At 32.6% G+C, this 60,948-nt stretch overlaps 3 protein-coding genes across 13 annotated transcripts; 2 read left to right on the top strand and 1 right to left on the bottom strand.

The window, feature by feature from the left end:
• Window positions 1-3,621: 3,621 nt before the first annotated feature.
• Window positions 3,622-49,556, top strand: LOC114397487. Of its 10 annotated transcripts, none has more exons than XM_028359539.1 (17): window positions 3,624-3,936; window positions 4,711-4,818; window positions 22,892-26,024; window positions 26,204-26,437; window positions 26,552-27,262; window positions 27,422-28,237; window positions 29,826-30,575; window positions 30,694-31,527; window positions 35,819-36,568; window positions 36,687-37,520; window positions 41,697-42,422; window positions 42,537-43,370; window positions 44,727-45,485; window positions 45,967-46,038; window positions 46,172-46,963; window positions 48,352-48,429; window positions 49,173-49,556. In XM_028359539.1, exons 3-15 carry the CDS (start codon window positions 22,956-22,958, stop codon window positions 46,940-46,942), a joined length of 11,160 nt encoding a protein of 3,719 aa, XP_028215340.1. In that variant the 5' UTR covers window positions 3,624-3,936; window positions 4,711-4,818; window positions 22,892-22,955; the 3' UTR covers window positions 46,943-46,963; window positions 48,352-48,429; window positions 49,173-49,556. The 10 variants fall into 10 exon arrangements, with proteins under 10 accessions (XP_028215341.1, XP_028215340.1, XP_028215334.1 ...); XM_028359533.1 differs by having other exon boundaries at window positions 26,549-27,262; XM_028359534.1 differs by having other exon boundaries at window positions 4,685-4,818; window positions 26,549-27,262.
• LOC114397402 lies at window positions 7,500-11,005 on the bottom strand. Its single transcript, XM_028359446.1, has 3 exons — window positions 10,400-11,005; window positions 8,623-9,116; window positions 7,500-8,523 (listed from the first exon to the last, which is right to left on the bottom strand). Exons 1-3 carry the CDS (start codon window positions 11,003-11,005, stop codon window positions 7,500-7,502), a joined length of 2,124 nt encoding a protein of 707 aa, XP_028215247.1.
• Window positions 49,557-52,004: 2,448 nt separating the features above from the next.
• LOC114397545 (F-box protein At4g00755-like) lies at window positions 52,005-56,444 on the top strand. Of its 2 annotated transcripts, none has more exons than XM_028359629.1 (6): window positions 52,005-52,135; window positions 53,042-53,240; window positions 53,371-53,547; window positions 53,882-54,021; window positions 55,078-55,196; window positions 55,876-56,444. In XM_028359629.1, exons 2-6 carry the CDS (start codon window positions 53,111-53,113, stop codon window positions 56,159-56,161), a joined length of 852 nt encoding a protein of 283 aa, XP_028215430.1. In that variant the 5' UTR covers window positions 52,005-52,135; window positions 53,042-53,110; the 3' UTR covers window positions 56,162-56,444. The 2 variants fall into 2 exon arrangements, with proteins under 2 accessions (XP_028215430.1, XP_028215428.1); XM_028359627.1 differs by having other exon boundaries at window positions 53,371-53,790.
• The last annotated feature ends 4,504 nt before the right edge of the window (window positions 56,445-60,948 follow it).

Here is a 60,948-nt window from a genome sequence, read left to right as displayed (position 1 = left end):
CGCCCTCTAACGGTTCCTAGATCTCCACAACAAAATGGGGTAGCGGAGAGAAAAAATAGAACTATTCTTAATATGACTAGATGTATGTTGAAGGCTAAAAATATGCCAAAGGAATTTTGGGCCGAAGCTGTTGCATGTGCCGTTTATTTGTCCAATCGCTCCCCAACAAAGAATGTCAAAGATCAAACACCACAAGAAGCATGGAGTGGAGTGAAGCCAAGAGTTGATCACTTGAGAGTATTTGGGAGCATTGCATATGCTCATGTACCCGACCAAGGAAGATTCAAGCTTGATGATCGGAGTGAGAAACATGTGTTCATTGGCTATGATGCAAGCTCAAAAGGCTACAAATTGTACAATCCAAACAATGGAAAGACAATTGTGAGCCGAGATGTCGAGTTCTATGAAGAAGGCACATGGAATTGGGAGGAGAAAGAAGACACTTATGATTTTTTCCCGTACTTTGAAGAAATAGATGAAGAAGCCTTGACTCCAAATGATTCAACTCCAGCACTTTCACCAACTCCTTCAACCAATGAAGCCTCATCATCTTCCGAAGGGAGTTCAAGTGAAAGGCCAAGAAGAATGAGAAATATTCAAGAATTATATGATGAAACTGAAGTTATAAATGATTTGTTTTGTCTTTTTGTTGACAGTAAACCCTTAAACTTTGATGAAGCAATGAAAGACAAAAGGTGGAGACAAGCCATGGAAGAAGAAATCAAAGCCATTGAGAAGAACAACACTTGGGAGTTATCAAGCCTTCCCAAAGGTCATGAAGCAATTGGAGTCAAATGGGTGTTCAAAATCAAGAAGAATGCAAAAGGAGAGGTTGAGAGACACAAAGCAAGACTTGTAGCTAAAGGTTATAAGCAACAATATGAAGTTGATTATGATGAAGTGTTTGCACCGGTTGCCCGCATGGAAACCATTCGTCTTCTTATTTCCTTGGCAGCTCAAATGAAGTGGAGAATTTTTCAGTTTGATGTAAAATCGGCATTTCTAAATGGCTATCTTGAAGAAGATGTCTATGTTGAACAACCAATGGGTTTTGTCATCGAAGGTCAAGAAGGAAAAGTCTTGAAATTGAACAAGGCGTTGTATGGTCTAAAGCAAGCACCGAGGGCATGGAATACCCGCATTGACAAGTACTTCCAAGACAATGGGTTTGTTCATTGTCAAAATGAGTATGCTCTTTATGTTAAAACTTTTAATAATGGTGATGTCTTATTTATTTGTCTTTATGTGGATGACCTTATCTTTACCGGCAATAACCCAAATTTGTTTGAAGACTTCAAGGAGTCCATGTCTCGTGAATTTGATATGACAGATATGGGACTCATGTCATATTACTTGGGAATGGAAGTGAAGCAAACGCAGAATGGTATCTTTGTCTCACAAGAAAGGTACACAAAAGAAGTGTTGAAGAAATTTAATATGCTTGATTGCAATCCTGTGAACACACCTATGGAAGGTGGCTTGAAGTTATCAAAGTTTGATGAAGGAGAGAAGGTAGACTCCACGATCTTCAAGAGTCTTGTGGGGAGTTTAAGGTATCTAACCAATACAAGGCCCGATATTCTATATGCGGTGGGAGTTGTGTGTCGCTTTATGGAGGCTCCTACCTCTCCTCATCTAAAAGCCGCAAAAAGAATTCTTTGTTACTTGAAAGGTACAATTGATTTTGGATTGTTTTATTCTCCCTCCAATAACTATAAGCTTGTGGGATTTTGTGATAGTGATTTTGCCGGAGATGTTGATGATAGAAAAAGTACTACCGGATTTGTATTTTTTATGGGTGATTGTGTTTTTACATGGAGTTCTAAGAAGCAAGGCATTGTGACACTTTCTACTTGTGAAGCCGAGTATGTAGCTGCAACTTCTTGCACATGTCATGCCATTTGGCTAAGAAGATTGTTGGAGGAACTTCAGTTGTTGCAAAAGGAAAGCACAAAGATCTATGTTGATAATAGATCTGCACAAGAGCTTGCCAAGAATCCGGTGTTCCATGAACGAAGTAAGCATATAGATACAAGGTATCATTTCATTAGAGAGTGCATTACCAAGAAAGAAGTAGAATTGACTCATGTGAAAACTCAAGATCAAGTTGCGGATATTTTCACCAAGCCTCTCAAATTTGAAGATTTTCGAAGATTGCGAGCAAGACTTGGTGTGCAGAAGAATTTTCCAATTAAGGGAGGATGTTAGATATTAATTAGAAAAATAATAATAACAAGTTTTATGAGGCTTAAATTGTGGAAGATGAAAGTTGTAAGGTTGTGAGTTACAAAGTCTTGAATAAACAATTATGTGAGCATTTAGTATTCTTGAATAAGCAAATTATGTGAGTGGTCACTCTATTTTAGTATAAATAGGGGGTCATACTCTTGTATTTGGTGTGCCAAATGAAATAAAATCTTCTTCTTCTTCCAACAAGGCATGGTTTGATTTTTTTAAAGATTTAAACCAAAACAACTTAATACTCGATTGATTATCTAAAAATAATATTTTTTGGAAGATCAGTTTGAAATTTTTACAAGTTACTTCTAAATTGATTTTGAATTACAGAACAATTTAGGGTGCGTTCGTGATGATTTTTAGTTCTTTTAACTCACTTTGAAAGTCTCTTATTCTAATAAATTAGGTTAAGAGTGTATTTATATCTTAGTGACAACAATTGTAGTGAAGCTTAATGATGTAGATTATTTATGAAAGTAAAAAGATATCCTTTCAGCACTTCTACATATTTAATCTTACTTTGGAATTATTGAAGAAATTTGAGAGTTTAATTTATGTTAAATTCATTGTGTATATTTGTAAGAGCACTTGGGTTGATAAAAAGTAATAATAATTTTATATTTACTTTGGTAGATTTGAAGAAGTTAGCTTATCAGATCGAGTCTTTCATTATGGAAGAACAAGCTAAATATATGTTTTATGTTCAAGATTTTTGTGATGAAAAATGATAAGTGATTTTGCCCAAAATTGATGTTGTAAGTACTATTCAATATCCATTTTGGCATAAACTAATATTGTTTATGCTTTTCTTTTTTGCTACTTGCTACTACTATATCACATTCATTTTTGGGAGAATTGATGTTATATAATGAATTTCAACAATGATTTTTACAATTGATGTTAAAAATGATCTACTTTTAACATTGATAGTTTCAACATCAATTTTGAATTGATGTTGAACATTCAAAATCACCTTTGTTAACAACATTTCTTTTCTAGTAGTGCTTACTAATTATTTTAGGAGCTTAAAAGTTTAATTTTTTAATTTTAATTTATGCGAGTCAATGTTTTTTTAATTTTGGTTTGTGTATATTTTTTTTGTTTATTTCTAATACTTAAAAATTTATATTTTTAATTTTAATCTCTTTAAGATTATAATTTTTTTATACTTATAATCCTAAAAAATTTAAGATTAAAAAATTAAAATTGAAAAAACATAAATTAATATAAATTAAAAATAAACAAAATATTTACCGGAACTAAAATTAAATACAAACTTACATTACATACTGTCAACTTTTTATTGGTGATTGGGATAAGAAGTGTGTGGTGATTTAAATCCGACCCATAGATCGATCCATCGTCCTTAATTATCCTTAACATAAGAATACTCACATATATACCATCACGTACTATCCTCCCTCTCACTCACTTTTGCTCTCTGATTTCACCTCAATGCACCACACTGCACGTAAGTACTCACTACCTTTGGCTCTTCTTAATTATGGATGAAGCTGCAGGCAGCCAACCCTAGCTTGCATATCCCCTCACTCTCCATTTCACCCGCAAGCCACGCACCATTCTTCATCTCTTATAGTTTTACTTCATCTCCGTTCATAGCATATATATTATTATGCGTAAGTGAACCAACCACTCACCTCCTCATCTCCGACCACCACCAGCAGCCTAACCAGTCAGGTAAATTATGTTATTTATTTATTTATTTATTTATTATTAGTATTATTATTAGTGCAAAAAAGACACTCCGACATTAAAAAAAATGTTTGTAGCGGCCGGTTATAATAATTGACGGTAAAAATGTCAAAAAAATGACCAGTTAAAAGCACTTGAACGTGTGTGGTAATCGCTGTTGTACATTTACTTGTTTCTGATCTTTTGTTTAAGCCTGTGTTTGGAAACAGGTGGATCTGGATGTTGAAAAAACTGTGCTAGTCGGTTTCAAGCTTTAGGGAAAAAATAATTATTTAATTTGTATGTGTTTCTTTTAATATTATTTAAGTTGTATATGGGATTTTTGTACATTTTTTTTTATTAATTTGAGTCAAATTTTATTATTTTTCTTAGTTTAAATTATAATTGATATTAAAATAATTTTTTTTAACATCTTTCTAATTTAAAAATAAATATGTCAAAGAATATATAGGATGATCTTTTAATTTGATTATATCCCAAATGTTGCTTTGCATCACAAATGAACAAAATTTATTAGGATATAACAAACAAATAAACATTTAGGATATAGAATTTTTTTTTATTAATTTATGATTAAAAATAAATTAATTTTACTATTTTTAATATTATATAAAATAAACTAAGTACTACACTAATTAATATAAAATTATAGTATTTCTGGAGATGCTTCTGGGACAACCTGTAGTCTGCTGGCTGCTGCTAAACGTTTTTGTTGTGTGGCTGACACTTTAAGCTGCCATACATAACATATATGAACAGGACTTGCCCGCCATGAACCACCATACATGCGTGAACCAACTGCAGTGACTTCCTCTTTAACCAACCCTTGTGAACTATAGGAACCACGTGCAGTAGCGAATCAGCGAGGTAAAATGTGCTATGCTCACTTTATTATTATTTTTTTGTTATTATTATCAACTTTTGTGCCAAAATCTCATTCATTTGTTCTTACCGTTTTATTTGTTATAATAATACTGACAGTATGCAAGGTTGGAATCTAAATTTTGTATATACTAGTCAAACTTCTTGTCTATTTAGGTCGATCCTGATCGATAATCTTTCTCGATCTATTTTTTTTAGATGGACCAAGGGACAGATCCAAAGGGGGTGATAGCGTTTGGTATTCGAGGCCCAAACAATCCTCCAGAGAAAGGGAGAGAGAGAGAGAGAAAACTTGAGAACGAGAGAGAGAGGAGATCTTTTTCTTAATTACATTCCTCAAAACTTGTTCGTACATTTATAGCCACTAGTGGTGGTTACAATAGAAAACTAACTTCCTAACAGAAATCCTAACCTACTGATTTATTCTTCTTTATTCCTTCTAGAATATTCAAGCGCGCTCCTACGCACATTCATGCCTTCATGGTTTGTTTATTACGTAGTCTTTCAGATGCATGAGCGTGCTACTGTGCCATTTGGGCCTTGCTGCTTGCACCCCTACTCTATTATTCGTATCATTCCCGCTTGCTTCGAATAACACCTTGTCCTCGAGGTGATGTATTGCTTGGAGGGTCGTCCACTCTTCCCACGACGTTTTGTTAGGGTGCAGGCCTCTTCATTGAACCAGCACAAGGTGCTTCGGCCCTATATCCGAAGGAATGGTTTTGTGAGCTAGAATAGCTAATGGGGTCAGAACTGGTTGATTATCCACGGCTAATGGGGGAAGCTCCTCCATTTTTGCTGATGCGGGAGTCCCTACAAAGGGTTTTAAGTTTGAACAATGGAACATTGGGTGGATTCGTGAGGTTTCAGGTAAGGCTAGCTTATAAGCAACTGGTCCCATCCTTTCGGTGATCCGGAATGGCCCATAAAAACGCCTTGCGAGCATAGAATGAACTGCACCTGAGGCTGTGGACTGACGATATGGCCGTAGTTTAACTAAAACCCATTCACCAACTTGAAACTCGTGATCCCTTCGATGCCCATCTGCAATAGCTTTCATATGCGTTTGGGCCTTAAGTAACTTCTGACGGAGTAAGGTGAATACGGCCTCTCATTGACTGAGCAAGTCATCAACTACTTCCACCTTGGCCGTGCCTGTTAGATATTGAGGGAAGGAGGGAGGTTTGCGTCCAAACGTTACTTCGAAGGGTGTCATTCCCGTAGAGGAATGGACGGAAGTGTTATAAGACCACTTAGCCCATAACAAGAAGCGACCCCAGGAGTTTGGTTTATGGTGAATGAAAGCTCTTAAGTATTGTTCAATGATCCTATTTGCCACCTCCGTTTGGCCATCTGTTTGGGGATGGTAGGCAGAACTCATTGAGTTTAGTGCCACTCAAATGAAACAAAGCTTGTCAAAATTTGCTGACGAACAACGGGTCACGATCAGAGACAATACTTCTGGGCATGCCATGGAGTTTGCCTACTAATTCAATGAAGAGCTGAGCAACGCTTTGTGCCGTATGATGGGAAGGAAGCATACTGAGGTGTAGCCCTTTCGAAAAGCGATCAACAATCACAAAGACATAAGTGTTGTTGCGATAAGCTGGAAGTCCCATGATGAAGTCCATGGAGAGGTCCTCCCATGGCTGCGAAGGAACTGGTAACGGGCATAATAAACCCCGAGATTTTGCAGGTTCATACTTCACGAGTTGACAATCCACACACTGGGCCACAAATTTACGAGTGTCACTACTCATTGTCTGCCACATGAAATTTTCTGCTACACGATTCAAGGTTTTTCGATAACCCATATGGCCTCCTGTTGGTGTTTGATGAAATTTCGTGAGCAAAGCTTTGATGAAAGTACAGTCTGAGGGTAACCAAATACGCCCTCGATACAAAACAAAGTTGGGTGTTAACACATGGTCAGGGTAGGTGGCTGGGTCTGCGTGAACCTTCTCCCTTAAGGTTATAAATTCATTATGCGACTGCAATTCCTTAGACAGATCTTCAAGAAACACAAAGTGAGGCATTGAGAGGATGAAAAGCGAGGCACTTGGTACCTCTGAACATCGTAATAGCGCGTCTGCAACCACGTTAGTTTTGCCCGTTCTATATTGTATAGAGTAATCAAAACCCAACAAACGTGCCAAATATCGGTGTTGCTCCGGCATTTGAACAACCTGGTTCATTAATTCTTTTAAGCTTCTATGATCCGTCAAAATTACAAAGTGGTGCCCCAAAAGGTATTGCCTCCACTTCTTAACAGCAGTGGTAATGGCAGCTAGTTCACGAACATAGGTGGAGGAGCTAAGCAACTTAGGGTAAAACTATTTTCTAAAGAAGGCTATTGGGTGTCTTCCTTGTGACAACACTACGCCCATTCCCGAGCCGGAGGCGTCTGTTTCCACCACAAAGGGTTTTGTGAAATCAGGAAGTGCTAATACTGGGAAATTAGTCACGACATTCTTCAAGTTTTGGAAGGCAGCTGTAGCTTCAGGAGTCCATGCAAACCCTTCCTTAGTTAAAAGTCACGAGAATGGTGCTGCTAAAGTAGCGTGTTGCATTCCTTGGTCGGAGACCACATGACCCAGATACTCGATCTGTTGTTGAGCGAAGGAACATTTGGAAAATTTTAGTGTAAACTTACCTTCCATTAAGACCTAAAATGCAACCTCCAAGTGATCCCTGAAGGAATGACTATAAATCAAGATATCATCGAAGAAGACGATGATATACTTGCGTAGATGCGGCTGGAACAAGCGGTTCATTGTTGCCTGAAACAAAGAAGGTGCATTACAAAGTCCAAAGGGCATTACATGAAACTCATAGTGTCCATGGTGAGTGCGGAAGGCTGTCTTGCTTGTATCGGATTCTTTCATCAAAATCTGATGATATCCTTGCATTAGATCGAGCTTAGAAAACCACGTTGCTCCCCCTAGTTCATCTAATAATTCATCCACCGTAGGTATAGGAAAGCGATCACGCACTGTGATAGCATTCAATGCCCTATAATCCATGCAAAATCGCCATGTTCCGTCGCGTTTCTTGACTAATAAAACTGGTGACGAGAAGGGACTTGAGCTATGTTGTATGTGACCATTGCGAAGCATCAAAGCCACTTGTCTTTCAATCTCTTGTTTTTGAAAGTATGGATAGCGGTAGGGTCTTACGTTTATGGGTGTTGAGTTAGGAAGGAGGTTGATCGAGTGGTCTGTGGCTCGTGATGGGGGAAGGTTCGTTAATGGTTGGAAGAGGGAGGAATATTTAGTGAGTAAGGTTTGAATTGCCGGTATCGAGTGAGTCAATGGTAAGGGTTCGGGATGATGAGAGTCAAGTTGAATGTGAAAATAGGTACTAGTGTTACCTGTGTTCATAAGGCGTCGTAGCTGTGATGGTGATATCTGATCAATATTTGCATCACGATCACCCTTGAGCTCAATCAATTTATCATTATAAATGAATTTCATGGTGAGAGTTGCGTAGTCTGTTAGGACAGGTCCCAGTGACTTTAGCCATTGTACTCCTAGCACTACGTCAGCTCCGCAAATTGGAAGAATATGGAAATCAACCAAGAAAGTGTGTGCCTGAATATGTACCGCAACTTTCGGGCAAACTTGGTTGCACTGCAGCTCCTCGCCATTACCTACTGTTACTCGAAGAGTAGAAGTTGTTTGTGGTTGCAAGCTTAATGTTGTAACCAACTCTTGTTATAGGAAGTTGTGTGTGCTTCCTCCATCAATGAGAATCTGAACACGGTGGTTTCCAATGAGGCCCGTGACTCACAAGGTTTCCGGGGCTCCGTGACCGGAAAGCGCATGAAGACTTATCTGAGCTGGTGATGTCTCCTGTGAAGCTACAAGAGCTGTTGGAGACGATGGGTTGGAATCAGAATCCTGCAGGCACTCCTCATCCTCTGTAACAAATAGGAACAAGGACGGGGTGCACTTATGGCCCCGTGAGTACTTTTCGTCATAATTAAAACATAATCCCTTCTCCCTTCGAATAGCTAATTCTTCTGGGGAAAGGCATTTAAAGGGAATAGTGGTTATGGCAGGTTTAGTTGGTGAAGGAGTTAAGAGCGACTCAACTGGTTTAGTGACAACCGGCGGTGATAATCGTGAAGGAAAACTATACGACAGACTAGGGGAGGTTCGAACAGAAGATCGTCGCCCATCTAGCTGTTGAGACTTTGGCAAGTGTACCAAATCGCTCTTAAGTAGTAAACCTCGGAAGTCCGAGTATCGTGTCCGCAGGGATTTTATTGCACTTGTTAAATACTTCTCAATTTGTAAGTAAGAATAAAAAAAACAGGAATAAGTGTAGGAATAGAGTGCGATTACTAAATCAAATAGTTTAAAAAAGGAAAGACAATTAATAAAGATGCCAAGACCAGACAAACCCAATTGGCCTACGATACATGTAAATATGATATTCATTACCAATGCACTGGTATTAGTTATACCCACATCTGTTAACTACTTGCCCCTGATGCCTCACGTTGGCAAGCCTATTTTAACTACCTATCTCCCAAATGCCTTTGCGAAGATTCAATAATTAAAATGCATTAAGATTAAGTTCTAGATGTTGCTTAAATGCATGGGCAGTGGGTTATCACTCTATGCCTAGCAATGGTAACCCAAGAATTCTTTTCTTAAGATGTTCTGTTAGGCGTTACCCTTTTCCAAGTGTATAACCCCTAAAACTAATGCATGCATTGAATCTTAAATATTTATTGGGAAATACCCTCTCCCGAGCGAATAAAACCCAAAAGAAGTTTAAGAACAAATGCAAGATAACAAGAAAAGAATTAGAACAGAAAAACCTGGAATCAATTCCTTTTGCATTGATAACTCTTGAAGCTCATCGTACATCGTTGGCTTTTTAGGCCTGCCAGGCCCTAGCTAGGGGATTAGCCACTCATGGTCATTGAGGTCTTACAATTGGGGGTGAAGGAAAGAATGGGGATAATAAAAACAAAGAATAATAAGAGAAAGGAAAACTCAAGCTTGAAGTACTGAGAACTGTGCTCTGAGACGAGGTGAGTTTTCCTTGGGACTGGCTCTCTATTTATAGTTGCTGAAGTGGGCTTGTGGGCTACGTAGTCGCGCTCAGTGCCACACCTCGCGCTTAGCGCGTACAGATCGCGCGCTGGGCGCGCCATGCAGGCTTAGCCTGTGCTTCTGTTGGATCGCGCGCTGGGCGCCTAGCTGGGCTTAGCGCGCGTAACGGTTGCTCCTTCGTGCTTAACGCCACGCTTAGCGCCTGCAGTTAATTGCTCACTTAGCGCGTGATGCGCGCTTAGCGCCACTGTTGGGCTGGGCCTGCTTCAGAATTTCTTCTTTTTCTTCCTTTCTGTTGCCATTTTTGCTTAATGTACCCTCATTTTTCGTATCTGCAACCAGAAATTCAATTTAATTAATTTTTTCAACTTTTAATCATAAATAACTACTAAATAATTAATTTTAAGTCAAAATTTGACTATTTAACTACGATTAATTCACAATTATTTAGCAGTTATCACTAGCATCCTTTCCTCATGCAGCCTAGCAAAGGAGATTGCCTGAACCAACGAGTGAGGCTGCATAACTTGCACCTCCCGTTGAATCACTGGATTTAGTCCTGACACAAAGCAACTTAGCACAAACGGTGCCAGCAAACCAATTATACGGTTAGCAAGAGCTTCAAACTCCGAGAGGTAAGCGGAGACAATTGATCGCTGTGTCAACTTACAGAGCAAACCTGTTGGATCTTCATAGGTTGAAGATAAGAATCGTGCGTGGATGGCGTGTAAAAAAGTGGACCACGAAGACAATTGACCATTCCTATGCATCCATTGAAACCAGGCTAATGCTAAGCCTTCCATGTAAAAAGATGCTATGGTGAGTCTTTCGTGATCTGGAGTTGCATGATATTCGAAGAACTGCGTGATCTTGAATATCCAGCCTTCTGGATCAGAGCCATTGAAGCGCGAAACTTCGAGCTTCATACGGTAAGTCGGATTCGTGGTCGTTGCACCTGGAGATGGCGATGGCACTCGCGGAGATGCGTGCTCTGTCTCTAACTGAGTCATACGATGCAGAAGCTCGTCGAACTTGGAAGACGAAAGTCTCGCAAATGCCTCTTCCCAGTGATCAGCACTTGCTTTTGATCGAGTAGCTTCAGCCATGGTGTGAGCAATGAAAGCACCAATGATAGCGTTTGGTATTCGAGGCCCAAACAATCCTCCAGAGAAAGGGAGAGAGAGAGAGAGAGAGAGAAAACTTGAGAACAAGAGAGAAAGGAGATCTTTTTCTTACATTCCTCAAAGCTGGTTCATACATATATAGCCACTAGTGGTGGTTACAACAGAAAATTAACTTCCTAATAGAAATCCTAACCTACTGATTTATTCTTCTTTATTCCATCTAGAATATTCGAGCGCCCTCCTACGCACGTTCATGCCTTCATGGTCTATTTATTATGTAGTCTTTCAGATGCATAGGCGTGCTATTGTGCCTTTTGGGTCTTGCTGCTAGCACCCCTACTCTATTCGTATCACGGATCCAAAGGGGGCCTCTTATGACCCTTTGTGTATATATATATAAGAAAAAAAAAGAAAAATTAAAATATAAAAATACTAATAACATCAATTTTTCCATGTGATCGCTGCAACTGCTCTTTAAGTACCAATTTCCTCTTGTCTCATCACTAGAATCTCGGGTAGCATAGTAAAGATGTCACTGTCATGCTCTTTAATGAAATTTGCTTGATGCTTGTTTTTATTATCAATTCTTCTCCACATGTCCAAAATTTTCACAATAGTGACATTGTGGTTTTCCAAGATGCCAACAATCCTTCTATATTTTTCTTGATTGGTCTTAGAGAAATTTCTAGAATTTTGTGTATTTCTAGAAACTTCTCCATCTTTCTTTCCACCATTTTTTTTAATTGAGACCGTAATTTAAACTTTGATTGGAAGGCATTCTCGACAAAGTCTTCATTATGCCGTTTCAATCTTTGCACATACACAATCCATAAGTTATATCCCTGATAAAGTAGACAAATCTTTGTTTTGTCCTCCTTAAATTCAAGAAGAAATTTCCGTAAGAACCCAAGTGTCACACTTTGTTTCTTTCTCTTTCCTTCGTACCAAGTGTTTCCCTCTCTTAAGTTTCTCACAACAATCTTAGTACTTCTCACACTTCTGATTATAGTTAGTTGCACATACATAAAGATCCCATGACCTCTATTTATAGGCCCCAAGCCACTAAAACACAACAACATAAGCCTAATAAAAAACACTCAATAGTCTTATGCGTATCAGATTAATATATGAATTAAACAAATTGTCCCATCTAACTGAGCATCAGACTATCCTCAATCTCATCACAATAGACGATCCTCATAAGATCGAACGTCCATCAGAATGAACAATATATTTTGAGTTACAGACCACAATTCTCCACCTTGACTCTAAATTTGAGCCAGACGATTCCTTCCACCATAGTGTTACTCTCCCACTTTTGAAACTATATTTCAAGAGAAATTAATCAAGTCTAAGGTTGAACTTTGACCTTGGTAGAGATTTTGTGAACATAGATGCAATTTTCACAATCCTAACTCCTTCAAATTCAACCACATCTCTTATGAAGTGAAGCCTAACATCAATATTCTTTCTCCTCTCATGGTAAACTTGACCGATTTGTAAGGTGGATAGCACTTTGGCTATCATAGTGAATTATCACATAGTTTTGTACAATTTCTAGTTCACCAATCATCCCTTTTAACCATACTCATTTTGCAATAGCAATATACTCTTGATTCAGTTGTAGATAGATCTACCATGGGCTGTAAGTTTCCTTTCCAACAAATAGTAGCCCCAAACAATGTAAATGCATATCTAAATAAGGACTTCATAGTATCCACATGCTCTACATACTTTGCATCAACATACCCCATAATAGCATCTCCACCTTGAGCTACCTTCTTATACTTTAGACCAGATTCCAAAGATCCATTCACATATCTCAATACCTACTTCAAAGCCTCCCAATGAGCTTGACCTGAATCGGCCCTAAACCTTTTTACAATGTGAATAGCATGGGCCAAGTTTGGCCTACTACAAACCATACCATACATGATGCTTCCTACTCTACTAGCATATGGAACAATATCCATCTTCTTCCTTTCCTCTTCAATATTAGGAGCTTGAGTAATTGAGAGCTTAGTGTGATGTCTCAAAGGTGTGCTTACAAATTTAGATTGATGCATCCTAAACCTTTCTACTACCTTCTTCAAATAGCCCGCTAAGATAAGAACAATTCTCTCTTCATCTGATCTATAACAATATCAATCCTAAGTATCCTCCTTGCAATACCAAAATCCTTCATGATCATCTCAAATTCTGAACTTAATCTCTCCTTGAGCATACTAATCTCATCCTAGCTTGTTTGAGGTAGCTATAAGAATATCATCTACATACAAAAGCAAGAAAATGTGACATTGTTATTCTCTTTTCAAGATTTAGACATAACTACTCCTTAGAAAACCTTCATTTGATCTTCTGCAAACCCCTTAGGTTGTTGCATATAAATGGTCTCCTCAAGGTCTCCATGTAAAAAAAGTTGTCTTGGCAACCAATTATGGTAACTCCAGATCATACTGATTTACAATTGCCATCAAGATCCTTATAGAATAATGTTTTACCACAGGTGAGAAAATTTCATTATAATTAACTCTGTCCACTTGTGTAAAACCCTTAGCCACAAGTCTTGCCTTGTACCTCGACTTCTTCACACTTGGAATGTTTTTCTTTTTCTTGAAGACCTACTTGCATCCAACTAGTGTTAACTCGTTGGCAAGTGCACCAAATTCGTCACAAGTAGTAAAATACTCGAAAGTCCGAGTGTCGAATCCACATGAACTTTGTTTGTACTTAGATTAAAGCAAATCCAATTTACAAGCAAGAGATAAGAAATTTAAGATAAAAGAGGCAGAAAGATAAAAGATATAAGATAAAGATTTAAAAAGGAAAGATAAGAGATAAAATATTTAAATTAAAAGATGATAAAGATAAAAAATAGAAGATAAAAAAATAAGATAAGAAACAAAAAATAAAAGATAAAGAAAGATAAGAAAAAAAAGATAAGATGAATAAAAGATAAGTTCTCAAAATGTGATAATGTTGTTGGGACCTTGCATGCCCTCTTTGCCTTGGATCTGTTCTACCCACACCTATCCATTTACTCGCCCCTAATGTCTCACGATGACAAGCTTATTTTATTTACCTATCTCTCAAATGCCTTTGAAAAGACTCAATAAATAAAATGCATGAAGACTAGATTCTAGATGTTTGCTAAATGCATGGGCAATAAGTCACCATTCTATTCCTAGCAATGATGACCTTATGATTTCTTGCCTTATCTGTTCTGTTAGGAGTTACCCTCTCCCGAGCAACTTACCCCAAAAGAAAATAAAGATGAAAATGCAAGATAAAGTAGAGAAGAAAATAGGTGTCTTGTTTGACATGTGCAAATGCCAAAGCACTAAACACCCTCAAGTTGGAATAGTTTATTGGTTTCTCACTCCATACTTTCATAGGTGTCTTAGAGTCTAGAGCAAACGATGGACATCTGTTTGTCAGATACATTGCAATATTTGTAGCTTCTCCCTAGAAACTTTTAGGCAGACCTACTCTTAAAAACATGCACCTCACTCGTACCAAGATGATCTTTTTCATTCTCTCAATTAGGCCATTTTGTTGAGGAGTTCTTGCTATAGTCTTATGTCTCTTAATTCCTAGTTTTCTTCCAAACACATTAAATTGTTCTGAAACAAATTCCAGCCCATTGTCAGTTCTCAAAACTTTCAATTTTGTTCCTTGCTAATTTTCCCCAAGTGTGTAACACTCCTAGAACCTTTGAAATGTTTCAGACTTATTCTTCAATATATAAATTCACACTCTTTTAGAGAAATTATCAATAATTGCAAGAAAATAGGAACCCCTCCATGAATCATCACCCTTGAAGGACCCCATAGGTTTGAATGAACATACTAAAAGGGCCTACTAGAAACATGTGTACCAGTCCCAAACTTCACTCTATGAGACTTACCCAATATACAATGATTACAAAATTCTAATTTATCCAATTTATCACCATTCAGCAGATTTTGTTTTTACAGTTAGACCAAACCCCTTTCACTAACATGACCTAGTCTTAGAAGCCACAATTGTGTCTTATCCTGTAACGTTTGACTAGCTACAAATGCGTGAGCAATAACAATTGAGCCGTCCAGAATATGCAGACCATTCATTTTAACACCCTTAGCAACAATTAAGGCTCCATTTGAAATCCTAATCAGACCATGTTCTATTTTGGTAGAGTATCTCAAATATCAAACATGCTTATTGACAAAAGAATCCATTTAGGCTCAGGAAGATACCACATATCTTGCAACAACATCTCTCGGTCATCAAACATCTTTAGTCTGACAGTACCCATGCCAATATTAATTTTATGTCGTCCCCAATAAGAGGTATTATACATTTTTCAATTAAAAACAAGTGTTCATTTTAAAACTTTTGTATTTCTTAAGTTATAAATTATTTATTATTTGAATAATCTTTTATGAGAAAAAATAGATAAACTATAGACAAATTTAACTTAGGTTACTAAACAATTAATAATCTAGAAAATTTGTATTTTTTTAACAATTTATTCACTAACTTTTTATTTTTGTAATTTAAGACATGTATATTTAAATAATAAACTTAAGAAAATGTCATGTCAACTAGTTGTGTTTACGGGTTCAAAAATCAAAACCTGTTATCTAACTTATACATGAATGAGTGTAAATAGGTTGGATTGAATTATATATATACATATATATATATATATATATACATATATATATATATATATATATTAGTATAATTTTCACAAACTATTGCTTTATCAATAAATTGATATAAAATACAATTTTTATCTATTCAACCATTAAATTATATCTACATATTAATAAGATTTTTCGTATCAATTTTTTTAAAATTGAATAACAATAAGGTAATAAAATGATTCATATTTTAGTATATTTTAAAAAAATTATATTACATTGATTTTAATCTATATGAATGAGTTAACGAATAAATTTAGATTAATATAAAATTTCACATAAATAATCTTTGTGAAAAGAATTTTCCATCCAACGGTAGATTTTAAAAAAATATTTTTTTTATCAACATGTGATGTGTTAACTCTTTGGCAAGTGTATCAAATCGCTCGAAGTAATAATTTCTTGGTAATCCGAGTATCGTACCACAGGAATTTTGTTGCACTTATGTGAAGTAGTACTTTTCAGTTTGCACATTGTAAATTTAGTTTGTAAAATTAAAGGCAATTTAAATCTAAGCGGCTACTTCTAAATTAAGGAAAACTCAAGAAATAAAGAAAGAATAAAGTCTATAAAATATTGCTAAAATCTAATAAATATAAGTACCTACTTCCAAATAAAATAAGGAATAACTACTTCTAAGAAAACCCAAATAATAAATAAGGAATAACTACTAAGAAAAAAACTTCAAACAATAAAATAGGGAATAAAATCTATATAATAAATTTGCTAAAACCTAACAAGTCTAATCAGCCTAGATATATGGATTCAGGATTTGTCTGTTATCAATACCAGTGAACTAATTCTGCCCTACATCTATCTATCTACTTGCCCCTGATGCCTCATGATGACAAGCCTACCTTAATTACATATCTTCCAAATGCCCTTTGCAAAGACTTAATAACTAAGATGCATTAAGATTAAATTCTAGATGTTTGCTAAAGCATGGGCATTGGGTTATCATTCTATGCCTAGCAATGCTAACCCCATGATTTCTTTGTTTTATTGTTCTATTAAGCGTTACCCTCTCCCGAGTGGACTAACCCTTAAAACATATTCAAGCATTCATTCCTACCCCTAATTAGGCTTTACCCTCTCCCGAGTGGACTAAAGACTAACAGAAAATAAAGACTGAGATACAGGATAAATAAGAAAGAAAAGCAGATAAAAGAACCTGGAAGGAAACCCTTTAAATGATAACCCAATGATTTCTTCCTTTTATTGTTCTATTAAGCGTTACCCTCTTCCGAGTGGATTAACCCTTAAAACATATTCAAGCATTCATTCCTTACCCCTAATTAGGCTTTACCCTCTCCCGAGTGGACTAAACCCTAACAAAAAATAAGGACTGAGATGCAGGATAAATAAGAAAGAAAGGTAAATAAAAGAACCTGGAGGAAAATCCTCTTTTTATTGATAACTCTTGAAATGCTCCATACATCATTGGCTTTTTAGGCTTGCCAGTCCCTAGCTAGGGGATTAGCTACTCATGGTCATGAGGGCTTTACAATGAGAAGGGAGTGAAAGAAAGGTAATAAAAATATAAGAAAAGGGAAGGAAAAGGAGAGAACTGAGTGCCAGAGGTCTGAGAAATGAGCTCTCAGGAAGTGTTTTCGTTTTCCTAGGCTGACCCTCTTATTTATAAGTGCAAAATTGGGCTTTGGGCCTTCGTAGTCTCGCTGAGCGCGAAGCCTTGCGCTCAGCGCCACCGCGCGCTCAGCGCATGTCGTGCGCTTAGCGCCTTGCTTTCTTGCGTGGGCGTGTCTTGCGCTTAGCGCCTTGCTGGGCTGGGCTTCTTCTGATTTTCTTCTTTTTTTCTTCATTTCTGCTCCTTTTTGCTTGTTGTACCTCCCTTATTCACATCTGCAATCAGAATTCGAAATTAATTAAATCTTTCCAAATTAAAGCATAAATAACTGCTAAATAATTAATTCTAAGTTAATTTCAGACCGATTTTCCACTATTAATTCACTATTATTTAGCAGTTATCATGATGTGATGAAGAAATACATTGCATAAAATGTAATGTGGTGATAAATGAGTTTTCAAAGGTGTGAAAAGGCATAGGATGGCAAATTAGTAGAACATGTGATATATATGAAGAAAGAATGATATTGGCATGGAAGTGTCATGCTTTGTAGCTTAAACAACTTTAGATATATAAATAGAAAGATAAATAGATTCAACTTGTAAAAGTCATGGTTTTCAAAACTATGTAGTATTAAACATAAGGGCAACCAAGTATTACAAAAGTATATTAGAAGCATAGTCTTACAAATTTTCTTTTTCCCAATGAAAGATTTTAAACAGAAATGACAATTTAGGTTGTAGTAACTTTAGTATTGGCTAGGTTTGAAAATTGCTACAGCATATGAAAGCATTTGTGTTAGATTCCAAAACTTCATAAGCCTTATACTCCTATTCTTTATAATCAGTAAGGATTAGTTTAGCTCCAAATGTTGTAATGGTCACCTTCATGATCTTTCCAAGCTTGTGGAAAGAGAGCATGGTCAAACCATATTATAACCGTTCGTATATGGTAGCTGCAAATGCCATGTTGATACCCATGCATATTGCCTTATGTAGGCTCTATTGGAGTTGTCTAGTGACTCTGCATGGTAAACCAGTGGAGTCCACTGAATGAGCTGAGAAAAGAACTGTTCTACATTAAATAAGAATATATACCCACGAATAAAAAAATAGCAATTTTTGTTATGTTGGAATGAAATTTTTGTTGGAATTTTAGAAGATCCTTATAAAATACCAATAACCACATCACATTAAATTATCAGGAAGAGTTTTAGGAATACCTAGATCCATAATGATTGCTCAAACAAATACAACGAAATTTGAATTTGTAGGTGATTTTTTATCATTGCGCTTGTGACGCCCTCTACCCCTCACATATATGTACTAATAATAAAAGGAATAAGAAATCAGAATTAATTAAAAGTTTTTAAACACAATTAAATACAAGCTTTTCAAAATAATAAAAGGCTCACTTTCATTTTTCTAACATCATAATAAAACTTTTCCAAATAAATAATAAATCATCTCAGCTCAAAACAAGGTCATCCAAGACTTCATGTAATTAATATAGAAACATATATCTCAATGTCACATCCTATCAGAGCATTGTGTTCTTGTGTCCTCTAGCATGAGGTTCTTCATAGTCATCCACCTAACCATCTACTTCCATTAACACAAAATCGAGATCATCACAAGATCCAAACACAAATAGTACACGGGGAGTGAGTTATTACATTCCTAACTAATAGAGAGAAATAAGACAACATATAGGTATAAATATCATATAAACAAAATACAACTTACTTAAGCATAGCTCACATTATTTCACCACTTTGTCACGCATCATCACATTACAACACCACATGTCTAATTCGTTTTCACAACATTCACGTACTTAATGATCAAAACACAATATCACTAAATCAATCAATATCGATCAATGTGGTACCATGTCAGTGAAAAACCTCGTTGAGCGCCTAAAAGTACATGACAAGACAAACCACACACTAGTAAATCATGTCACTTTCACTAGGTAAAATCATAAGGAGACCAGTCAAGGTCACGTTGTTTTGTAAGAATGTTCCAATCATATGGGATCAACATATATTTAAAGGAGCACTCAAACCGGATGTATTTACCCCCAAGACCTACACTCTGAAGAGTCCGTCAGGGCCTTTCCCTCCTGATTCAGGTCCAACCCAGAAAAGATTTTAGCACACAGACTCTATCTATGAACTGTACAAAACACACAACTCCTCAATTGTTCTCAAAATAGTTTTATCTCATTACGCTTGTGGTTAATGTCGTCGAGTCCTCACAGTGGTTCCCATCACAATACTTGTCACCCTTAAAAGGTCTTATAGTCGTGTGATTGTACAATTCATAGCTCATAACTCAATGCACATAACATCTCAATGCACATATATATTACAAGTCAATACATACTTAATTTATCACATACACTCAGTCTCAATCACAATGGTATAATCTCAATTTAACATGTTATCACACCACATGAATCATATACACTTTACCTATGAACTATGCAATACACATGACTCTTCAATTATTTTTAAAATAATTTTATGTCATCGCGCTTGTGATTAAACTTGTCGGGTCCACACAGTGAATCCCATCACAATACTCGTTGCGCAAAAACTCGTCGCCCTTAAAGGATTTTACAATTGTGTGATTTCACAGTTCATATCTCACAACTCGATACACACATCTCAATACACATATATTTCATCATTCATCACAGGTTCAATTTATCACGTACTCTCAATTTGAAGCACAATTTCATAATCTCACTATACCAATTTATACAAAAGGTTTATCACAACATGGGGAGTAAAACCCCTCAAATAATTTTACACAATTATATCAAAATCAATTAATCAAAATCATAGGTATAAAAAAACGAAAACACCAAGAGCACACGTTATTTTATCAATCAAATTGCATCAGGACATCAATATTGTATTTATAATCATAAAGGAAAATTTTCAATTTAATAAACATCCAAAAATAAACCCAATTTAATCCTCTAAGGATCTTTACACATGTTCATTCTAACCCCAATTGCGATAAACTCATCCCTTACCTCTAAGCGGGCTCACGTGTGTATTCTGACAGTGATAGCGGCATTTCTAGCAAATTCCTATGATTCCTCAAGCTTTTCCTCTGGTTGCTCTGATGGGGTTTCAAAGCATTTGAGAGGTGGAGAAGAGATTGAAACCTTCATTCCACTGTCTGTGTGCGATGCATATTTCTCCCTCTCCACAAATTAATATAAAAATCCTAACGGTGAAGATGTGAGAAATGAATCATAAACCCGGTTTCCAAATTTCACGATAATCCAACGGTTAACGAGTTCAGGATCATAGCTTTATTGGGACATATTTTGGGTCTCTACATGAAAGGAGAAGCTACGATGTGAAGGAAATTTTTCTTAGCTCTGACTTTTTTAGCAATTTTCAATGGTGAGAATGCTCGAAATTGAGTTTCAAACCTGATGCTGAAATATCATGACGATCCAACGGTTAAAAAGTCCGAGATCATCATTTTAATAAGACAGGTATGAGTGTATGCGGGAAAAAGAGAGGATTTTGGGAGAGAAAAAGAGAAAACAAAATTGAGAGGAAGAAGAGACGTAGAAACTATTGTTAGTATGAAAACTGACCTAACATGTCTCTATTTATAGTTAGGGTACCCACAACCTATCATTTACTCTATTTATTTATTTTTATTATTTTATAAAAAGAAACTCTATTTTATTCCCTTTAATAAATAAAATACCTTTTCTATTTTCTCTCAAACCATTATTTTAATTAATAAAATTATTTCTCCTTATTTATTTAATTATGAAAACCTCATCATTTTTCTAAAACTCTATTTATTTATAAATAACAATCCTTTTTAAATTAGTTTACAAAAAATGGGATGTTAGAGCGCTCTTCTTAGGATGTGTTACAGGATGCTGTAAAGACAATGAATAACTGACTAACAGTGTAACTGGTGGCTTCATGGTTCTTCCTCAACCGGAACCTCTTTATTCCTTAACATTACCTTTGTAACTCTTCAGATTGATAAAAGAGAAACGATATGTGATGGCCCGATATATTTGGGACCATAGTCTTCTTATAGTGTGTTAACCTAATATGGTTCCCATTATCCCCTAATGGGCCAACATTGACATCTGTTCATTTAAGTTCATATCATCTGATTTAATTGTCTAACTGGTTCACTTAATTTGATTACGTATAATTGTCTGATAATATTAGCTCACATTAATTATTGGAATAAAAAATTCCAACAATCTCCCACTTGGACTACATATTGTAACAATTATATAAAAACTCCTTAAGCACGCATATGAATGATATTTACCTTTATTTCTTAGGTAACTGGTGACTTCATGGTTCTTCCTCAGTCGAAACCTCTTTATTCCTTAACAAAACCTTCATATTCACGCGGGAAGAAGAGAAACTATATATGATAAGTCAATATGTTAGGGACCATAGCCTTCTTATAGTGTGTTAACTTGATAGAGTTTTTATTATCCTAATAGGGCCAACAATGACATATGTTCCTTATTTAGTTGTCTAACAAGCTCAATTATTTTGATCACATAAAATAAAACCTACTAATGATAAATAATTAATATAATTGTCTTATAACATTAGCCTACATTAATTATTGGAATAGAAAATTCTAACAATTTTACTATTGAAGGAAATATTTGAGAATGAGAGAAATTAGAAAGTTTTGAGGAAGAGGTTACTTGTACAAAATGACCACTTCTTGATTTGGCTTAAAACAAATTTTAATACAATGCCTTTATTTATATTAATGGCTCCTCCCAAACCTGTGGTTATGATTTTGCTAACACACTTAATCTAATGGTTACAAATGATTCTCTAGAACTTTTTACATACAAAGTTACTCACACATTCTAGAATATTCTACAAGTTATTCTAGAATTATCTTCTACAATAGATTTTTCTAGAACATTCTTCTAGAATTTTAGTTTAACATGTCTTGTGGAATCTCCTAGAACTTGGGCTTTTTGATAAGGCCCAAAATCAAGTCTATATTTCAACATGTTATTCTGTACCATTAAATTTTCTTAATTGAGGTTTTGTTTTAAAAATTTTACAAGTGAGAAAAAAGGAAAAGAAATTTTTTATAAAACTTGGTAAACTACCGGACACGATAGAGTTTGATAACCTATATAAACAGGTGATAGGAAGCAAGTGGTAGAGGTTAAGATATTTTTTAGAACGTGAGCAAAAGGAAAACGAAAAAATATAAAACTTAGCAAATTAACTACGGGACACAAGTGTGTTTGAAAACCTGCATTGTGATAGCTAGGAAGCAAACATAGCATATTGATGATTGGAGAAGAGTGGACAAAAGCAGGTGATTGGATGGAGGGGTTAATTAAGATCCTATCCAAGGTGATAAATAATTAGAGAAGGGACGTTTGGGGATGTATGCACAAAAATATAATCAACTCTCCCACTAACACTAACAGATACTAACAGACACCTAATAGCATCAGTCAAATTCTAATATGTTTTATTTGCTGAATGTTTTGCGAATGTGTCCTTTTGTTTCATCATTTTTGAAATTTTGCATGTGTAACATTCAGGAAAAAGTGGTAGCCACAGCAGGAATCAAAGAAACAAGAAGAACGTGCCAATTGCCAAGGGAGAATGGACCCAATTACTTCTGCCACTGCCCAAAGTGCACTGCAAATTGCAGAACATGTGGTCAAACGACAAGTGGGTTACATATTTAATTACAAAGACAAATTTAAAGAGGTGGAACAATACATTGAGAGGCTGGATGATACTAGGAAGAGGGTTCAAAATGAAGTTAATGATGCAGAGAAGAACGGAGAAGAAATTAACGATGAAGTTCAACATTGGTTAAAACAGGTGGATGAGAAGATAAAAAAATATGAGTGTTTTATTGATGATGAACGCCATGCACAGACAAGGTATTCCATTAGATTGATCTTTCCAAATAACTTGTCATTGAGGTATCGGTTAGGCAGAAAAGCTACAAAGATAGTAGAGGAAATCAAAGCAGATGGACATTCAAATAAAAAGTTTGATAAAGTTTCATATCGGTTGGGCCCATCCTCTGATGCTGCTTTGTTAAACACTGGTTATGTGAGCTTTGGGTCGAGAAATGAAACTATGGAGAAGATTATGAAAGCACTGGAAGACTCGACAGTTAATATTGTTGGAGTCTATGGGGCTGGTGGTGTGGGTAAGACTACTTTAGTCAAAGAAGTTGCTAACAAAGCTCGAGAAAAGAAGTTGTTCAATATGGTGGTCATGGCAAATGTAACAAGAATTCCTGACATAGAAAAAATTCAAGGACAAATTGCTGAGATGTTGGGAATGAGATTGGAAGAGGAAAGTGAAATTGTAAGAGCAGATCGCATTCGAAAGAGGTTAATGAATGAAAAGGAGAATACCCTTATAATCCTAGATGATCTCTGGGATGGATTGAACTTGAATATATTGGGGATTCCACGTAGTGAGGATGATGATGGAAGCCAACAAGATGTCAATGATTTATCTGATTTTGGTTACCATAAGATGGAAAAAGAAGTGTTTTCGGCCGATTTCCATACAATGAAAAAAGACAAGTTAGCTGTCGATTTCAATACGATGAAAAAAGGCAAATTATCTGTTGATTCCAATATGATAAAAAAAGAAAAGTTATCTGGTGATCACAAGGGATGCAAAATTCTTCTAACATCCAGAAGTAAAGAAGTAATATGTAATAAAATGGATGTGCAGGAGAGATCAACTTTCTCGGTAGGAGTCCTTGATGAAAACGAGGCAAAGAGTTTCCTTAAGAAATTGGCGGGAATACGTGCCCAAAGTTTTGAATTTGATGAGAAAGTCATTGAAATTGCCAAAATGTGCGATGGATTGCCTATGGCATTAGTTTCCATAGGAAGGGCTCTAAAGAATAAAAGCTACTTTGTATGGCAGGATGTCTGTCAACGAATTAAACGACAAAGTTTTACAGAAGGGCACGAATCTATCGAGTTCTCTGTAAATTTGAGCTTTGAGCATCTAAAAAATGAGCAGCTGAAACATATTTTCTTACTGTGTGCTAGAATGGGAAATGATGCTTTGATTATGGACTTGGTGAAGTTCTGTATCGGGTTGGGTTTGCTTCAAGGGGTCCACACAATTAGAGAAGCGAGAAACAAAGTAAATATGCTGATAGAGGAGCTAAAAGAATCAACTTTGTTGGTGGAAAGTCTCTCTCATGACCGCTTCAACATGCATGACATTGTGCGGGATGTTGCTCTTTCAATATCATCCAAAGAAAAACATGTTTTTTTTATGAAAAATGGCATAGTAGACGAGTGGCCTCACAAAGATGAACTTGAAAGGTACACTGCTATATGTTTACACTTTTGTGATATCAATGATGGGCTTCCCGAGAGTATACACTGTCCTAGACTTGAAGTCTTACATATTGACAGTAAAGATGATTTTTTGAAAATACCAGACGACTTTTTTAAAGATATGATTGAACTCAGAGTCTTGATATTGACTGGTGTTAATCTTTCATGCTTACCTTCTTCTATTAAATGCCTAAAAAAACTGAGAATGCTTAGTTTGGAGAGATGCACTCTAGGAGAGAACTTATCAATCATTGGAGAGTTAAAGAAATTACGAATTCTTACTCTTTCAGGATCTAACATTGAAAGTTTGCCTCTAGAATTTGGGCAATTGGATAAGCTGCAACTTTTTGACATAAGCAATTGCTCAAAACTAAGAGTAATACCTTCCAATACCATATCAAGGATGAACAGTTTGGAAGAGTTTTACATGAGAGACAGCTTGATTCTGTGGGAGGCTGAGGAGAATATCCAAAGTCAAAAAGCTATTCTTTCTGAGTTGAGGCACTTGAATCAGTTGCAAAATCTAGACGTACACATTCAGAGTGTTTCCCATTTTCCGCAGAACTTGTTTTTGGACATGTTGGATAGTTACAAGATTGTCATTGGTGAATTCAACATGCTTAAAGAGGGAGAATTCAAAATCCCTGACATGTATGACCAAGCGAAATTTTTGGCATTGAACCTAAAAGAAGGTATTGACATTCATTCTGAAACATGGGTTAAAATGTTGTTCAAGAGTGTTGAATATTTGCTGCTGGGAGAACTCAATGATGTTCATGATGTTTTTTATGAATTAAATGTTGAAGGATTTCCATATTTGAAACATTTATCCATTGTGAACAATTTTGGTATTCAATATATTATTAACTCAGTGGAGCGGTTTCACCCTTTACTGGCTTTTCCCAAATTGGAGTCCATGTGTCTTTACAAACTGGATAATTTGGAGAAAATATGTGGCAATAATCATCTTGAAGAGGCTTCCTTTTGCAGATTAAAAGTCATCAAGATTAAAACATGTGATAAATTGGAAAACATTTTCCCATTTTTCATGGTCGGACTTCTCACCATGCTTGAAACAATTGAAGTGTGTGACTGTGATTCTCTGAAGGAGATAGTTTCTATTGAAAGACAAACGCATACTATCAATGATGACAAGATTGAGTTCCCTCAATTACGACTTTTAACATTGAAATCTTTACCAGCATTTGCTTGTTTATATACCAACGACAAGATGCCTTGTAGTGCACAATCATTGGAAGTCCAAGTGCAAAACAGAAACAAAGATATTATCACTGAAGTTGAGCAAGGTGCCACTAGTTCTTGTATATCACTCTTCAATGAAAAGGTATGTAAAAACATTATCATAAATGTGTCCTTTATAATCTCTAATCTTTAATTTGTATGTTATTCATCTAAAAGAAGTAAAAAGTTGTGATCGTTTAAGTTTTGTCATTTCTCTTGGGTACATCAATTTTCAAAATCAAAATCTTATTGTTGAGACATTAATTATATATGTTCTTACAGGTTTCAATTCCCAAATTAGAATGGTTGGAGTTATCCTCAATCAACATCCAGAAGATATGGAGTGACCAATCTCAGCATTGTTTTCAAAATTTGCTTACATTGAATGTGACAGATTGTGGTGATTTAAAATATTTACTGTCATTCTCCATGGCTGGAAGTTTGATGAATCTACAAAGCCTTTTTGTAAGTGCATGTGAAATGATGGAGGATATATTTTGTCCAGAACATGCAGAGGTGTGTGGAGTCATTTAATATTGACTTAGATTATTACTATCATTTGTTGTTTAATTGCATTAATTGTTGAGGTCTTTCATCTGCTCACCTAACATTCACTTTTTTCTGCAGCAGAATATTGATGTTTTTCCTAAGTTGAAGAAAATGGAGATCATCGGCATGGAGAAACTTAATACCATTTGGCAACCCCATATTGGTCTTCATTCGTTTCACAGTTTGGACTCTTTGATAATAGGAGAGTGCCACAAACTTGTTACGATTTTTCCTAGTTATATGGGGCAAAGATTTCAGAGCCTTCAAAGCTTGACAATTACAAATTGCCAGTTAGTGGAAAACATATTTGACTTTGAAATTATTCCACAAACTGGTGTTAGGAATGAAACAAACTTGCAAAATGTATTTCTAAAGGCCTTGCCAAATTTGGTGCACATATGGAAGGAGGACAGCAGTGAAATACTTAAATATAATAATCTGAAAAGCATAAGCATTAATGAGAGTCCAAATTTAAAACATCTCTTTCCACTTTCTGTTGCCACTGACTTAGAAAAACTGGAAATCCTTGATGTATACAATTGCAGGGCAATGAAGGAGATTGTTGCTTGGGGCAATGGTTCAAATGAAAATGCTATCACGTTTAAGTTTCCTCAGCTAAACACTGTATCATTACAAAATTCATTTGAACTTATGAGTTTCTACAGAGGAACTTACGCTTTAGAGTGGCCATCGTTGAAGAAATTGTCCATACTCAATTGTTTCAAGCTGGAAGGGCTCACTAAAGACATCACAAACTCACAAGGGAAGCCAATTGTGTCGGCTACAGAAAAGGTACATAACAAAAAGAATGAATTAAGACTCTCTCACTGAATGATGTGAGAATATGCCATTTATTTCTTATAAAAAAAAAATAAAACTATAAATATCTTGTTGAGTGGTTCCAAGTATGCTTCAATATTGATAAGTCTTTTTTATTTATATATATTTTAGGTGATATACAACTTGGAATCTATGGAAATCAGCTTGAAGGAAGCAGAGTGGTTGCAGAAATACATTGTCAGTGTTCACAGAATGCACAAACTACAAAGACTTGTCTTGTATGGATTGAAGAATACTGAAATTCTCTTTTGGTTTCTTCATAGACTTCCCAATTTGAAAAGCTTAACATTGGGGAGTTGTCAATTGAAAAGCATTTGGGCTCCTGCAAGCCTCATTTCACGTGATAAAATAGGTGTTGTTATGCAACTTAAGGAGTTGGAATTAAAGAGTTTGTTGTCTTTAGAAGAGATAGGATTTGAGCATCACCCACTTCTTCAGAGGATAGAACGCTTAGTCATTAGTCGATGTATGAAATTGACAAATTTAGCATCATCCATAGTATCTTACAATTACATAACACATTTGGAAGTGAGAAATTGTAGATCGCTGAGGAATTTAATGACATCCTCAACTGCTAAAAGCTTGGTTCAACTCACAACCATGAAGGTATTCTTATGTGAAATGATTGTGGAAATCGTTGCAGAAAATGAAGAGGAAAAAGTACAAGAGATTGAGTTTAGACAATTAAAATCTTTAGAATTGGTGTCTCTAAAAAATCTCACAAGTTTTTGCAGTTCCGAGAAGTGTGACTTCAAATTCCCATTACTGGAAAGTTTAGTAGTGAGTGAGTGCCCTCAAATGAAAAAATTCTCTAGAGTCCAAAGTGCTCCAAACCTTAAAAAAGTACATGTTGTAGCTGGAGAAAAAGACAAATGGTATTGGGAAGGTGATTTGAATGGCACTCTACAAAAACATTTCACAGATCAGGTACGCATTAGATAGAGTATTTAATTTGTTAACCATCACAAATTTTCATCTACCTACACAGATAAATTATTTTTCATTTCATTGAAAATTTTCCTAAGTCAATATTCTACAATTGGATAATTATGTCACCATGATAAAACATATATAATTGTAGCTTAAATATATTTTTGTTCAATTTAAGTTTATGTTTTTTTTTTTTAATTTTGGTCCCTTTAAGATATCCTGCTCTATTTTTTTTTTGTTTCAGTAAGTTTGTATTTTTTTTTAATCTTGATCCTTATAAGCGTGAACTTATGGGAATTATAAATAAAAAAAATAGAACCTTAAAGGAACTAAAATTAAAAAATACAAACATATAAGAATTAAAAATAAATAAAAAAAACTTACACAAACCAAAATTGAAAAGAACATCAACTTCCAGAAATTAAAATTAAGAAAAAATGAACTTCCAAAAATCAAAAATAAAAAAGCGTTGAGGCCAAAGAACATATTTAGACATATAATTGTATGTTGTCCCATATGTAAAATATGAAGCAAGCTTATTATGTACTTTTGTAATTTGTACAGATTCAATTAGATTTATTTATTGGTCAAGGTTTCCTTATTTGTAGTAATCAAGTCTGATTTTATTTCCAAAATTCTTGCATAGTTTTATCAAGAAAGCTGCACAAATCAACTACTGATCTTTATTATACTCTTTGAATTATGAGAAAATAATATTCACTTTTCATATTCCTAATTTGTATTATAACTAATTTACTGAAGTGGGAGTACAGTATAAGAATTTAAATAGAAGAATGCACTCACAATTAACGTAATTTTTTACATTGTTATCCAATCATTGATTGTCATGAAATAATTATATTAAAATTTAATTAGAATGTGTTAAATGTATAAAATATTTTGTATTACATTGTTATCAAGAGTCTATCAACTTATAATCTTATTTGTACTATAAAAAAAGCTTATAATCTTACCTATAGCTTAAAAGTCATATCCCAAATGATTTTTATTTGATTGATAATATAAAATTATTTTTTTATATGAAGAAAAAAAAAGGTATACAACAATTGATGTATCATGTTCAATTAATTGAGCTATTTGAAATTGTTCACTTTAATATATCAAAATAGAAGTCAGAACATGAATGGAAAATAAAAAAAGAAAATTGAATTTTAATGTGATGGCTGGAGATATCTCAGCAGAGAGACACATATATAGTTTTCTACATCAAAAGTAAACCTAAGTCGTACATAAGCAACAATTTTTTTTTTACAATAGAATTTCTTATAATTTTTTAAGTTTATATACTCTACAATCAAGACATTTAACTTGGTTAAAATTTGAAAATGATAGTATAATTACAACAATAATATTTTAAAGAAAATAGAAGTGGTTAGAACTTATAATGAAACAGGACTTTATTTGAATATGAAGATAATAGCATATCCACAGTAACAATAATTAATACAATTAACTTAAATATAAAAACAATAATATTCATATTTTAAAATAAAATATTATTTAAAGCGTAGTTTCGAGAGTTTCCATACATACACTCCTAACGTTGAGTTTCAATGCTTTGAAGGTTTCTTTCGAATATTCAAAGCATAAGAGACTTGTTGATTATCCTGAGACCAAGGGTTTTCGGCACGGCAAACCTGCTTTTCCGGAGAACTTCTTTGGCTGTTTGAAGAAATTGGAATTTGATGGAGAAAGTATAAGACAGATTGTAATTCCATCTCATGTACTTCCTTACTTGAAGACCTTAGAAGAATTGTATGTACATAGCTCCCATGCAGTGCAGATAATATTTGACACCGTTGACAGTGAGGCAAAGACCAAGGGTATAGTCTTTCGTTTGAAAAAACTTATTCTAGAAGACTTGTCAAATTTGAAATGTGTATGGAACAAAACCCCCCAAGGAATTCTCAGCTTTTCCAATTTGCAAGATGTGAATGTTACTGAATGTAGAAGCCTGGCAACATTGTTCCCTTTGTCCCTTGCCCGAAATCTTGGGAAGCTTAAGACCCTTCACATATTTAGCTGTCAAAAGTTGGTAGAAATTGTTGGAAAGGAAGATGTGACGGAACATGCAACAACTGAAATGTTTGAATTCCCTTCTTTGTGGAAGTTGATTCTTTTAAATCTGTCACTGCTTAGTTGCTTTTATCCTGGAAAATACCATATAGAATGCCCCATATTAGAAAACTTGTATGTGTCCTATTGTCCTAAGTTGAAGCTATTCACATCAGAATTTCGAGATAGTCCCAAACAAGCAGTTATAGAGGCTCCAATTAGCCAACTACAACAACAACCTTTGTTCTCGGTTGAAAAGGTGACAAAACATTATCAGTTAAACTTTTTGTGCTTCTTTTTTCTTTAATTTCATATCATATTTTCCTCCTTCTAATTACCACATTGCATTTTCTTTTTAATTTGTTTGTCCTTGCTAGATTCCAATCAATCTGAAGGAATTGACACTCAATGAGGAAAATATTATGTTGTTGAGCGATGGACATTTGCCACAAGACCTCCTTTTCAAATTAAGATCTCTTCATCTATCCTTTGAGAATGATGACAATAAGAAAGACACTTTGCCTTTTGATTTCCTTCAGAAGGTACCCAGCTTAGAACATCTTCTAGTGCAAAGGTGCTATGGTCTGAAGGAGATATTTCCCTCTCAGAAACTCCAAGTTCATGACCGTTCACTTCCCGCATTGAAACAATTAATCCTGTTAAGTCTTGGAGAGCTGGAGTCGATAGGGTTAGAGCACCCATGGGTTCAGCCATACTCTCAAAAGCTTCAATTATTAAATCTTATCAACTGTTCTCAGTTAGAAAAACTAGTGAGCTGTGCAGTGTCTTTCATCAATCTGAAACAGTTGGAAGTGAAGTGCTGTAATAGGATGGAGTATTTATTGAAATTCTCAACTGCCAAAAGTTTGTTGCAACTTGAGAGGCTATCTATAAGAGAATGTGAATCAATGAAGGAAATAGTAAAAAAAGAAGAAGAAGATGGTTCTGATGAGATCATATTTGGACGCCTCAGAAGAATAATGTTGGATTCATTACCAAGGCTAGTAAGGTTTTATTCAGGGAATGCCACTTTGCATTTCAAGTGTTTGGAAGAAGCCACGATTGCAGAATGCCAGAATATGAAAACATTCTCAGAAGGAATTATAGATGCGCCATTATTAGAGGGGATTAAAACTTCAACAGATGATACTGATCACTTAACCTCCCACCATGATCTCAACACGACAATCGAGACCTTGTTTCACCAACAGGTAACTTATTCGTTATCCAAATTCAATTCTTCTTTATTTATATCTAAATATAGGGTCATGCTAATTAACCAATGTCTGTTGTTGATTACAAAATTTAGGTTAAAATATGTTTATAATTTTTAATAAAAACTTATTTTTCTGTTTGCATGTTTTCTAATAATTTTTTCTTTGTATTTATCATCTCATAAAACAAAAAATTTGTTAGTGATCCTTGACATTATTTTATAGTTCCTAATAAATTAATTAATTTTATGTTTGTTGTTTATATTTTTTATATTTTGTTATTCATTCTTTTAAAAAAGACTAATAACAAATACAAATTTTTTATTATGGAGCATACTAAAAATTTGTTAATTTATAAGATACTAAAAAATATTGATGATTTAAAATAAAATTATTATTTTATTAAGGACTCAATACAAAAAAAAAATTATGAAGAATTAAACATAAAATTTGAGTATTTATTAGGGATTGAAAACATAGTTTAACCAACATTTTAAAATAGAATTTTTTTTTTTGAAATTGCTTCGATATTATAATAGGTATGTACCTACTCTAGTATATAAAATAATGGTCCTTTAAGAAATATTTAATTAATATAAATTTTGACAAAAATATCATTAGTATGTCAATCACTCCTGTCATACATTATCCTACTTAGGGATTAAAATGAGTCGAGTCGTTTGTCAAGAGCCTATGGCTCGGTCTATTTAAGGCTCGGCTCGGCTTGACTTGTTTTACTACAAAGGTCAAGCTCAAGCTTTTTAAAAAGTTTTTTTAGATAAAAAGGGCAAAGTCAAACTATAAAAAATAAGCTTGTTAAGCTTGACAAGTCGGCTTGTTTAAGTAATAATAATAATAATGATAACTATTATTTATACCATTTTTATGGCATTATGAATGACAGGATGAAGTAGCATAAAGTGCTTAGAGAGTTCACTTGCATGTGAAAAAATTTTAAAAAGAAAAATATTCAAGTTAAGAGAATAATGCAACCAGATTAATACTTCCAAAGAAAAGAATGTTTTGTAAAGACATTTTCAGAAAATTTAAATATTTTTATTTGACTATATTAGTATAAATCATCTCTAATCCATATATTTTATAATATTATGCATTTTTTTCATTTTCTTTTGATATACTTTGTGTTTAAATAACTTAAATTCAATATGATTTTGTTTATCAATTATTGTTGGATTTGTACATTCCTTATACAAAATTTTATAAGTTTCTTTTTTTAGTTAGTATTTTATTAGGTTTTAAAATAATTAATTGGTTAAAAGATGTCTTTAAGCTTTAGATAGGCTCGTAGGCCAAGCCAGACTTTTATGTAAGCCGAGTCGAGCCTTAAAAAAAAAACCTATGACAGATAATGAGTCAAGCTCAAGCTTTGCGTATTCAACTCAAGCCGAGCTCAAGCCTAAAAATGTTTTGCTTGACTTGTCTCATTTCCACTCCTAATCCTATTATCCATCCAACTGATTTTTATGATTAACGCAAGTATTAATTTATTCTCTTAGTTATATACAAGAGTATTGTTGGAAAATAGCTTTGAAAGGTAAAGGATTATTGTTTTGAAATATTAATAATACTTATTAATTAAAAAATTATATTTTAAATTCTTTAACGGCCTTAGGACATTAATTAGCATTGGCCATAAATTTAATTTGGAAGCCACAAATTGATTTTAGAATATTATTTCTCTTATCTTGTATTTTAAGATAAATGTTAGCCAATGTCCTCAAGGTATTGATTAAAGAAGTAAAGAAAGTTTTATTGGGATGAAAACAATATACTTCCCTATGATTTTAAAATGTGTTTTCATATGATTTCCAACAAAACATTTTTCAAATATTCTAAGGACACCAGTTAATCATACCTTTATTTTAAAATATACACTTTCCTCAATATGAATTAATGTGCTTCCCAATGATATATTATTTTTTTCTACAACTTTTAATGTCACCACCAACTAATTTTAAAAATCTTATATATTGTTGATCATAGTTTTTTATAAAATAGAAAGAAGATTTAAATATCTATATTATCACCAATGGTTTAGGTCTAATAAAAAAGGATTAATCTTCTACAATGTAATAAATTAATTATATTTGTTTCAAATTATGGCTAAAATATGTTCACATTTATTATCTAACTTGGTTTTAAATAGGATTGTCTCTAAATTAAAAACCAAAAATATATTTTTAATTGTTTTTAAATTTCATCTTCTAATTAAAGTCACAAAATTCATATATGTTCGATATTTGTAAATCATGGTGAGGATCACGTACTGCAAGAGAATTATTATTTAGAAGAAAAAAAAAACTCATTTACTAGACTCAAATATAATACTTATTTATCTTTCAAGGAAGGAGAATGTACATTTTAAAATAAGAAGGCAAGTAAATATAATTTAAGCTTCTCTAGAATTGCAGAAGGTAATTTACTCTAAAATATTTCATACGGCATACATTACCTACTACATTAAAAATATATCATGATATCTTTGTTAACTTTTACCAATACTTGTTTAATCTTTTACCAATAGGTTGTGTCATAAATTAATATCTCAAAAGTTTATTTGTTTTGGATTAAGACAGACATGTGGTTTTATATTACATCTCTAACTTGCCTTTGCATCACTTTGATTGGCTTGAAATGTAGATAATACAATCCATCTATGACCTTTAGACTCTAATACGGACAATATCTATCATGAACCAATAATTAATGTCACAAGATTAGATTAGGCTGTTACGTAAAGGCACGTGAATGATTTTAATTAATAATGTATCTCGTACATTAAATTTTAAGTACATTTTCATTATTACAATGGCTATTGCGAGAATAACATATCCACAATTTTCTTATTATAAGTTCCATTTTTTACTTATTACATAGGCTAAATGCAAGAAATGTAAATGCTCTCTTTATTTTTTGTTTAATCTAATAGAAATTTAGTTTCTTCCTCCAATATTGTAGCTGCCTTCTCTCTTTTGTTTCACAATTCTTTTATTATAAACCCTCCACTTAGTTTATATCCATTCATGTTACTTTTAACGTTTTGTATACTCCAACACTTTATTCTTTATTTTGTAGTGATTTACAGGATTAATTTAGTAAAAAATTATTATTCAAATGTATAAAGCAATGAAGATAACTTTATCATAAATGAATGAATATAACATGAATGAACGAAAGATTTATAATAAAATAGAGAATAAAATATATTTTAGATTTCTAATAAATTAATAAATTTTGTATTTATTTTTTTATAACAATTTTCTTTTTGTTATAAAATAAAAATATTATTTTTAATTCTTAACACCGTTTTTAGTCACTAATAGATTAGTGAACTTCTTGTTTGTACCTGATCATTTTTTTTCATTTATTATTTAACAAAAAATTCATAATGTATTTGGGACTAAAAAAAATTTCATGAATCAAAAATAAAATTATTGTTTTATTAGAAAGTCAATGTAAAGAAAAATTTTATTAAAAAATAAATATAAAATTTAAATATTTATTAAACATCTAAGACATAATCAAAATTAAATGTAAAAAAAAGGAAAAAAAGAGCTACCTTATAAAAAGAAATTGACAACCTAATGGTGCAAAAAGATACTACAGTCAAAGTTTTTGTATAGACTAAGGGGACATATTTTGAAGCAAAAGAATATTTGTTCAAGCACGTGCATGTCAAACAACTCCAACTCAATTAGTTTTGGCTGTCCTGAATTTTTTTTATACAATATTTCACAAAAGCATGAATGTATCTCAACCTTATTTTTTCTTAGTTGTTTGATGCTTAATTTTGTTATAATTTTTTTAAATGATGTTATTAAGAGGGAAAAAAGTACACCGTATCATAAAGAATGTTCCTTTCTCAATTTTTTTACTTTTATTCGATGTAAGATTTTACCTCTAACTTGTATCTTTTTATTATAATTTAGACAATTGGAATCCACTCTAAAAATAATAAATAAAAATATGAATAATAATAATTTTAATTTGGGCTTCTGACCGAATAATTCTTTTATATTTGCACGGTTATTAGATATTAGATATGCTCTTACTTTACATGACTTGAATAACTGATTTTTATTTGACAATGTAAAAATGATACCAAAATAATATATATCAAAGTAAAGTTCATAATTTAATTAGAAAAACAAAAATGAGAATCAAAATTTAACACGAGTTAATCGTAGATTTCAATTAATGAGGCACCAAGAGGTAAACATGAGATTTGTCAAGTATCTGACGTTGATCAGTTTCTCTGGCTTTGAAGGTATTTTTTGAATATTCAAAGCATATGATCCTTCTCGATTACCTTGAGGCAACGGGTGTTAGGCACGGCAAGCCTGCTTTTCTGAAGAATATCTTTGGCAGTTTAAAGAAATTAGAATTTGATGGAGCCATTAAAAGAGAGATTGTAATTCCATCTCATGTACTTCCTTACTTGAAGACCTTAGAAGAATTGAATGTACATAGCTCCGATGCAGCGCAGGTAATATTTGACATAGATGACACTGATGCCAACCCCAAGGGAATGGTCCTTCCATTGAAAAATCTTACTCTAAAACGCTTGCCTAATTTGAAATGTGTATGGAATAAAACCCCCCAAGGAATTCTCAGCTTTTCCAATTTGCAAGATGTGGATGTTACTGAATGTAGAAGCCTGGCAACATTGTTCCCTTTGTCCCTTGCCCGAAATCTTGGGAAGCTTAAGACCCTTCAAATATTTATCTGTCAAAAGTTGGTAGAAATTGTTGGAAAGGAAGATGTGACGGAACATGCAACAACTGTTATGTTTGAATTCCCTTCTTTGTGGAAGTTGCTTCTTTGTAAGCTGTCACTGCTTAGTTGCTTTTATCCTGGAAAACACCATCTGGAATGCCCCTTCTTAACAAGCTTGCGTGTGTCCTATTGTCCTAAGTTGAAGCTATTCACATCAGAATTTCGAGATAGTCCCAAACAAGCAGTTATAGAGGCTCCAATTAGCCAACTACAACAACAACCTCTGTTCTCGGTTGAAAAGGTGACAAAACATTATCAGTTATACTTTTTGTGCTTCTTTTTTCTTTAATTTCATATTATATTTTCCTCCTTCTAATTACCACCTTGCATTTTCTTTTTAATTTGTTTGGCCTTGCTAGATTGCAATCAATCTGAAGGAATTGACACTCAATGAGGAAAACATTATGTTGTTGAGCGATGGACATTTGCCACAAGACCTCCTTTTCAAATTAAGATCTCTTCATCTATCCTTTGAGAATGATGACAATAAGAAAGACACTTTGCCTTTTGATTTCCTTCAGAAGGTACCCAGCTTAGAACATCTTTTTGTTCTAAGTTGCTATGGTCTGAAGGAGATATTTCCCTCTCAGAAACTCCAAGTTCATGACCCTTCACTTCCCGGATTGAAACAATTAATCCTGTTAGATCTTGGAGAGCTGGAGTCGATAGGGTTAGAGCACCCATGGGGTAAGCCATACTCTCAAAAACTTCAATTATTAATGCTTTGGAGGTGCCCTCAGTTAGAAAAACTAGTGAGCTGTGCAGTGTCTTTCATCAATCTGAAAAAGTTGGAAGTGACGTACTGTAATAGGATGGAGTATTTATTGAAATGCTCAACTGCCAAAAGTTTGATGCAACTTGAGAGCCTATCTATACGAGAATGTTTTGCAATGAAGGAAATAGTAAAAAAAGAAGAAGAAGATGGTTCTGATGAGATCATATTTGGAGGCCTCAGAAGAATAATGTTGGATTCATTACCAAGGCTAGTAAGGTTTTATTCAGGGAATGCCACTTTGCATTTCAAGTGTTTGGAAGAAGCCACGATTGCTGAATGCCAGAATATGAAAACATTCTCAGAAGGAATTATAGATGCGCCATTATTAGAGGGGATTAAAACTTCAACAGATGATACTGATCACTTAACCTCCCACCATGATCTCAACACCACAATCCAGACCTTGTTTCACCAACAGGTAAGCAATTCATTATCCAAATTCAATTCTTATTTAGTTATATCTAAGTATAGGGTCATGCTAATTAACCAATGTCTGTTGTTGATTACAAAATTTAGGTTAAAATATGTTTATAATTTTTAATAAATATTTAGTTTTCTGTTTGTTTTCTAATAATTTTTTTTTGTATTTATCATCTAATAAAACAAAAATTTTGTTAGTGATTCTTGACATTTTTTATAGTTACTAATAAATTAGTTAATTTTATGTTTCTTATTTATAATTTTTTCCATTTTGATATCGTTTTCTTTAAAAAAAAAGACTAATAACAAATACAAACAATTTATTATCGAACTGACTAAAAATTTGTTAATTTATAAAATACTAAAAAATATCAATGACCAAAAATAAATTTTTTATTTTATTAAGGACTAAATAAAATTTTTTTATGTAGAATTAAACATAAAATTTGAGTATTTATTTAGGATTAAAAACATAGTTTAGCCAAAATTTTAAAATAGAATTTTTTATTTTTTACTTTTTGAAATTGCTTTGAATTTATAATAGGGATGTACCTGATTACTCTATTATATAAAATAATAGTCTTTTGGGAAATATTTAATTAATATAAATTTTGACAAAAATACCATTTGTATGCCAACCACTCCTGTCATAAATTATCCTACTACCCATCCAACTTATTTTTACGATTAACGCAAGTATTAATTTATTCTCTTAGTTATATACTGGAGTATTGTTGGAAAGTAGCTTTAAAAGGTAAAGGACTATTGTTTTGAAATATTAATAATACTTATTAATTAAAAAATTATATTTTAAATTCTTTAACGGGTACCCTTAGGGCATTAATTAGCATTGGCCATAAATTTAATTTGGAAGCCACAAATTGATTCTAGAGTAGTATTTCTCTTATCTAGTATTTTAAGATAAATGCTAGCCAAGGTATTGAATAAAGAAGTAAAGAAAGAAAAAGTTTTATTGGAATGAAAAAAATACACTTTCCTATGATTTTAAAATGTGTTTTGATATGATTTCCAACAAAACATTTTTCAAATATTCTAAGCTAACCATACCTTTATTTTAAAATATACACTTTACTCCCTTAAGTTACACTTTAGGTAAATGTAGACAATATTTTAATAACTATGAACAAATATGAGTTAATGTGCTTCCCAATCATGTATTATCTTTTTTTATAACTTTTAATGTCGTCACCAACTAATTTTAAAAATCTTATTTATTGTTGATGATAGTTTTTTTATAAAGTAGAATGAAGATTTAAATATCTATATTATCAACAATGGATTAGGTCTAATAAAAAGGGTTAATCTTTTACAATGTAATAAATTAATTATATTTGTTTCAAATTACGGCTAAAATATGTCCACATTTGCTATCTAACTTGGTTTTAAATAGGATTGTCTCTAAATTAAAAACCAAAAAATATATTTTTAATTTTTTTAAAATTTCATCTTCTAATTAAAGTCACAAAATTCATATCATATGCTCGATATTTGTAAATTATTGTGAGGATCACTGCAAGAGAATTATTATTTAAAAAAAATAAAGTCATTTACATGATATAGACTCAAATATAATACTTATTTATCCTTCAAGGAAGGAGAATGCATATTTTAAAATAAGAGGGAAAGTAAATATAATTTAAGCTTCTCTAGAATTGAAGAAGGTAATTTACTCTAAAATATTTCTTACGGCATACATTACTCTAAAAATATATCATGATATCTTTGTTAGCTTTTACCAATACTTGTTCAATTTTTTACTAATAGGTTGTGTGTCATAAATTAATATCTCAAAAGTTTATTTGTTATGGATTAAGACATACATGTGGTTTTATATTACATCTCTAACTTGCCTTTGCATCCCTTTGATTAATTGGTTTGAAACGTGGATAATACAATCCATCTACGACCTTTAGACTCTAATACGGACAATATATATCATGAACCAATAATTAATGTCACAAGATTAAGATGTTACGTAAAGGCACATGAATGATTTTAATTAATAATATATCTCGTATATTAAATTTCAAGTACATTTTCATTATTACAATGGCTATTGCGAGAAAAACATATCCACAATTTTCTTATTATAGGTTCCATTTTTTACTTATTACATAGGCTAAAAGCAAGAAATATAAATGCTCTCTTTTTGTTTTCGTTTAATCTAATAGAAATTTAGTTTCTTCCTCCAATATTGTAGCTGCCTTCTCTCTTTTGTTTCACAATTCTGTTATTATAAACCCTCCACTTAGTTTATATCCATTCAGAGCAAAGCTACCTTTACCGCTTTGTATACTCCAATACTTTATTTTGTAGTGATTTATAGGATTAATCTAGTAGAAAATTAGTGTTCAAGTGTATAAAACAATAAATATAACTTTATCATAAATGAATGAATCTAACATGAGTGAAAGATTTATAATAAAATAGAGGATAAAATATGTTTTAGATTCCTGATAAATTAATAAATTTTGTATTTATTTTTTTATAACAATTTTATTTTTACTATAAAATAAAAATTTTATTTTTAAGTCTTGATACCATTTTTAGTCACTAATAGATTAGTGAACTTTTTGTTTGTATCTAATAATTTTTTTCATGCACGTACATGCCAATAATAAAACAACTCCAACTCAACCATTTTTTGTCGTCCTGAATTTTTTTTATAGGATATTTCAGTAAAGCATGAATGTATCTCAACCTTATTTATTTTTAGTTGTTTGACGCTTCATCTTGTTATAATTTTTTGATATGATATTATTAAGAGGGAAAAAAAAAGACACCATAAAAAATGTCATTTTCTCAAGTTTTTCACTTTTATTCAATGTGCAACTTTACTTCACTTATACTCCTATGCATATATTAATAAAATAGACAAAAACCAAAATATAAAACATAAAGAAACACAAATCTTTTGTAAGAAATAAACTAGCTAGACCCCAACTTAGTGCCCGTACGAGAATGATTTTAGCTTTAAAATGTATCATAAAGCCTTGTAGTAGACCTTGCATTTTATTCTTTCAGTCGTTCCCTTGTATATTTTCAACGCTCATCCACCTTGAGTCAGCCATCAATCTTTCAAAGACAAAATCTAAAACTATTGATCCACTCAAACTAAGAGTAAGAGAATCCTTCAATAAAATTATATAATGGTAATCACCTTATAACATTACCTTATAAAACGTTTTGGGTGCACCTTTGTTGTGCGACGTAAAAACAATAGATCGAATTCTATGCTCTAATCACACTAATAGTATCACAATGTGTTTTTGGTTGGAACAAATTGTCAGGAGGTTGAGTGGTGTGGGAGGAGAGTGGTTTTCGAAATGTAGAAGTGTGTATTTTTTCGAAAAAGATTTAAATTGGGGAAGAAAGAGAAAATGAGAGTGTGTTTTATAAGGTAGTTTGAGATGGAGTGTCTTTTTTCTTTTTCCGAGAAGAAATAGAAGAGAGAGATGAGATAGTGTGTTTAATGGGTAGTTTCAGTATAAAAAATGAGAAAGAAAGTGGATTAATATAAAAGGGAGTGAAAATAGCAATTACCAACTTAACAAATCTTTTAGGCTTTTTTTTCTTCTTTTATTTCTATTCTTTAATTTTATTCTACCTTTTCATACTGATTGCGCATATTAGTCCAAAATATTAGTTGAATATCCATACCCTTATGTATTTTTCATGAGCTGAAAAAGCTCTTTTCTCCTGATCTTTTCAATTCATTATCATTTTATTTTTTTCATTCTTGAGCCATATGGGTCAAAACCTTTTAGCCACTATTTTATTCCTATTATGCTCTTTGTACATTTTAGACCATTGGAATCATTCTAAAAATAATGAATAAAATTATGAATTATAATAATAATATTTTTGGGATTCTAACCAAAAATGGCATAAATAACTCCTCTAGCACAAATATTAAAACATGCTACATGTATAAACTGATTTCTATTAGACTGGTACAAAAACAATATATCAAAATAAAGCGCATAATTTAATTAGAAAACAAAAATGAGAATTTGAAATTAACAAGAGATAATAATAGATATCTCAATTAAGGAGGCACATGCATATATAGTTTTCTACAATCAAATGTAAATCCAAGAGGTACACATGAGACTTGTCAAGTATCTGACGTTGAGTTTCTATGGCTTTGAAGGTATTTTTTGAATATTCAAAGCATATGATCCTTGTCGATTACCTTGAGACAACGGGTGTTAGGCACGGCAAACCTGCTTTTCTGAAGAATTTCTTTGGCGGTTTAAAGAAATTAGAATTTGATGGAGCGATTAAAAGAGAGATTGTAATTCCATCTCATGTACTTCCTTACTTGAAGACCTTAGAAGAATTGAATGTACATAGCTCCGATGCAGCGCAGGTAATATTTGACATAGATGACACTGATGCCAACACCAAGGGAATGGTCCTTCCATTGAAAAAGCTTATTTTAAAAGACTTGTCAAATTTGAAATGTGTATGGAACAAAACCCCCCGAGGAATTCTCAGCTTTCCCAATTTGCAACTAGTGTTTGTTACTAAATGTAGAAGCTTGGCAACACTGTTCCCTTTGTCCCTTGCCAGAAATTTTGTGAAACTTAAGAGACTTATTGTGGAGAGGTGTGAAAAGTTGGTAGAAATTGTTGGAAAGGAAGATGCAATGGAACATGGAACAACTGAAATATTTGAATTCCCTTGTTTGTGGAAGTTGTTTCTTTATAAGCTGTCACTGCTTAGTTGCTTTTATCCTGGAAAACACCATCTGGAATGCCCCGTATTAAAATGCTTGGATGTGTCCTACTGTCCTAAGTTGAAGCTATTCACATCAGAATTTCATAATAGTCGCAAAGAAGCAGTTATAGAGCAACCTCTTTTCATGGTTGAAAAGGTGACAAATTAAAGCATTATCACTTTAACCTTTTTTGTTTTCTTTTCATTATATATATTTTCCTTCTTCTGAGTTCTAACTGCCACCATGCATTTTCTTTTGAATAATTGAAAGGTTGATCCCAAACTGAAGGAATTGACACTCAATGAAGAAAACATTATCTTGTTGAGGGATGCACATTTGCCTCACGACTTCCTTTGCAAATTAAATATTCTTGATCTGTCCTTTGATGATTATGAGAATAAGAAAGATACTTTGCCTTTTGATTTCCTTCACAAGGTACCCAGTGTAGAATGTCTTCGAGTGCAAAGATGCTATGGTCTCAAGGAGATATTTCCCTCTCAAAAGCTCCAAGTTCATCACAGAATACTTGCACGATTGAATGAATTATACTTATTTAAACTAAAAGAGTTGGAGTCGATAGGGTTGGAGCACCCATGGGTAAAGCCATACTCTGCAAAGCTTGAAACATTAGAAATTCGCAAATGCTCTCGGTTAGAGAAAGTAGTGTCTTGTGCAGTATCTTTCAGCAGTCTCAAAGAGTTGCAAGTGAGTGAGTGTGAAAGGATGGAGTATTTATTCACATCTTCAACTGCCAAAAGTTTGGTGCAACTTAAGATCCTATATATAGAAAAATGTGAATCAATAAAAGAAATAGTAAGAAAAGAAGATGAAAGCGATGCTTCTGAAGAGATGATATTTGGACGGCTCACAAAATTAAGGTTGGAGTCCTTAGGAAGGCTAGTAAGGTTTTATTCAGGGGATGGCACCTTGCAATTCTCATGTTTGGAAGAAGCCACCATAGCTGAATGCCCCAATATGAATACTTTCTCTGAAGGATTCGTAAATGCGCCAATGTTTGAGGGGATTAAAACTTCAAGGGAGGATTCTGATTTAACATTCCACCATGATCTCAACTCCACAATCAAGATGTTGTTTCACCAACAGGTAAGGAATTCATTATCCAAATTCAATTGATATTTACTTATTATAAGTAAATTAGTATTCTAACACCTGCATTATACAACTATAAATATTTTTTTATATAATTAAAATAATAATTTATTATATATAAAATTATATTATAATTAAAATTTATAAAAAAAATATTTTATACATAAAAATTATATTTTTAGTTTATGATAAATAATCTATATTATAATATATTTTTATTATTGATTATTGATAATTTTTAAAAATATATTCAAATAAAGTTAGAACTAAAGATTCAAAATAAGACAAAAAGTTAAGCAACTAAAACCAGTTAAAAAAATAGAAATTGAAAACAATTTTTAAAAAAAAATTAGAAGATTATAAAGATAATACATTCTGTATTTTAACATAAGAAGAATGGCAATGTAATACTCGCATCTCAAAAAAAAATGTGTAATTTATTATACATTTTAGCATAAGAAAGAAGGATAATGTATAATTATCATCTCTTAAGAAAGAAGAGCAGAGTGTCGTTAATGTACTTTTTTTAGTAAAAAAAAAGAGTGTAATTTACTTTAAGATTGTTACGATAAATGAACTAAATTCTATATCTCAATACAAGAAGGAAGGATAGTTTAATAGCCCTATCTTTTAAGAGAGAAAGGAATATAAATTTACTTTTAAAGAAAATAAATTCATTAAATATCTACAGAACATGAAAATATTCAATACTTTTTATTAATTATTAATTGTGAGGATTATTTTATTTAGGGTATGGGAAGGATTATTAAAAGGTACGATGGAGCTTTAAACATTTATATTACTGTCATTGAAATTTCATCTTCTATGGTCACGAAATTCATAGTAGAGCTGAGGTTTCAAATTGTTAATTATAGTGAGGATCACTATGACATAAAGAAATAAAATCTTTCAAAAAGCTCATTTACATTAAAATGGACTCAACTACCATAAATATTCATCCTTAAAAGAAGTATATATTTTCAAATAAGAAGAAAATTAAAGAGTGTAATATAGGCATGAGGCATCTCTCATGATAGCTGAATACAAGTCAACCCAAAAAGTTGTAAGGTGAAGACAAGTGATTTTGTATTACATCTATATACATCCTGAACATGTTGGTATACTATAAATGGGTGCTCAGAATGTTAAAATGAATTCTACACTTCAGTTCAACAATTATTAAAATGGAAATATTGGTTTAGTGTAAAATGGAAAGGGAGTAGATTTTAACAACTTCATAGTTTGTTGTACATATGCATTCATTTTATCATAATATGTTATAAGTGAATTTTTTGTTTCAAATAAGAATATTACAAACCCTTTCACAAAATAATTGTTTTGCACGTACAGGTGGAAAAGTCTGCAAGCGATATAGAGAATTTGAAATTCGGTGATCACCATCACCTAGAAGAGATATGGCTTGGTGTAGTTCCAATCCCAAGTAACAATTGTTTCAACAGTTTGAAATCTTTAATTGTGGTGGAATGTGAATCTTTATCCAATGTGATTCCTTTTTATTTACTTCGATTTCTATGTAACTTGAAAGAGATCGAGGTAAGCAACTGCCAATCTGTTAAGGCAATATTTGATATGGAAGGTACAGAGGCAGATATGAAACCAGCATCTCAGATTTCTCTTCCTTTGAAGAAACTGATTCTGAATCAGTTGCCAAATCTGGAGCATATCTGGAATCTGAATCCTGATGAAATTCTTAGCTTTCAAGAATTTCAAGAAGTGTGCATTTCTAACTGTCAAAGTCTCAAAAGTTTGTTTCCAACATCAGTGGCCAGTCATCTTGCTATGCTTGATGTGAGATCTTGTGCAACACTGGAAGAAATTTTTGTAGAAAATGAAGCAGTCATGAAGGGAGAAACTAAACAGTTCAATTTCCATTGTCTGACCACATTAACATTATGGGAATTACCAGAGCTGAAGTATTTCTACAATGGAAAACACTTGCTAGAATGGCCAATGCTAACACAACTAGATGTATATCATTGTGACAAGTTGAAATTGTTTACAACTGAGCATCAGAGTGGTGAAGTTGCAGATATAGAGTACCCACTTTGTACTTCAATTGATCAGCAAGCCGTTTTCTCAGTTGAAAAGGTGCCAAAAAGATTTCCTCTCTAGTTTTCATATTATGCTTGCATGTCTCAATATGCATCAATTATTAAAGAAATTGCTAGTCACAAACTTTTTGGCATCCCATGCTGGTCTTAAATAATTAAGATTCACTTTCAATTTATGGAACGAGCATTAAAAAAAATACAAATAGTATAATAATGTTAAAAAACATCTATAAGAGTGTATTGTTCACATTCTTCAAATAAAAAGAAAAATGAGAATACAAAAAGAAGCTACTGAGCTTATTAAAAGTAATCTCTCTTCATCATTCCAAAACATGGATTGTTTAAAACATAGGGTCAAATAGTGTATTGCTAGCATTTTCATAATTAATTGAAATTGAAAGTGTGAATTTAATCAAATATTTTTCCTTTTTTAATACATTCAAAACTACCGTTCATAGTAAATTGAGTTAGATCTCATTACAAATCCTATATTTTGTTTCCAACAATTAAATTCCCAGGTTTTTCCAAACTTGGTGCAACTATCACTCAAAAAGGAAGATGCCATAGGAATTTTGCAAGGACAGTTTCAGGCAAGAAAAATTTCTCAAATTGTACTGCTTTCATAACTCCTATTTTGCTTCTTTTTTTTCTCCTATTTCTCTCTTAATGACCTTTTTCTTGTATTTTTCATTTTGTACCCTTTGCTGCTTCTGATTTTCTTAGGTCATGCCTAGCTTGGAGCATCAAGCAAATACTTGCAAAGACAATATGATTGGACAAGGACAATTTGTTGCAAATGCGGCACATCTCCTGCAACATTTAAAAGTTCTCAAATTGATGTGCTACCATGAGGATGATGAGTCAAATATATTCTCCAGTGGATTACTTGAAGAGATATCCAGCATTGAAAATCTTGAAGTGTTCTGTAGTTCCTTCAATGAAATATTCTCCTGTCAGATGCCTAGCACCAATTATACCAAAGTCCTTTCAAAGCTGAAAAAATTACACTTGAAGAGTCTCCAACAGCTGAATTCCATAGGATTAGAACACTCATGGGTGGAACCCTTACTTAAAACACTAGAAACATTGGAAGTGTTTTCTTGCCCTAGCATGAAAATTTTGGTGCCGTCAACCGTGTCTTTTTCAAATCTTACCTCATTGAATGTTGAAGAATGCCATGGATTGGTATATTTGTTCACATCCTCAACAGCCAAAAGGCTAGGTCAACTGAAGCATATGTCCATACGGGATTGCCAAGCAATACAGGAAATAGTGTCCAAAGAGGGAGATCATGAATCCAATGATGAAGAGATAACATTTGAGCAGCTCCGTGTTTTGTCTCTGGAATCTTTACCAAGCATAGTAGGAATTTACTCAGGGAAGTACAAGTTGAAATTCCCATCCTTGGATCAAGTGACTTTAATGGAATGCCCTCAAATGAAATATTCTTATGTACCTGATTTGCATCAATTCAAGCCTCTTGAGCAAATTTAATTGGAAGAGCAGAAGTTTTAGGTAGGTATCAACTAGCATAGTTAATACTCATGGTTAAGGGAATACATATGCGCTTATTTGGCTAACCAACATATTCATATTTTACCATGTTTTTTGCTAAATTTCCATGCATATATATACACTCTGTATTTACCTTGCCCCTTAGTTCTTGCCATCACATTGCATGTGTTTTTTGCCTAAGGCAATTTTTAAGAACAAAGATTAATTGTGTGAGAAAAAAAATTATACACTAATTATTTAAAAAAATTTACACAATCATCTAATCATAACCTATCATGTATGAAAGTTTGTTGACTATTAAAATAATCATCTTAATATAATTCAAGTAGTGATTTATAATTAGATGACAGTGTAAATTTATTTTATACTATTAATGCATAGACATTAAAGTCTTAGTTGTATTTGCATCAATTCAAGCCCCATTAGCAAATTTAATTGGAAAAGCTGAATTTCTAGGTAGGTATTAAACTATGTTAGTATTTTAGGGTAAAAGTAAAATGGTTGATTGTTGAATGGTTATTGGCGTGAGATTTAAGGAGGTTAGAAACTTTAGAGGACAAGTAGTAGTAGAAAGAAGGCTGTGTAGCTCTTATATATGGAGAAAGGTAGAGTGTTAGTATTGATTTCTGATTTCTCACGTAGATTATTACATAAGTGCCGCATTGCCTATTTATAGGCTGACTTTCACCGCCTAAGAAAACATTTACAAATTTTTTAGACTATTTTAGCATTTTCATAATTCTAGAACTATCACTTACGGTTACAATCTCTAGATTTATCTACCACTTACATAGTTACATATATAAATTTTTAGTAGTCTTAGTTTCTAGGAATTTCATAGATGAACTTTCTAGACTAACTATTTCAACGATAATTTTCTCTAACATAGTTTTTCTTCTAGAAAATTCCTATTGTGATCATTCTAGAAATTTGATGCATATTCAACAAAGCAGATAAGTTAATACTCATGGTAAGGGAATACATATGCAATTATTTGGATAACCAACATCTTCATCTTTTACCTTGCTTTTACTAAATTTCCATGCGTATATATTATGCTTTTCTTCCTCCTTGTCATCATTAATGCACATGTTGTGCACTATCTGAGGCAAGTTATATAAGAACATAAAGATCAGTGTTCTATTCTGATACACTTCAATAGTTTACTTTTGGAAATTGTTTCTTGTTTAACGTTTTTAACACACTCTTTTACTAATTTAGTACTTTAAAGATACATAATAATTAATTCCAATTGCTTCCCAACTAAAGAAATTTATGGGGATAGCAGTGTACATTTCTCTGAATGCAGATTCAATCGATCTATAGTCCACCTGAATCTTTTATATATAGTTTTTTTTAATCAACTCACATCTTTTTTATTTGTTCAGGGAATCCATCATGCAGTACTCATTATACAGTCACAATGACAGTAGTGGGTGAACGTTGGGAATTCTTCTTCCCGTATGGTAAGTTACAGGATTCTTGCATGCCATGTATACTGAAATCTTCACTTCCCTTCCAGGGTATAAATATTGATCGTGAATGATATTTTTGCCGCCTAATTTCCCCTTTTTCATTTATAGAAAACACTAGAAATTGAAAATAAAACTGATGATTAAGTAGAACAAAATAAAAACCATAAGTTACATCCAATAATTCAGAAAATAAAATCATTAAATTGATTCAGATTTAAAAAATTATTTTTATAAAAAACTCACAAATTAAAACACCATGTTTAATTTTACCCAAAATTGAAAATTTTCAAATGTTCGTCCTCTTTAAAACCTTCACTTCATATCTTAACTATCATCCACATTTTTCACTTAGATACCCTTTTAAATTTACTTTTTTAATAACTAGTTTAAAAGTTTGTTAAATGTCAAGTGTATGAAAATTAAACTCATTTAAAGGTTTACAGAAAGAATGTAAATGAGTGTACTAATTAATGTTTTATTGGGAGATGTTACTGGATGCAGATACTATGCAGAAAAAGAGAATTGATATTGCAAGAATTCATTGTATGTTGTTATGATGTTTTTGTTTAGTATCTGCAGTATCGGCATCCATATAATATCTCTTGCGTAAATATTATTATAATAATTTAAAAATGCTTATTATATTTATAGAAATGATTAGCTTGTTTTGTAAGCTCATCTTTGCATGTTTGTGTTTAACTGCTATGATCATGGCATTATATTCATGGGACCAGATGTTGATGCATCATGGGACGGAATCTTCCACCTTAGGCTTTGTTGGGAAGGACTACTCTGATGGATCATGGTGCTACTCTTCTTTTTCCTTCTCTTTCATCTCATTCCAGTGGTATTGTCGTAGTAATTAACAGTTATATATGGCCAGCCTGGGAAGTGTTTATGTTGTTAGCCCCACTCCTTGTTTTGGATGTTTACATGGATTTTTATGTATTTATTTTGGGCAGCCACATATATTTTATTTACTAGTTTTCGTTCTTATGTTTAGAGTTTGAATCATGTTGTTGGTTTTATATTGGTCATGAAACTTATGGCATATGTGTAGACTTACTTTATGTACGTTTGAGGTTTATTTGCAGATGTTGTATGCAGTTGCTTCCTTATGCATAGGTAGTATGTCATATTTAATTTATACAGAAGCAAAAAAATTACCCAACTTTTTATTAAATAAATTAGTTCAAAGATTTTCCTTAAAATTGAATCATTCCATTTTGAAAATAGTTGTTGACGTGTTGCAATAGTCATCGGGTTGCTAATTTAGGTTATTATATACTAAACTACATGATTAGAAAGGAGGATTTTATTAAAAATAAAAAATTATATTTTTAAATTTTTAAGAGAGACTAATCATCAGGATAAAACACATTTATAACATGATCACCCAAAAAGTATGCAGATCGACTTCATAAAAGTTTTTTCAATATTCGCTTTCTCAGAGTCACAATTTTATGTCTTAAAATATATTTGTGAGGGTGGTTAATTAATTAGCTTTGTTTAGGTGATCTTCATCTAAATATGATTGTTAACCGGAAAATGATCAAGTGTGACAAAACTTACTACTAATCACGCTTCATAATTAATTAATTATCTGCATAAAAGGATAGTGTTGCCTGAAAATCATTTTTTTTTTAGTAAAAACTTCTAAAGTATGGAAGTTTGCATGTTTTTCGACAAAGTCAATTTTCATTAATAGAAAAGGTTATCCTCTAGAAAGAAATCTGTTAAAAATAATAAAGGATCCTTTTAATGTATTAATCTTATCCAAATATATTTTCGATTGAATTTTATCGAATACAAAATATAGAAAGTTTTGCTAAGTGTTTCCAGAAATAACTTTTCAACAAAAATTTAGATTTAATAAACACAGTACTTAATGTTATTGAAAATTTAGATTTAATTTAATATGTTAAATATGATATTTATTATGTATGTAATATATTTTTTTTAAGCTACATATAACATATTTAATAAGTTTATAAATGTAGCATATGTTCTAAAACATTTAAAAATGATTATTTTAGAATAGAACAATAGAATTTTATATATATATATATATATATATATATATATATATATATATATATATATATATATATATAGAGAGAGAGAGAGAGAGAGAGAGAGAGAGAGAGAGAGAGAGAGATAATATTTCTTATACTCTTTAATAAATATATTACTTATAAGAAATGCAATATTTATCCATATTGCTTAATTTTACTATAAAATATATTTAATAAAAATAGTACTTAAGAAATTATAATTACAAGAATTAATTCATTTAAAATATATATTTTGTATAATAAAAATTTAAAGGGTAAATGTATTATATTAATGAATGTAATATTTATCCATATATACTGTTTATTTTGATTATATATTATACTTAACAAAAAATAATACTTAAAAAAATTAATTCAATTTAAACATATATTGGGTATAATAAAAACTTATTAAATGTACTATACTCAATAGATACAACATTTAAGTATTTAATATTATTTAATTTTAATATATATATATATATATATATGCTACATATTTAATAAATATAATATTTAATATTGATAGAAAGCCAATTTTATTCCTAAATATATTAATTTTTATTTTTATTAAATATAATCTACAATAGCTTAATAAGTATGATTAAGTATTATTATTATTAATTAAATATAATAATATATTATATGTTTGTTAAACATACGTCATTTAATTTCACGCGCACTAGAAATATGAGCTAACACTTTGACAGACATACTGCCTTTTATTTATTTGTTAAAAAAATTAATCAATAATAAAGTGTATGTTAAAAAAAAAACTTGTTCCTAATACTCTCGTATATATTTATTATGCGTGTCCCTTCTTTTTTATTGACTTCCATTTTTAATCTCTAAAAAAAATTATATAATTTTAGTCCTCAAAATTTGTTTCCTTCCATTTTTGGTCTCTGTTATAAAATCATTGCGGGACTAAAGTGGAACAATTTTTTTAAGGAGTAAATATCAAATAATTAAAAAACTAAAACCAATAAAAAGTTACAAGGAATTAAAATTGAAAATACATAAAAGATCAAAAGTTACCAGGTCTTATGATTTTTAAAATAGTTATTATAAAAGATTATAAATTTATCAGAAATCCCTTTAAAAAAATTATTAGTTTGAGATTTAATAACAACCTAAAATTATTAAATATTAATTTTTCATTAGATTTACTAAAGGTTTCATTTTACCCCAACCCCACCGTTAGGGGACTAGAAGGAACGATCATTATTAAAGGTTTGATTCATTTTTTTGTTTTTTTTATAATTGATTCGTGTTATCCAATCATATACATTATATATTTTTTTTATAATAATAACTATACTACAAATTATTCCTCTAAAAATAACTACATTACAAATTATACTATCAAACAGTGAAATGTTAGCAACACTTGGTATTATTACGCATGTTCCTAACATTTCTCTTCATGTAATTTAGGTCTAGATTTTTTTATTTTTTTTTTACAAAAATAAACGAGATGATTTTGGAATTTTTTTTAAAGAAAAAAAATTGAGCAATTATACGCCATTTCTCCCTTCGTACCAACAAGGTTTCCATTCTCTCTCTATCTGTTCAATCTTCTCTCCCTTCTACTTCTAGGGTTTAGCTTCTGCATCGGACACGTCTTCTTCAACTCATCACAGGTGAAGTTTTTTTTTTTCTTTCTTTATTCACTTTTCCTTCACCACACACACACTTTTGCCCTCTACCCTCAATTTTCCTTGTTTCTACAGAAATTTCTCCGTCTTAATTTCCTTTCTCTTTGTCTATTCATTTTTGTTTTTCGAAATTTCCCCCTTTTAGTGTTGATTTCGAGCGATTTTACCCCCAAAATGCTTGAATTACCCATTACTCAATTGATTTTCATGTTTTTTCTTTATAAAAAAAAAAAGTAGTTTTGATTTTATGCTGGGTTGATAACGGTTTTCACCCCTCACCGTTGCAATCTATTCAACCATTTTCTTATTGTGTCATTTTATTTGATTAACGGTTTTCACCCCCTGGATTTTTCAATCTCTGTATCATCCCCATTAATATTACTAGTTGAAAACAGGCACACCGTGCCTTTTGGCTTTTTAGTTTGATGTAGTTGTAATAACTGTCGTATTGAAAAGCTATTAGACAGTAACTACTTGTATTGTGAGTGGCTTTTAAAAGTAGTTGAAGGGTAAATTAGGAATAGTAAATGTGTACACCCAATGAGATAATTGCCTTTATTAATAGTGATAGATTATAGATAATAATTGTCATGTTGAAAAGCTATTATACAGTAACTACTTGTGATTGTGAGCGGTTTTTAAAAGTAGTTGAAGGATAAATTAGGAATTGTAAATGTGTGCATCAAATGTGGTATTTCCTTTATTAATAGTTATAGATTATGCTACTAGTCTTAGGAAATAAAGTGGGGTATTAATTTCCCAATTTTTGAGATATGGATGTATTTATTTCAAATTTGGTAGCAAGCGTTCAATGAAAACGAACGAATTTGATCCAAAAAAAGTTGGTATAAGACTATACTTTTTGTTTTAAGTATATGGATTTTTCTGCAGTTGACTTTACGAGCGAATTCAATCAGGCTTGAGAAGGTATCCTGATGTTTTTTGTTCACCATCATATCCATGATGGAATACTGTAAAGATGTCCTCAGCTATCTTGATTCTGATACATCTATTAAGATACTCATGTCTCTGGATGATCTGGCTGACCTTGTTCGGGCCACCTGTGTCTCGCGCTCTTGGAGAGACATTGGTGAGTAATAATAGTTCAAACTATGCATTTGTTTCTCAGCCGATGCCTCAGTTTCATGAAAATTCAATTCTAGTTTCTTGTTGCCTTGCATTTTACGTTAAGTTTGATCAACACTGTTTTGGTCTTGCAGTGATTGCAAATGGTCTTTGCAAGCAGCTGTGCTTGAGAATGTTTCCTCAGTTATCTAGAGTTGCTTTTGTTGTTGAACTGAATCAAAATGGAGCGAAGGAACATGCAGAGGTTGGATCTAGCTATTCTATGGAATGGCTATCTCTACTGAGAGAACATAGAGTCTTTGCTTATTTAGGTAGAGCTCTCATGTCATCTGTTGCAATGAATTGCATTGCTAAGACAGTTGGTGCTTCTAGCACTGATAACTTTCCTCAGGAGAGCATTGATAATACTCTAGAGCCAAGAGATCACATTAATGGTAGATATTACTACTGGTCAAGTAATGGACAAAGTAATCCCAATGTGCCTGAGACATTAACATACGAGTTGGTCTCTCCAATTTGTGTTATTACAGAAATCAATATCCAGCCTTTTCAAGGTACTCTTTGAAATCTTCACAAACTATGTGCATGGCCCATCTATTTTATATTTCTATTCCTTTTTGCTAACAATGTTAATGCCTTGTCCAGCTGATTTTCAGATAGGGTCACCAATATATTCAGCAAAATCTGTTCGGTTTAAAATGGGTCATCCTAAAGCCTCTTTAGATGCCACCGATGATGAAATGTTTGTATGGACCTATACTTCCCCTGAGTTTCCAATGTCTAAGGTATTTAACATATCCGGTTTGTCTACTGGTTTTCCATTGCATAATTTCTGCCTTATTGATTTCTTGATGCCTGATATGAAAAACGAGATGTGGTTTGCTATTAAAGGATGCCTCATTTGAGAATATAATTATACTTTTACATGCAATTGTTTGTAGATGTGTATTTTTCTGTTGTTAAGTAGTGTTAGTTGCTCAATTATGATGGAATTTAGGCCATTTTAGTCATCTGTAACCTTCCAAATAAAATAATAAATTCTCCACATATCATCTAGTTGAATATTCATCCTCTACTAATCATTTCTTTTAGCCATCATATAATAATCATAGTTATCCATCCTGGACTGGCGTGGAGCAGTCAATCCTGAAACAGCTATAATCAGATAGCTGATAGCAGCATGATGGCTATGTTGATGGCCCGTGCCAACTTTTAATGCTGAGATAAAAATCCAATTTTTATTGGAGAACAATACCGAAAGCACCTATGGTATTGCACCTAAGCTTTGTCATAATAATATTCATTCAGCCTAATATGGTCACTAATAACTTTTATAATATTTTCTCTACAAAATTAACTGATATGTACCACTTTAAAACTAGCCATATAAACAAATTGGCTCTTCACAAGGAAGAAAAATAAAAAGTGAAAGAGTGCATGTTTAAGAAGGAATATTTAGTAAGATCTGTTGTCCCTTTAGGTATTTGACAATGTTCATAATGTGTTATTTATGTGATGTGATGGGGAGGGAGTGAATTATATTAAGCTTATTTTTTGTTGGATCCTTAGGCACTTCCATGAGATTGATTCTTGGTCTACATTTTTCAATGTAAATATTGTAAGTAAGTTCAAAAGTTAAAATTGTTGGATTATGGGAACAACTATTCAAAATAGAATAGCCTAGCTTGATGTTGCTGAGGAAAATAAAATAAAAGCTGCTTGATAGTAATTATTAGTGCCAATATTTTAATGATCCTGTTTGTGTAACCCTCTGCACCTTCATTTATAACTCCAACAACTGCTTTACATAATAATTTCTGAGTAAAATTCCTAATGAACAGGAAAATCGGCTACAGAAATTCAAGCTTCCAGAACCTGTGCTTTGTATTGGGGGCTTCTTGCAGATTGAGCTTTTGGGAAGGATACAAAGACAAGAAATGGATGGTTTATTATACATTTGGTATGTTCTATCTCTCCATTTGGTTGGTATTTGTCAAACTGGTTTAGCAGATCATTAAGTCTTGAGTATTGGCCTGAAGTGTTTACGATAATGCTGTTTGAATGAATTTGCACAAGTTTCCTCTTTCTTTTAAAGTTGACAAATGAGAGTAAGGGCCTGTTTACTTCTGTTTATGTTTTTGTTTTCACTTTTTGTTACAAAATTGCCACCTTGTTTTTACTTTGTTTTCTATTTTCAAATATATGTATAGGAAACATAGAAAACCAAAAAAGTTAAAAAGCTGTTTTCACAGTTTCCTGTACAAATATTTGAAACCAAGAAACAAATTGAAAACAGGGAATGATAACAGAGAACGTTTTCTCAAAGTAAATGCGCCCTAAACTTCTAGGTCCCTTGGGGTTTTATATGTATTGGCTTTGGGGATATAATCAAGTCCGGTTTGTAACAGGATTGCCTCACTTAGACTTGCACTTGCATTGGGTGGTTTTTTGTTTCTGACTTTCTTTTAATATGCTGGACACGATTGCTATTTTACCCTTCCTCTGTTCCATTTAGTATGAGCTTATACAAAGACATGGTTGTTATGCTGCCACTTTCATTTGGAAAAGTATCCCTAAATATTGCATAGGTCTATTGCTGATGGTTGTGCTAAGTTCCTAACTAGAAATTGTGATTGCAGTGTTTCTCATGTTCAAGTTCTGGGAGGTTCATTGTCACCTCCATTCAATGTGGATATTCTGCAGCCCTCTGGAATGTTTGTGTTGAAGAGGGACCAGCTGGCTGACCATCAACCTGTAGTGACATCTGGAAATGAATCTCAAGAAATTTCGGCCGAGCAAAGAGAAGTGAGAGATTTCCAGCATATTGTGACTATATTGAGTGGACAAGCATTAGGAATAGTAGAAGATGAGTGGGATGAGGAAGAATTTGATGTTGATGATTTTGATCCAGAATATGCCCTCTGATCTTTGCTGGTATAAAGTAAATTTGTAAAATCCTCTCCCAAATAAAGAGAAGGGAAAAAAAAATAGAATCTCCCCAGTTGAGGAATGATTGCATTCAAACCAGTTTTCCTGTTTTCTGTGTAATGGTTACCCTTAAAAAAATTCTGGTCTTTCTGTGCTTTGGCTACTGATTTGATTCCTGTATTTGCATCTCTTGTAGATATGGTCTTGGGTGTTGGACAAGTAGTACACCTTTTTTCGGTGGTTTAACATCTGATGCTTGAAAACTTAAGATTTCTCTCAAGTCACTTCCTTATATCATCCACCTAATTTTGCGTTACCCATAGTTAGACGAACCAAATTTTGTGCTGGTATTTTTAGTCAATTTTTTAGCGTCTACTGCTACTTATCTGGCTTCTTTTTCATTTCCTTAAAATTTCTTTTATTAAATAGTGGATGCAAATTGGTTTGTTGAATAATGGTTTATTTACCAAAAATTGAGAATGGTTTATTAAATAATGGAGTCAAATGCTGTTAAAAAAATGAGTCAAATGCTTTATTTAGTGAATAAATGATAATTGATTTTATGTTTAACATTTAGTATTTGCTTGTGCCTTGGAGGGATTGTCTTATGTAAAATAAAATAAAAAATCATTAATAAACATTTCAGTATAAAGGAGAGATTGTTTTGTTAAAACACATTTCATTAAGAAAATGTTGAGCAAAGGTTAATGAAAATGATGTTTTATAATAAAATGAGTAAATTTCAACAATGAAATTATGTTTTTTTATAAAAAAAAAATCCTGAAAATTAAATAAATACAATACAAACAAAGATTTATGAATTAACTGTTATAAGATTGTCTCAGTTTAATTAGAGATATCGAGTTTGAGTCATAGATGTATCATTGTTTTAAAAAAATTTGTCGTCCAGGATGGTTTTACTTTATTTGAATAAGATTGTTTCTAATGATTTTGAGAAGAAAAATATTGAAGAGAAAAATGTACCTACTTTAATTGATTAATATAAAAATGGTACCCGTATAACATAATCAAGTTAAGCAAAAGCTTATAGCACGAAGGGCTATGTTCAAACACTAGCACAGAATATAACTGGTTTTTGAGTCTGATGGATTGACAGACGACTGGTTTTATCCTTTTTTTACTAGTATCCTCGGCAAGAAAACTCAGCTGTTGGGTACTCGGGAAAAGGTTCAGTTGAAGGAAAAAAAAAAAATAGAATCAGTTTGAAATATTGTGGAGAATTTACTTTTTAGAGTAATTTTTTCCGCATCCAACAATAAGTTCTCAAAGTTTTTTTTAAAAGATATATCTGCGGGTTAAATCTTACTTTTGATTTTTTATATTTAAATATTTTTTGTTTTTGTTTTGATGTATGAGTTTTAAAATCTTCATTTTGGTCTTTAATATTTTTAAATACTTTATTTTGGTCATTTTTTACTAACAAGTTAAATATGTTAAAAGAAAAATATAATATATTTGTTAGCATTAATTGGGATGATGTGATATGTTAATGAAAATTATATAGTTTTAAATTATTCGATTTTGATCTTTTGTATTTTTCAATGGTTTTATTTTGGAATTTTTAGTTTTTTAAAAGTCTTCATTCAGTTTTAATGGTTATATATGATGTGATTACCTGGTGAATGTAATTGAGGATATTTTATAAAAAAGTTATCACAAAAGTTTTATCTCACAAATGAGGGGATGGATAAATGCACCCTTCATTTAAAAAAAATTACAAATATTGGTTTTAAAATTTTATATTTTTCACTCACTTATTTTGTGTTTGAACCCCACTTAGGGGTGGAACTAGGCATTGGCCTACAAGGGCTATCCTCCATTCAAAATTCTTTGAATATTTACAAGTAAAAAGATAAATCTCCAATTAGCATTAATGGACACATTATTTGGCATCCTCTATCCAGACATATATATAAATAAGAAAAAAAATCATATAAAAAAGTGAAATTTAATTAAACCAATTTTATTCAAATTGCATAAACAAATTCATGTGGGTAAAAGAGTTACATTCGTTTCACTATTACCAAATAAAACTTATTAAAAACATATCCGGCTCAGAACAAGGTCGTCCAAGTTTACAAAAGAACTTAAGTTAAGCAGTAGAACAAAATAAAGTAAAAAAAAATGTTCAAAACATCATACAATTGAAATAAAAATTCAATCCCCAAATGTCATATACTATAAGAACATCGTGTCTTAGCGTCCTCTAGCATGAGATTCTTTAAAGTCATTCACCTAAACATATGCTCCCACGAACACAAGGTTTGAGATCATCATAAGATCCAAACACAAACAACACGAGGAGTGAGTTATCAAATTCCTAAACGAATAGAGATAAACAAAATCACATATATCTAATATAAGTATAATAAGTTCAACTTAGCACAATTTGCATCATTTTACGTAACATCATTTGTCCCAAAGATTTAATCACAAAATCACATTCAATACCTTCATATTAATCACATTTTTAAAACAACACATCTCAAGTAAAACACAATGTCTCACACTCTCATAATTCATTACTCACCATCACGTAACGAGTCACAATAGTCATTACACGGGCATTATACAACAGATACATTAAGACTCAATCCTATATGCAATGTGGTATCATGTCAGTAAAAAAATCTCACCGGGCGCCTAGGAGTACATGACAAGACAAACCACACACTAGTAATTCAAGTCACTCTCACAAGGTAAAATCATAGGAGAATTAGTCAGGATCATACTATTTTGCGAGAATATTCCAATCATGTGGGATCGACAAAGGCTTAAAGGAGCACTCAAACCAGGTATATTTACCCCAAGGCCTACACTCCAAAGAGTCCATTAAAGCTTCTTCCTCCTAATTCAGGTTTAACCCAGAAAATATTTTAGCATGCAAACTCTATCTATGAACTATACAAAACACACGACTTCTCAATTGTTCTCAAAATAATTTTACCTTGTCACGTCTCAAAGTAATTAAACTTGTCATGTTTTCACAAGGATTCTCATCACAATACTCATCGCACATTAACTCATCGCGTGTTAACTCATCACCCTTAAAGGATCTTACAATTGTGTAATTGTACGGTCCATAGCTCATAACTCAATGCACAAAACATCTCAATACACATGTATCTTACAATTCAACACATACTCAATTTATCACATACACTCAATCTTAATCACCATGTTATAATCTCAGAACAACATATTATCACACCTCATGAATCATATACACATCACACAGTATTAATATACATACATGACACAAACATAGACTTTACCTATGAACTATGCTACACACAGCTAATCAATTATTTTCAAGATCATTTTAACTCATCTGTAACACCCATAACTTTAATAAGTAAATAAGAAAATAATAAATTAATACACCTACTAGTGGGTCTGTTTTAACTTCTGATGTGTGTTTGCAATGTCCTGTCTTAATTTCTGATAGACAATTTCTTATTGACTTAGTTGTTCTACCTTTGAGTCAGATTGATGTTATTCTTGGTATGGACTGGTTATCTTCCAATCATGTCTTATTAAATTGTTTTCAGAAATCTGTTGTCTTTCCTGAGTCTTGTGTGAGTGAAGGTGATATGTTTTTGTCTGCTAACCAAGTTGAGGCATCTTTAAGGGAGGATGCACAGGTATACATGATCTTAGCTAGTATGAGTGTTGAGACCAAAACCCTTGTGAGTGATATACCATTGGTGAGAGAGTTTCCAGAGGTGTTTGAGGAGGTGTCAGGATTACCACCTGAGAGAGAGGTCGAGTTCTCGATAGACCTAGTGCCCGGTACTGGACCCATATCCATAGCACCTTATAGGATGTCCCCTGTGGAGTTGGGTGAGCTTAAGAAACAGTTAGAGGAACTTTTAGAGAAACAATTTGTGAGGCCTAGTGTGTCACCCTGGGGAGCACCGGTGTTGTTAGTTAAGAAGAAGGATGGGACCATGAGGCTATGTGTAGATTATCGTCAGTTGAATAAGGTAACCATTAAGAATAGGTACCATTTGCCTAGGATAGATCTTAGGTCAGGTTACCACCAGTAAGGGCTTGTGTGTTCAGTAAGATAGATCTTAGGTCAGGTTACCACCAGATTAGAGTGAAGCCTGAAGATGTTCCGAAGACTGCCTTTAGGACCCGTTACGGTCATTATGAGTACTTGGTTATGCCTTTTGGTGTGACCAACGCCCCTGGTGTTTTCATGGATTATATGAATAGGATCTTTCACCCCTACCTAGATAGTTTTGTAGTGGTCTTCATAGATGATATCTTAGTGTATTCTAAGACGAGAGAGGAACATGAGGAGCATTTGAGAGTTGTGTTGCAAACCCTTAAAGACAATAGACTGTATGCTAAGTTGTCCAAGTGTGATTTTTGGCTAGAGGAGGTGAGCTTCTTAGGGCACGTTATATCTAAGGGAGGGATAGCGGTAGATCCTTCCAAGGTAGAGGCAGTGATGAGTTGGGAGAGTCCTAAGTCAGTGTTTGAGATTAGGAGCTTTCTTGGCTTAGCAGGATACTACCGTAGATTCATAGAGGGTTTTTCTAAGCTAGCCTTACCTTTGACTAAGCTTACTCGTAAAGGTCAAGTTTTTGTGTGGGATGCCCAATGTGAGAGTAGTTTCCGTACCCTTAAGGAAAGGTTGACCACTGCACCAGTCTTAGTGTTACCTAATCCGAGTGAATCTTTTGTGGTGTATTGTGATGCGTCCAAGATGGGTTTGGGTGGAGTGCTTATGCAACGGGGACAGGTAGTGGCCT

This window comes from Glycine soja, chromosome 18 (genome assembly GCF_004193775.1).
Source record: "Glycine soja cultivar W05 chromosome 18, ASM419377v2, whole genome shotgun sequence".
Taxonomy (NCBI): domain Eukaryota; kingdom Viridiplantae; phylum Streptophyta; class Magnoliopsida; order Fabales; family Fabaceae; genus Glycine; species Glycine soja.
The sequence above is the reverse complement of the archived record's forward strand: the minus strand, read 5'-3'. Positions and strand labels throughout refer to the sequence as shown.

Excerpts from the sequence above, each read along its gene's own strand:
- LOC114397545 (XM_028359627.1), top strand. The coding sequence starts at position 53,111 with ATGATGGAATACTGTAAAGATGTCCTCAGCTATCTTGATTCTGATACA. Across the intron at positions 53,241-53,370 it reads GCGCTCTTGGAGAGACATTG|TGATTGCAAATGGTCTTTGC; the intron begins GTGAGTAATAAT and ends TTGGTCTTGCAG. Across the intron at positions 54,022-55,077 it reads CTGAGTTTCCAATGTCTAAG|GAAAATCGGCTACAGAAATT; the intron begins GTATTTAACATA and ends CCTAATGAACAG.
- LOC114397487 (XM_028359536.1), top strand. The coding sequence starts at position 22,956 with ATGGACCCAATTACTTCTGCCACTGCCCAAAGTGCACTGCAAATTGCA. Across the intron at positions 26,438-26,548 it reads TTTGTCCAGAACATGCAGAG|CAGAATATTGATGTTTTTCC; the intron begins GTGTGTGGAGTC and ends TTTTTTCTGCAG. Across the intron at positions 36,569-36,686 it reads CTCTGTTCTCGGTTGAAAAG|ATTGCAATCAATCTGAAGGA; the intron begins GTGACAAAACAT and ends TGGCCTTGCTAG.
- LOC114397402 (XM_028359446.1), bottom strand. The coding sequence starts at position 11,005 with ATGGCTGAAGCTACTCGATCAAAAGCAAGTGCTGATCACTGGGAAGAG. Across the intron at positions 9,117-10,399 it reads AGCCTCACTCGTTGGTTCAG|TATTTAACAAGTGCAATAAA; the intron begins GCAATCTCCTTT and ends CAAATTGAGAAG. Across the intron at positions 8,524-8,622 it reads CACGGAGCCCCGGAAACCTT|CTTGCAACCACAAACAACTT; the intron begins GTGAGTCACGGG and ends TACAACATTAAG.